General features: G+C 38.5%; 4 protein-coding genes, 1 non-coding gene and 1 pseudogene across 5 annotated transcripts; 3 read left to right on the forward strand and 3 right to left on the reverse strand.

Annotated features, from left to right (window-relative positions):
- Window positions 1–9781: 9781 nt before the first annotated feature.
- On the forward strand, window positions 9782–13676 carry LOC104244386 (probable 6-phosphogluconolactonase 4, chloroplastic). Its single transcript, XM_070169982.1, has 3 exons — window positions 9782–10167; window positions 10257–10392; window positions 13155–13676. The coding sequence occupies exons 1-3, from the start codon at window positions 9782–9784 to the stop codon at window positions 13617–13619; spliced, it is 987 nt and encodes a 328-aa protein (XP_070026083.1). The 3' UTR covers window positions 13620–13676.
- On the forward strand, window positions 13632–16564 carry LOC138888166 (probable 6-phosphogluconolactonase 4, chloroplastic). Its single transcript, XM_070169983.1, has 3 exons — window positions 13632–13741; window positions 13833–13936; window positions 16061–16564. Exons 1-3 carry the CDS (start codon window positions 13632–13634, stop codon window positions 16555–16557), a joined length of 711 nt encoding a protein of 236 aa, XP_070026084.1. The 3' UTR covers window positions 16558–16564.
- Window positions 16565–17712: 1148 nt separating this feature from the next.
- On the reverse strand, window positions 17713–17887 carry LOC138888870 (small nucleolar RNA U3; annotated as a pseudogene).
- A 17772-nt stretch (window positions 17888–35659) lies between these two features.
- LOC138888167 (uncharacterized) lies at window positions 35660–36037 on the reverse strand. The gene has a single exon (XM_070169984.1). It carries the CDS (start codon window positions 36035–36037, stop codon window positions 35660–35662), a length of 378 nt encoding a protein of 125 aa, XP_070026085.1.
- Window positions 36038–43317: 7280 nt separating this feature from the next.
- LOC138888168 (secreted RxLR effector protein 161-like) lies at window positions 43318–43839 on the forward strand. The gene has a single exon (XM_070169985.1). It carries the CDS (start codon window positions 43318–43320, stop codon window positions 43837–43839), a length of 522 nt encoding a protein of 173 aa, XP_070026086.1.
- A 5022-nt stretch (window positions 43840–48861) lies between these two features.
- On the reverse strand, window positions 48862–49084 carry LOC138888869 (small nucleolar RNA U3). The gene has a single exon (XR_011406440.1). It is a non-coding gene; the product is annotated as a small nucleolar RNA U3 (small nucleolar RNA).
- Between the last annotated feature and the right edge of the window lie 6663 nt (window positions 49085–55747).

A 55747-nucleotide genomic window follows, 5' to 3' on the forward strand; every position in this document is an offset into this window, starting at 1 on the left:
TCTTGAGGAAGAAGATGAACAGTGATCGCCGGGTTTAATGGAGGATCGCCGGACTGGTTGGATGGAGCTAGGAGGAGGAGGAGTGGTCGCGCGTGTTCCTGATTTTTCTGGGACAGTAGCTCTTGCTAGGTTTTTGTTCAAAGGAGGAAGGAGATCCACAGTGCCTTTGCCAAAAAAAAAATTTCCAGTCCTTCACCTCTGACCCTCTTGGCTTGTTTATCCGTGTATTTTGTAAACTTTTGCCAAGAAAAATGAGCCCCACGCGTGGTGGGGTTCGAGACTTGTGTCCCCCACGCGTGGTGGGGTTCCCCGTGTATCGTGTTTCGTCTGTGTTCCCCACGCGTGTCCCCTCATGTGTGGTGGACTCGGATTATTATGGGCTAGGTCCGAAATTAGGCCTAAAACCGGGTAGTTTGAACCCGAATATTATTCTTTTACCCGGACCCGAGAAATAGGAACACGACGTTGCTCAACTGATTATGTAAGCAAAAATAACTACAAAAATAAGACTGATAATTAACACAAAACTAGATCTTTTTTAATATTTTTTTTTCAAGATTAAAATAACTACAAAATACTAATAAAACTATTTTTTTGTAATTTTCGTTTTTAATATAAAGATAAAATATAAAGTAACATTTTTGTATTTTTCAAAATTAGAATGACTATAAAACATTAATAGAACTATATTTTTGGTAATTTTCGTTTTTAATATAAAGATAAAAATATAAAGTAACATTTTTGTATTTTTCAAAATTAAAATGACTATAAAACATTAATAGAACTATATTTTTGGTAATTTTCGAAATTATATAAAGTACAAAAATAAAGTACAATTTTTGTATTTTTTCAAGTTTATGAGAAATACATAAACTAAAATTTATATATATATTTTTGTAATTTTCCTCTTTTGCGACGAAATAAAGCAAAAATAGTCAAAATAGCTATATTAGGCCTAAATTACATATTTATGCTAAAAAATGTGAAAATTCTCGGGGAGGGTCAAAAATCAGGTGTCTACACACCTGTTAAAGACAGGAATAATATTACACACCAAATTTTTTAAAGGTGTGTCAATTACACACCACTTCGGTGTTTGACCACATCTGCTTAAAGATTTTTATTACACGCGCTAATCAGCGTCTGACACGTGTCATAAATCGGAAAAAAAAAACTGAAAAAAAACCCTACCCCCCACGCCCACTCCTCATCTTCCCAAATAAAAAAATACCGAAAAAGCCCCACCCCCTCCTAATCTCCCCAACCCCATCATCTTCTCCACCACCCCATACTACCACCAACCCTTCCACTACAAGCACATTCTTATCCAACTATAAATTCAACCCTTTGCCCGATTTTTAACAAGTTTTAACAACATCCATCACAAATCCTTATAGAAATTTCAAAATCAAGCTCAAACCCAAAGCTTCAAACTTGTTAATGGCGTTTTTTAAATTTTATCAAAATTAATCACCTAAGTAAATTTTTATTCAACAATAATCACGAATTCAAACTAATTTTCTAGGTCATGGAATACCAAAATCAACAAGACCCGATTAAATTTTCAAGCTTTTTCAAATGGTCAATAATGGTGATTTTTACAAGACCCAATAGCTCCTCTTTTCTTCTTCTTTTTCTTTTTCTTCTTAGTCATGGGGGTTGAAGATATGAAATAGGAGGGGGTAGACAAAACTAGGATGGAGGTTGGGGAAGAAGACGGAACAAGGGGGAATCAGCTGGGTTGTGGGTTGGGGAAGAAGACATGGGTTATATTTTTTTCTTTAATTTGTACAGAAAATAGTTAAAAGGGAAAAAATAAAAAAACTTAATTTCAGATGAATTTTGTAGTTTTCACGCACCTCTTTTATGTGTAATACACGCGTGTGACACATGGCAAAAGAGGTGTGTAATTGACACACTTTTAAAAGTTTTGGTGTGTAATATTATTCTCGTATTTAACAGGTGTGTAAAAGAGATTTGAGTACAAGATCGATGGGTAAAGTATGTATTTTGCGTAATTTTTTTCGCAATCCTCTATTATATGTGTACATTAAAAGTTAGTTTAACCAACATATAAGCACTTTTTGGCTTATTATATGCATATTATAATTAAAGTATTTATAAGCCAATCATACAAAAAATCATAAGTTAGTCATTTATAATTTTTAAACTTTTTACTTATAAGTATCTTTAGTTTGATCAATGCTTATACTACTTTTGTAATGTCTTCAGTAACTTTTTGTAATTTTAAGAATCATTCTCAAATAAGAACGCTGAGGTACTTTTTTTGAAGAGCTTCTACTGAAAATTTACCTATTCAATAGTTACATCAAATTATATTAATTTATAATAATTAAAATAAAAGTATATTCCATTAAATATAGAGTATCTTATGACTTATATTTCTTAATTTTTATATTCCATTAAATATAGAGTATCTTATGACTTATATTTATTAATTTTGTATTAAATAATGCTAGTCATAACTGTTGATAATCTTAGCAGGCTAATAATGCAAGATATACACTGTCGAGGGAGCCACAATAAGAAGATTACAAAGCAACTGAAATCCATAAATTTCTATCCCTGGAAATTGTCCTGGAGGAGGATAATATTGATATTTTAGTAGTAATGACTCTAAAGATTTTCTTAGTATTGAATAGATAATAATAAGCGATGAGGGGATAGTAGATAAATGTTTAGCAGGTTTCTGGAGGTAGATTGGTACCATCTAAGGGATTTTTGTTATAATTGTACATATTTTGCCTTGGTAATAAAGTTACTTATTTACAAACAAAAAAAATAATGCTAGTAACGACTACAACACACATGTCTGTCAGTGATCCCTGCTCTTTCATTGAATGACACGCCCCAGGTTCTCACCTACCATAAAAGCTCCAGCACGTTAAGCTCTTTCTTTCGCAGTCGCCGTTGGACCAGTCTTTTCTCACTCTCCGTCCCTATATAAGATGACAGAGTGCACACTACGGTTAGACTCTTCTTCTCGCGCTCTCTCTGCTAACTTGCACGTATCACCTACCTAATTCTCTCCTCTCCGCCGATCTCTGCCGTTGACATCTACATCTATAATTGGCAAGCCACTTTTTTGCTCGCGCTCACATAGGAGAATCTCAGTATTGAGTAGAAACTCCTCGAGATCTCAGTTTAGAACTAAATCATCAGTGGCTGAGATTGTGATAGGTAAAAGTAAAGGGAAAGTTGAAGTGTTTGATATTGAAGAGGAACGTGTCGTGTCTCTAGCGAAGTACACAGCTGATTTATCGGAGAAGTTTTGCAAAGAGAGAGGTTCTTTTTCTGTTGTTGTTTCCGGTGGTTCACTTATCAAGTCTCTTGGGTAATTGTTTATTCTTCTCGTTGTTAATCTCTTTGGGATGGTTTTGGTGTTTAAGTTAATTGAATGCTTGTGTTTGTTGCAATTGTGCAGGAAATTGATGGAGCCACCATATATTGATTCAATAGACTAGTCGAAGTGGCATGTTTTCTGGGTGGATGAGAGAGTGGGCCCAAAGGATCATCCTGATTGCAATTATTTGCTTGCTTATAATGCTTTTCTATCCAAGGTATTTGTGTATTTCTAATACATATTGATTCTAACGCTGCCACTGTGTGTGATATCTTCAATTTTTTGTTAAAACAATTTTTTGTAGTATATATATATATGCTTCTTTCATTTGTTTGTCCGATTAATGGACTGAAAATGATCGGTTTATTGTGCAAATGCTTCCTTACATTTGAACAACGAGATGCATTAATGTCTGAGTTTCTACACACATAATGTAAGGGTAATCTGAACAGAGGTGAAATGCACTTTATGAGGATATCTAAGTATTGATGGAGAATAAACTCTGTTGTTATTAAGTTTTCCATTCATCAATTCTATTACTCCGGATGAACCATATGGAAAAATCAGATGAGAAAGTAGTTATGTTAGGAGTTGAAGCCAGTGGTATCAGAGAATGCAAGTTGTGCCCATAGTGTAAACACATAATGTACCAAAATGTCTTGGGTTAAGACACTAAATAAGATAATCCTGCTAATGGATCAGCGAGGACTAAAATGATCTGGTGGTCCCTGTTAATATGAAGTGTGAGAATATAAAGTAAAAAGTAAATACTTCCTCCGTCCCAATTTATGTGGTACCGTTTGATCGGACATGGAGTTTAAAGAAATGTTAAAATGTTTTCTAAATATGTAAAGGTGCCATTTTTTGGGACAAACTAAAAATGAAAGTATGTCACATAGAATGTGACTGAGGGAGTAAATATTATTTATTTAGCAGGCACATGAATAACTTGAGTCGTGCCATGTACCGTCCTAAGAAACTGTTTTAGCAATGTGAAAGCTTTCCAGAATTAAAGTCTTCCTCTATTAGAGGGAACATAAACTACAACAAATATGCCTAAGTCTTAAACAAGTTGGGGTCGGCATTATGAATCCCCACTTCCTCATTTAAGCTCAACTTATATTATCATCCTACCAAATAAATTAAAAATGAATAGAGAGAACACAATCAACAAATTTTAAATAACGATCAACAAGTTATGAACGAAAAAGAAGAAAAGACAGCAACTTGTTGTTTGTAGGGAAATTAACTGTAGAGAAAAGAGAGAAGAAAGAGTTAAAAAGCAATAAAGGCAGAAGAAGAACTTATGTTATATTGATTATAAGGTTAGCTTTATATAGCCAAGTGTAGTACATAAAAGCTGTGAATAATGTAACAACTCAGATAGAATCTAGGATATAGAGAAACCTATGTGAATAACAATCCTAAACAAAAGGAATCTGATAAGCACCAAAAGAGATATTAAAAAACAAAATAACAAAGTCCTATACAGAAGGAGATAACTTGCTACTGTTGTTACTACGCCCCCGCAAGTTGGCATCGAGGTCTACGACGCCCAACTTGGAAAAATGTTTATTGAAAACTGCTTGTGGAAGAGGCTTTGTAAGAAGATTCGCAACTTGATCCGCAACATGTAAATGGGGTAACTTCAAGCTGTTTGTGCTAAACCTACTCACGGACAAAGTGGAAGTCGATAACCACATGCTTCATGCGGCTATGGAAAGCAGGATTGATACAAATATAAGTGGTGCTGACATTGTCACAGAGAACTCTCGAAGCAACAGTTAAAGGAAACTGAAGCTCTTGAAGAAGATGGGTGAGCCAATTAGTCTCGGAAACAGCAGCTGCAACTGCCCGATATTCAGCCTCTGTAGAAGAACGAGAAACTGAATGTTGCTTCTTCGAAGACCATGGAATAGGAAAACGACCAAGATAGATAACATAACCAGTGGTGGAGGTGCGATCATGAGGATTTCCCGCCCAGTCTGAATTAGAGTAAGCAAGCAGTATATGGTCACTCTCTTTGGCAATGTGTACAGTATATGAAGTAGTGGAACGGAGATAGCGGAGAAGCGATAACGGAGAAGCCGCTTAAGAGCAACCCAATGTGACATAAGCGGTTGATGCGTAGCCTGTGACAACTTGCTGACAGCATAAGCTATATCGGGACGAGTGAAAGAAAGGTAATGAAGCTTACCAATAATGCGTCGGTAAAAAGAACCATCAACTAGATGATCATCAGGTGAGGGGTCAAAAACAACAGTAGATGTCATGGGTGTAGAAACACCTTTGCAATTATCCATCGCAACCTCATGAAGTAGGTACATAGTGTACTTTTTTTAGAGAGAAAGAGACTAGTAGAGGAACGAATTACCTCAACACCAAGAAAGTAATGTAGAGGTCCTAAATCCTTCAGTGAAAAACATTTTGAGAGAGCCTCAATGATACAATGAACACCTCGTTGATGATTACCAGTCACTAAAATATCATCAACATAGACCAAAATGTACACAGTGAACCCATATTTATGCAAAATGAAGAGCGAGGAATCAGATCGGGATTTAAAAAAAAAACAAAGTAAACAGATAGTTTTTGAGTTCAGTATACCAAGCACGAGGAGCCTGCTTGAGGCCATAAATTGCCTTTTGAAGACGACATACATGGGTAGGATTCTTAGAACTTTCAAATCCCGGTGGCTGCCACATATAGACTTCTTGATTAAGACTACCTTACAAGAAGGATTGTTAACATCCAGCTGATGAACATGCTAATCAAGTTGAGTGGCTATAGTTAGGACACGACGCACAGTAGCAGGCTTGACTACTGGACTGAAGGTGGAATGGTAATCAAGTCCAGGACACTGAGTAAATCCCTTGGCAACCAAACGAGCCTTATACCTGTCAACAGAACCGTCAGTTTTATACTTAATTCGGAATAACCACTTACAATCCACTAAGTTTTTGGAAGAGTCACATGGAACCAAATCCCAAGTCTGGTTGCGAACATGAGCATCAAATTCGGTTTGCATTGCTGAATTCCAGTGGGGAATTAGCTTGGCTTGCTTATGGGTTGTGGGAATTTTTTGAGATGATGTAGTGGTTGTGAGAAATTGATGTAGTTTGTGATCGAGTGATCATCGGGTGCACTTTGGTGGCTGGCTGATTTGATTGGGTTTGGGTTGGTGGGTCTGACTGAATAGGCTGAGAGAATTCTGGTCGAGGTGGGGAAGAAGCCGTTTGCGGCTATTGTAGTGCCGAAGCAGATGTAGAGTGGGACGGACCTAGATTTTGGCTAGGAGTGGATGGTCTTTCTCGTCTTTGATACGTGATAATTGGTTGTGAGGGCAAAACTTGAGGTGCCAAGATTGAAGGAGGAGAAGTAGTTCTCTGTTGTTGTGGAGCTTGTGTGGAAGGTGGAGAAGTAGGAGTCGAGGTATGAGGAGAAGGAATATTACCTGATTGTTGAGAGACACCATCAGAAGCAGATGTGATAGCTTGTGGGCATTGAGTGACCATGGGCAATGTAGTCACCGGTGGTGGAAGCTGATAAGAGGAATTTAAAGTTGAATTATTATCCTCTTTGGCTGGTTGTTCAATAGAAATATTATCCCTAGCCACATTATCCTTACTTCTAAAATCTGAAAAAATATTTTGAAAAGGAAAATTGTCTTCTAGAAAAACTACATCCCCGAATACATATATTTTGGAATTAACTGGATCAAAACACTGATGTCTATAAAATTTATTAGAAAATCCTAAATAAGCACATGATGTAGATCGAGGTTCTAGTTTATTACTAGAATAAGGTTTAAGCCATGGATAGCATAAGCATCCAAAAACTTATGGAATTGTAATTAGGCACTGTTTGAAATAGAATTTCAAAAGGTAATTTATTTTGTAAATTTGGTGTAATTATCCTATTGGTCAAATAAATTGTTTGATGACATGCATAACTCCAAAAAGTTGAAGGTAAGGATGCTTGGTGTAACAAGGTACGGGCTGTCTCAGTGACATACCGATATCGGCGTTCAACTAAGGCTACCCGTTGGGGTGAGTATGGGGGCGACACTAAGTGTTCAATTCCATGTGTTTTTAAATAGGAATCTAATTTTTGAAATTCACCACCACCATCAGTGTACAAGGATAATATTTTTGTGTGAAAATGTCTTTCAAGCAGGGGATGTAAGGTTTGGAAGATTTTCAAAACTTCTGTTTTAGCTTTGAGCGTGAACAACCACATATATTTTGAAAATTGATCAACAAATAAAACGTAGTATCGTTTTTTGTCAATTGATAATACCAGAGACGGTCCCCACAAATCACTATAAATTAAATGTAATTTTTTATCACTGTGCTAAGAAGTTTTTAAGAAAGGCATCCTATGGCTTTTATTGGAATAACATCAATTACAGATAGTACCAGTTTTTGAATCAGAAACTGGAATGGAAAAATCAAGCAGAAATTTACTTAGGCACGATGATTAGGGTGGCCTAGTCGTTGATGCCACAGGTGATATGGGACAACAATATTGCATTTAAGAGGACCTTCAACATCGCCCTGTGGCCACTCATACAACCCATTTCTAGTCCATCCGCAAACCAATGACGCCCCCATAGTCAGATCCTTCACAAAATAAACACGAGAAAAGAATTCAATAGAGGTGTTATTGTCTTGACAAAACTTAGAGACAGAGAGTAGATTGTTTTTAATGGCTGGAGAGCAGAGAACATTTTGGAGATATAATTTGTGATTTGATGCATTAATGTTCACATTACCAGTATGGGAGATTGGAATGGTATTACCATTGCCCGTGACTATATCTTCCGAACCATGGTAGTCTTGCATAGTGGCTAGACTTTGACTGTCCGAGGCAACATGATGTGTTGCACCACTATCAATGATTCACGGAGCTTGCTGATTTTGGAAGCGTACAACATAATTAGCGCGAGCTTGAAAATGATTGTGAGACGGTGTCAGACATACATGAGCAGTATGTCCTCTACCATCACAAAGCTGGCAGTAAATGTTGTTGTTAGGAGGCTGTTGTTGCTGATTGTTGCGCTTGGGCTACTGATTATTGCGCCATGCTTGATTGCGACTTTGTTGATTGAGATTGTTGTTTTTGGGCGCATTTGATCGCCGATTGTTGTTGGATCCCTGGCGTGTAGGAGTTGACGCAGTCCCCTGAGCAATATTAGCAGTTATTGAAGGAGAAAGACTGAAGGAGTCCTTTTGGCTTCCTCATGATGACGAAAAAGCTCATGATCAAGGAGCTTTTCATATAGTTCTTCATATGAGATTGTTGAATCTCGAGCTCGGATGGCAGCGGAAAGGTCTCGGAATTCAGATCCAAGTCCAGTAAGAATCTTGACAACCAATTCTTCATTGAAAATGGGGGATCCAGCAGTGGTAAGTTCATCACATAGTAAGAGAACTTGATAAAGATAATCTGCAATAGGGCGAGAGTCCTTGGAAAGGCGGGCTAGACGGTCTCGAAGACTAAAGATTTGAGTTTGGGTCTTGTTTGCATAAGCAATATGCAGTGCATCCCAAGCCATTTTGGCATTGGCAGCAGAAGCAACTGTACTAGCAATTGTTGAGTCTACAGATGCCAAGACAACATTTTGTATGAGCTAATCTTGCTGAAACCAAGCAAGAAAATCAGGATTGGGTACTTCTTGGTTATTTTCAGAGATAGTCTGAGAGGAGGTTGGTTTCGATCCATCAAGGTGACCAAAGAGATTGTATCCACGCATAAGCATGGACACCTGAGCCTTCCATAGTGAAAGGTTATGGCTACCAGTAAGTTTGATGGGAAGTTGAGCAAGGGGATTGAACTGGACAACAGTCTTTGAACCGGAGGTGTTATCGGCATTGACAACAATTGGAGAACTTGGAGCCATTTGTGCGTGCAGTACATGGGTTAAAAAAAGAAATTAGGATCAAGCTCGTTGGAGCAACAGGGCTTTGATACCATAAAGAGCGATAAAGGCAGAGGAAGAACTTATGTTATATTGATTATAAGGTTAGCTTTATATAGCCAAGTGTAGTACATAAAAGCTGTGAATAATGTAATAACTTAGAGAGAATCTAGGATACAGAGAAACCTATGTGAATAACAATCCTAAACAAAAGGAATCTGATAAGCACCAAAAGAGATATTAAAAAACAGAATAACAAAAAGTCATATACAGAAGGAGATAACTTGCTACTACCATTATTAAAAGTAAGTATTATGATGGAGTAATAATTAGCGATTATGATGAACAGTAGTACACGTGCCAGTCACTGATCCCTACCCTTTCATCGAATGCCACGCCCCAGATACTCAACTACCCTAAAAGCTCCAGCACGTTAAGCTCTTTCTTTCACAGTCGCCGGTGAACCAATCTTTTCGCACTCTCAATTCCTATATAACATGACAGAGTACGCAGTGCGCTTAGCCTATTCTTCTCGCGCTCTCTCTGCTAACTTGCGCATCTCATCTACCCGATTCTCTCCTCTCCGCCGATCTCTGCCATTGACCTCTGCATCTATTATTGGCAAGTCACTTTTTTGCTCGCGCTCACATAGGAGAATCTCAGTATTGAGTACAAACTCATCGAAATCTCAGTTTACAACTAAATCATCAATGGCTGGGACTGTGACAGGGAAAAGTAAAGGGAAAGTAGAAGTGTTTGATTCTGAACAGCAACTTGCCGTGTCTCTAGCGAAGTACATAGCTGATTTATCGGAGAAGTTTTGCAAAGAGAGAGGTTCTTTTTCTGTTGTTGTTTCCGGTGGTTCACTTATCAAGTCTCTTAGGTAATTATTTATTCTTCTCGTTGTTAATCTCTTTGGATGGTTTTGGTGTTTAAGTTAATTGAATGCTTCTGTTTGTTGTAATTGTGCAGGAAATTGGTGGAGCCACCATATATTGATTCAATAGACTGGTCGAAGTGGTGCGTTTTCTGGGTGGATGAGAGAGTGGTCCCAAAGGATCATCCTGATAGCAATTATTTGCTTGCTTATGATGCTTTTCTATCTAAGGTATTTGTGTCTTTCTACTACATATTGATTCTAACGCTGCCACAATGTGTGATATCTTCTATTTTTTGTTAAAATAATATTTCGTAGTATATATATGTTTCTTTCATTTGTTTGTCCGATCAATGGACTGAAAATGATCGGTTTATTGTGCAAATGCTTCCTTACATTTGAACAACGAGCTGCATTAATGTCTGAGTTTCTACACAAAGAATGTAAGGGTAATCTGAACAGATGTGAAATGCAGTTTATGGGGCTATCTGAGTATTGATGGAGAATAAACTCTCTTGTTATTAAGCTTTCCATTCATCAACTCCGGTAGAGGCGGATAGAAGCGGATCCAGGATTTTTTTTTGCACCACCCACCCCCACCCTCGCAAAACCCCCCTCCCCTAAAATAAATTTTTTTACTTGTTTTTTGTATTTTCAACTTTCTGTTTTTTTTCTGCACCACCTACCCCCCACCCTCCGCGCAAACCCCCTCAACCCGCAAAACCCCCCTTCCCTTAAAAAAAATTTTTACTTTTTTTTGTATTTTCAATTTTCTGCTTTTTTCCTGCACCACCTCCCCCAAAAAAAAATTTATTTCAAAAAAAAAATTACGCTTTTTTTTATTTTTAGTTTTTTGTTTTATATTTTTTCGTTTTTCTGCATCATCCACCCACCCCCAACCCCCCTCCCCACATATTTTAAGGTAAAAGGTTTTTTATTAAAGTAAATTACATATTAATTAATTAATTATGATCTATAACAAATATTAGGTACATATCAAAACATCTTTACCAACACCAAGTTAAACGACTGTAGTACACATGCCAGTCACTGATCCCTACCCTTTCATCGAATGCCACGCCCCAGGTACTCACCTACCCTAAAAGCTCCAGCACGTTAAGCTCTTTCTTTCACAGTCGCCGGTGGACCAGCCTTTTCGCACTCTCAGTTCCTATATAACATGATAGAGTGTGCAGTGCGCTTAGCCTCTTCTTCTCGCTCTCTCTGCTATCTTGGGCATCTCATCTACCCGATTCTATCCTCTCCGCCGATCTCTGCCATTGACCTCTGCATCTATTATTGGCAAGTCACTTTTTTGCTCGCGCTCACATAGGAGAATCTCAGTATTGAGTACAAATTCATCGAAATCTCATTTTACAACTAAATCATCAATGGTTAAGACAATGACAGGGAAAAGTAAAGGGAAAGTAGAAGTGTTTGATTCTGAAGAGGAACTTGCCGTGTCTCTTGTGAAGTACACAACTGATTTATCGGAGAAGTTTTGCAAAGAGAGAGGTTCTTTTTCTGTTGTTATTTCCGGTGGTTCACATATCAAGTCTCTTAGGTAATTGTTTATTCTTTTCGTTGTTAATCTCTTTGGTTGGTTTTGGTGTTTAAGTTAATTGAATGCTTGTGTTTGTTGCAATTGTGCAGGAAATTGGTGGAGCCACCATATATTGATTCAATAAACTGGTCGAAGTGACACGTTTTCTGGGTGGATGAGAGAGTGGTCCCAAAGGATCATCCTGATAGCAATTATTTGCTTGCTTATGATGCTTTTCTATCCAAGGTATTTATGTTTTTCTACTACATATTGATTCTAACGCTGCCACAGTGTGTGATATCTTCTATTTTTTGTTAAAACAATTTTTTGTAATATATATATATACATATATATATATATATATGTTTCTTTCATTTGTTTGTCCGATCAATGGACTGAAAATGATCGGTTTATTGTGCAAATGCTTCCTTACATTTGAACAACGAGTTGCATTAATGTTTGAGTTTCTACATAGAGAATGTAAGGGTAATCTGAACAGAGGTGAAATGCACTTTATGGGGCTATCTGAGTATTGATAGAGAATAAACTCTCTTGTTATTAAGGTTTCTATTCATCAACTCCGGCTGAGGCGGATCCAGGATTTTTTTTTCTGCACCACCCACCCCCACCCCGGCAAAACCCCCCTCCCCTAAAATAAAAATTTTTACTTTTTTTTTGTATTTTCAATTTTCTATTTTTTTCTGCACCACCCACCCCTACTGCACCCCACCCACCCCCCAAAACCCCCTCCCAAAATTTTTTTTTTACTTTTTTTTCGTATTTTCTATTTTCTGTTTTTTTTCCGACACCACCTCCCCCCTCCCTCCTCTCCCTAAAAAAAAGAAATTTTACTTTTTTTTGTATTTCAAAAAAAAAATTATGTTTTTTTTTATTTTTAATTTTCTATTTTTTTTTATTTTTCTACATCACCCACCCGTCCCAACCCCACCCTACCCCCAAAAAACTTTTTGACTTACACATTTTAAGAAAAAGTTTTTTTTATGCAAGATGAGCATGGTTCTAAAACGTGGGTCAAGTTGGGCGGGTTGGGTTATGACTCATTGTTTAGCCCATCTTGACCCAACCCATCTTAGCCCAAGTATACTTTGGGTTGGGTTGGGCAATGACCCATTTATTGATCTAACCCATCTTGACCCGCCTAAATTCAGCCCAACCCGCCCATTTGTCACCCCTATTGATGAGAGCATCTATTAGATTACCAACTGTTCATGATACTTGCATCACATACAAAACTGCCTAAGCGATTTGATCTTTTTAAGAATGATGAATGAGCTGTTACTTCATCACTATTTTCCTTTTACATCTTTATTCTACCTACTTAACTTTTAAGCTCATTTCGTCACTTCTTTTTACTTCATCACTTCTCTCATTTCACATCTTAATTCTATTTACTAAGCTTTTAGGCTCACCTCTTCTTTCTCTTGGGCAGATACCTATTCCTAGTGGCAATGTGTATGCCATAAACAATGCATTATCAGCAGAGGGTGCAGCAAATGATTATGAGACTTGTCTAAGACATTTGGTTAAGAGCAAGATTGTAGACATTTCTGAAGCTACTGGATTTCCCAAATTTGATGTAATGCTATTGGGTATGGGTCCCGATGGGCATGTAGCTTCATTGTTTCCCGGGCTTCCTCTTGTCCATGAGAAAGAGAAGTGGGGCATCTTCATCAAGGAATCTCCAAAACCTCCACCGGAAAAGATTACATTTACATTTCCTGTAATAAACTCATCCGCCAATATCGCTCTTGTTGTAGCAGGTGCTGGGAAGGCAGATGTCGTGCATAAATCACTAGGTGATAGCGAAAGTTCTGATTTGCTTCCCGTGCAGATGGTTTCACCTGAAGGAGAATTGGTTTGGTATTTAGACAAGGCTGCCGCTTCAAAGCTGTAAGGATGATGATATATGAGTTACGAATTAGTGCGTCGAAGAAGTAAAGCAATTAGTGCTTCACTGTTGTTGCCGATATTTGTTAAAGATGGAAATGTAAAGAAAGACGATTTTCCCCTTTCTCCGTCTATTGTTTCGGGCAGGGGGTGGGGTGTAGGTTACTTCCTTTCTCATGTTTGCATTTGAGAATTACACTATTTCTATTGTTACTTTCAGTCTTAAAGGAAAAATATGCATTGTAATGGGATATTGCAAAAGTAGGAGAAAGGTAGAACCAATTGTCATACGGGGAAAAATGATTGCTCGCCAAAAGCATTCTGGTAAATTATGGGAAAGTTGAACTTCCCGCTGCTGTGTAGGGGAAAAGCCTTTGGCATTCTAAACAAACCTACGCCTTGTTACTGATACCCCTATTCACCCCCTTGGTATGTTACCATTTGACTTTTGTTGCTTGTAACTTGACGCTATTTTTGGGCCTCTTGATTAATCATGTGCAAAGTAATTGTGCAAAATTGACCATTAATCAACACTATTTAACAAGATCAAATCTTTAAACTTCTATCATCACCAAATATCTTTGGATTTTTTATATGTTAAGGGGGTGGGAGATGTCATTTAAATCGTCTCTTTATTTTTTATTTTTTTGGTTGGTAAGTTGAATAGGCTCTTTACAATGAACCAAAAAAGCAAATTTACCTACGTGGGTTTTCTCCTTATTTTTGGGGGGGAGGGGGGGTTATTTAAATCCTCTCTTCATAATGCATCCCAAAAGAAAAACAAATGGTAAACAAGTTCGTAGATTTCATGAACTTGATTGTTTGGATGAGCTGGATATGTCAAGTAACTTTTAAACACATTTCTGGAGTACATGGAGTAACATTATGCGATCCATGTAAAAGGGCAACATATAAAGAATTTGAAAAAGTACCTGTATGCTATACAAAAAGAAGAGAAGCAAGAATATATATCATTAAATTTTAACTTTTGCTTGCGGAGCATATCCATAAATTCCTGATATAAAGAACGTGTCAACCCTTGAAGCCCTTCTATCAATGACTTCTAAACAGTATCTGAGGTCCCTCTTCTTTTTCTCTCTTTTGTGTGGAACTTAATATGAATAATGTTGTATTAGCAAAATACTTCAAACATTACCATTGTAACCTTACCTACTTTAAACTAAATGGTAATGCTTTGAGATTTCTGTTGCTAGAGTAGTTTAGTGGGAGTTAAATCTACAGGATCAGCTGAAGAGTAATTGAACATCTTAAGCAAAATTGACATGTTTTGAAGTTCAATGAGTAAAATTGCCGGTGCTCAATACCATGTAGAGTTGCTGATAAGCTTAGATTGAACTTATGTTGGCTTTGCTTAACTCCAGCTTAGTATGATTTAAGCGAGTTTGAAATATATCCTCAATCTTGGCCCATACACTTTTAGTGAAGGTTCTTCGGTAACTCTAGCAAGTTAAATGAGTTTGCTCTGAGATGTATCATCTTATCTGGCAGTCCCAACAGCTCCAAAGCTATAGAGTATTTAAAATGAAGATGATTACAAACTAAATTACCAAATTCTTATTAAATTTTGAGATGCATGGGTGATGAGTAGGGGTGGCAATTTGAGCTCAAACCCATCTAACCCGCCCAACCAGCTTAGAGATTAATGGGTTGTGTTACAAATATTTTAGCTCATGGGTCAATTTGGGTTGAGCCCAAGTTAACCCATTATATTTTATTGCCCATTCTGACCCATTAAGCAGCCCAATACAACTCATGAAACTCACCCAAAACAAAAGGTATCTCAACCCAACTTATATAGAAATTTATTTAGTTGCCCAAATTTTACTTTTTTTGGTATTTTCAGTTTCTCTTTTTTTTTTTCTACACCACCAAACCCCCCACCCCACCCCCTCAAAAAAAAATTCACTTTTTTTTATATTTTCAATTTTCTGTTTTTTTTCCTGCACCAACCCACCCCCACCCCCGCAAAACCCCCTCCCCTAAAATAAAATTTTTTACTTTTTTTTGTATTTTCAATTTTTTATTTTTTTTTCTGCACCACCCATCCCCACCCCCCATCACCCATTGTTTAGCCTATCTTGACCCAGCCCATCTTAGCCCAAGTACACTTTGGGCTGGGGTTGGGCAATGACCCATTTATTGACCTAATCCATCTTGACCCGCCCAATTTAGCCCAACCAGCCCATTTGCCACCCCTACTGATGAGGGCATCTATTAGATTACCAATTGTTCATGATACTTGCATCACATACAAAACTGCCTAAGCGGTTTGATCTTTTTAAGAATGATGAATGAGTTGTTACTTCATCACCATTTTCCTTTTACATCTTTATTCTACCTACTTAACTTTTAAGCTCATTTCGTTACTTCTTTTTACTTCATCACTTCTCTCATTTCACATCTTAATTCTATCTACTAAGCTTTTAGGCTCACCTCTTCTTTCTCTTGGGCAAATACCTATTCCTAGTGGCAATGTGTATGCCATAAACGATGCAATATCAGCAGAGGGTGCAACAGATGATTATGAGACTTGTCTAAGACATTTGGTTAAGAGCAAGATTGTAGACATTTCTGAGGCTACTGGATTTCCCAAATTTGATGTAATGCTATTGGGTATGGGTCCCGATGGGCATGTAGCTTCATTGTTTCCCGAGCATCCTCTTGTCCATGAGAAAGAGAAGTGGGTCACCTTCATCAAGGAATCTCCAAAACCTCCACCGGAAAGGATTACATTTACATTTCCTGTAATAAACTCATCCGCCAATATTGCTCTTGTTGTAGCAGGTGCTGGGAAGGCAAATGTAGTGCATAAATCACTATGTGATAGTGAAAGTTCTGATTTGCTTCCCGTGCAGATGGTTTCACCTGAAGGAGAATTGGTCTGGTTTTTAGACAAGGCTGCCGCTTCAAAGCTGCAAGGATGATGATATATGAGTTATGAATTAGTGTGTCGAAGAAGTAAAACAATTAGTGCTTCACTATTGTGTGTGTATTTTGTAATTTCAATACATTCTCAAGAAGGGATGTTTTCCCCAGTATTGCCAGCAAAATGCTGAGGTTTCATATGCCATTATCTAGTTGTTGGCAGTTTCTCCTCACTTGTTTATGTGATGATGCTTGGCTCTCACTAACTCGCTAATAAGAGTGCAGTTTGTGCTGTTATTTTCGGTTCATCCGTAGGTTAGGTATGTGGACAAATTCTTTGTATCATCATTTAGGTGTAATATGCCAACATTATTCAATTTGGTGCAAAGCAACGGTTATTTGATTATAAAGTTTAGAAGCTTCCTCCTCCTTTGTCAAATGAAGCAGATTCAAAGCAATAACGTAATGTCTTACTGCAACGTGATAGCTAGACGTGGATTAAAGTACTTAATATTAGCATTGCTCAATTTACATATGTTTGACACTTTGAGTCGATGTTAAACGCTACTTTATTTGAGAGTTGAAAAGTAACAAGAAATAATGTACAGGGGAAGTTGTTTGGTCGACGTGACAAACTTCTAGTTTGGATTAATTTCAAGTTAGCCTTTCGGATAGAAACCACCATTACACGCTCGTGATATCAAAGATCAAGACTTCTCTATTTTGCCATATTACTAAATTTGCTCTTTGATCTCATAAGGAATAAGAATTTATTCGCTTACGGGTTACGACTTACAATGCTTTGTCCCAGGTGTTTTTCCATGACAATAAACCATCTTGTTGCTTAAGTACTCAAACTGTTTCAGATTAAGAGCCACTTTAGTGTACTAGCAAATAAAAAATAAGGTTGTTGTTTTAGAGTTGGGATGAATCAGTGTCTTCAAACACTATCAAAGTGATCAAATGAGGGTTTGTTGGAATAGGCACTGCCAATTTTGTTAAACTGGTCTAGTTTTAAGTGTAGCATCCATGAAGAAAAGTCACAATCTTTACACCTTGCAACTCAATGGTTAAAAGATCCCAGCTTTCACACCATGAATTTCACCCTCATATTTGCACATCATTTGGTGTACTTGGTGCAAATGAATTGAAACAACTGGAAGTTGAGAAAGAGGAACCAAAGATAGGAGAAGGAAAAAGTTGGTAAAATGTGGAGTCTGTCAGACAGCTATGAGACCATCCTAGGCCACAAGTGACCATGGAAAGCTGTTAATCACGCTCTAGCCTCATAGGCTCGCCTCATCAACCAGACTCGGTTTTCCGTCTCCTTAGAACTCAAGGATACAGTGGTACGAGCCTATAGAACAGATCCTGTTCAAGTAAGGTCGTGCCCTTCAGTTGTAGTGAATGGCTATATAAACAGCAAACGGATAAGTTAATGCGTCGATGTGGGACAGATCTTATGCCAATCTTCAACCTTGACAAACAACTGGGTTTTCCGCTCTCGGGAAAACGTGACCAAAATCGAATCCTAAAATAATAGTAGAAGTCTGCCTTGTGATTTGATTCATGTGGAGAAAACAAAAATACTGCTAATAAGGTTAAACTTTGAATCAAAAACCATTACAATTATTTTAAACCAAAAAAAAACACCCATCATGTTTACAAGACAAATTAAATTACCCCTTGAAATTTGAGCCTTTCTACACTTGTCCAGAATCAGAAAAATAAACATAATTAAGGTAACGTGGAATGAAGAAATTTTGATACAAATCTGTTTTTATTTGTTTAAAATAGATTGACACTTTTTTGTACTCCTTTGTAAACTCTGTAGTTCTAATATTTCTATCTTAGTTTTGAAGACACTTTCTTAAAAGAATATTATTGCATGTGTAAGGCCATAACGTTCAAAAAAATTTCTTATATATTGTACACATGTTTAATTAGTGTGTCATATGTATTATTTTCTTAGATCTTGCTTCAATTAAACACCATTATATAAAATGAAAATGTAATAGTCAAAAGCAAATTTTTTTGGTCTGAAATCTATGTTCCTTTTTTGAGGTAAGCTGAACCATATAAAGATCAAGGATGATTTAGTATAAATTTAATTCTAGTGTTAGTAAGGACAAGTAATATGAAGTAAAAAATCAAGAATGTTGTAAGAAAAATGACTTCCATCAATAGATGAGATAAGTTTGCTCTATTCTTTTTGATAAAAAATATTTTTCAAGGTAATCAAACACCTAAAAATAATTTTATCACGAAAAATCTTTTATTTTAAAATGACTTTCATTATAACCCGACACATAAAAAACTAAAAGTAAAAGAAAAGAATTTTTTACATTGTCAGTGTCACGCCCCAAACTAAGGGAGGCACGACTGGCGCTCGATATTGTATTCGATCGAGTTGTCCACTAAACATACTAGCTAACTAAACTGGGGCCCAACAGATCGAGCAACACAACATCTGAAATACAAAGCCTGGACCGTTAAAGTCATGACCTGAATAACAATAGGCCATATAAATAAAGGTAGACGAGCCAATAATAAAGTATCAGTTGGCCGACAAGGCCGCGATTGGAGACATACATGCTTACACACATATATATACATGCCAAGCCTATGGGCCGGATACTAAAAGTTGCAAAAAGAAACCCAGAATATTGTGTCCACAATAGCCTTTAAGAGTGTCATAAGCACTGTCGGAACAAGGCCCCGACTATACCCAAACTGTACACAAAAGTAACCATCCTATGAAAGCTCCAAGAAGACGTGGAGCTTACCAACTCACAGCTGAACCCCGAAATCCTAGCGGAGGGGTCGATCAGAGTCCCTACCTGGACCTGCACGCATGAAACAAAAATACAGTGTCCCCAAGCAACGGGATCAGTACGAATAAAAATGTACCGGTATGTAAGGCAGAAAGTAGAATCATACATAACTGATGTAAAAAATAATAGTGAAACCACCTGACACTGAAACTCTTATAGCCTCCATGACCGGCATCCGACCTCATAGTAATAAATTATGCATGGTATGCTCGTGTAAGCGTATATCGTGAATACATATATATTGATGCAAATGCATGACATACCCAACCAAATGCTAGCAATGGTGGTCTCTCCCGTTAGCTAACCGGTATCATATTGCCAACTTGTGGCCATCTGTACAATATATATAGTTTTTCGGGCAAATAGACCCCTTACCTCCGATTATAGATCGAAGTCCATGCATAATATGCCATGTATGATATGAACTTTGAATGCACATAATAGGTCATAACAAGAACTTAGTCTATCTTGGCTCATTGGTACTCTTATTCTTATAATCTCATAATCTCTTTCGTATCTCATACAATTGTCTCGTGGAACCTCATATGTTTTCTTTGAATAAATAAGCTTGAAAACTTAACTCGACTTTTAGAAAGATAACTTAACTCTGAAGATGTTCATAAAAAGCTTAAGGTGCTTCACTTAGTCCTTATACCTGATTTCTTGATAATTAGTAAAGGAAAGTATATCAAAAATTAAGTGTTTTAATAGTTTAAATGTAAAATTTATATTTGAAATTTTTGGAAATCGATGTGTCACTTTAGAGATTTTAAAATATACTTTAACAAGGAAGAAGGACTGATCGTAAATACTAAATGCCTTTACTTTGTTTAGTCACACATGTCACACCTCCCTTTTTTCACTTACACCCCGAGTAGAGATGTATAAATAAGGGAGTTTTTCCAATTAAAGGACAATCAAAATGGAATTTATATTAAGAAATTCAGAGTCGCCACTTGGGAGATTTATGGTGTCCCAAGTCACCGGTTCCAATCCCGAATCGAGGAAAAGATTGACTCTGTTTAACAGTCTGCGAACCAGAAATTCGGGTAAGGAATTTTGTTAACCCGGGAGAAGGTGTTAGGCATTCCCGAGTTTCGTGGTTCTAGCACGGTTGCTCAACTGTTATATTCGGCTTTATTATCTGATTTTAAAAACAATTATAAACCTATGTGCATTTTAACTTTTAACCGTTTTTATTCATTTTTTAAAAAAAAAATTGCAACGTTATTAAAACATGTCGCGAACCACGTCACATAAATGCACCCGTGGTTTTGACATATTTTAACATCATTGAGATTTGGATTTGGTCACATAAATGTGCACCCGAGTTTAGGAAGGTAAATTATTAAATGGCGCACCTAAAGCAACTACGCGTTTGCAACTTTGCGAAGGGCCATGGAAATTCGCTAAATGGCACGCCTCGATTTCTAATTTCAAAGGATTTTATTATTCGAAGTTGTATAATCGGGTTACATGAAATGCACCCCCGAATTAATATTCACATATCGTAACCATACCACGGGAATCGTACTCATGGCCACGATAACTTAGTTACCCATAGTTACGATGTTCGAGACTTAGTGAATTTCCCAAGATTTTGACAATATACCAACATTCAACGTTGTCCATTTAAACAAATGCATTTATATATTAAACGTACGTTAATACACTATAGAACTGATGCATATTCATCATACAAATGCTACATAACTAATTTTATAAGGAATGTCCACTATCCAAACACACTACAGTAAAATCATAAGAAGCCAACTAAACATTTTTAATGAATTTCCAACATTGATAGTACTCTCTGATTTCACACTTCATCTTAAACACATCACAATGCTTCAACAAACACATAAAAGAATGAAAATAGTTGTCAAACAATCATGGGAATGAAACAGACGAGGAATGAATAATTCCATACAATTCTAAAATTTATATCATTCAAACAAAATGTAATACCTGATTACAACAGCACAAAGACAAACAGAGAATAAGTCTCTTCAAAATGAATCCGAGTTCAGCTGACTTGCAGCTCCAGAATTGGATGGAGACGTGACCAGACCAACGGAACTTCGACTTCGGAACTTGCCGGAAGTCGATGAAACATAGGCAGACCTCGACTCCTCAGCCTCGAAACTTGCCGGAAAGTCGAACTAAACTAGAAAATGAAAACAGCAAATTCCATGACATGGAGTAGCGATTTGGGGGTCGAAGTTTGGTTGGTTCGTCATGTTGAAGCCAGAGATGAACAGGTTGGTTCGTTGGTGTTGAAACAGGCGACTCAACAGGGTGGGGGTCGTTGGTTTGGTCGATGTAGAGAGTTGGGTCATTTGGGGTGGTCGTTGGCTGTGTGTCTCTGTGTGTTGTTGGAGCAGAAAGGGTAGGCTCCGATGGGGGAGGGGGTTCGCGAGGAAGACGACGCAAGGGGGGGGGGGTTCGTTCCCTGCGCAGCTGCTCGTAGCTTTTCTACTTTTCCAGCCTTTTCTTTTTCAGCATTTTTCGTTCTTTTTGTTAGCCTCTTTCCATGCACAGCTTTTTTCGTATCTCCTTTCCTTCGTTCATCCGTGTTTTATATAGTATATAGTATAGGTTTTTTGGGTAGGGTTTTAGGTTAAGGGGTATGAGCCTAGGAATTATAGGCTTGGCCCAAAATTAGGCCTAAAGATGGGTTGCTCGAGCCCAAGCTCTATTCTTTCGCTGCGAACGAGATTAAAAATACGGGCTCATTTGTTAATTATTCCTACTTATTCAAATAATTATTAAAATAAAACGAACCATTAAAATAAATCTATTTTTGGTATTTTCAAATATCATATTAAAATAAAAATACGATACTATTTTTGTATTATTTTTTTTAGATTAAAAATGACTATAAAACATTAATGATCCTATATTTTTTTAATTTTCATTTTTCTTGTAGTAAAATAAAGTAAAAGAGTCAAAATTAATTAAAATAGTTATATTAGGCCTAAATTAAATATTTTACACTAAAATATGAAAAATCTTGGGGAGGGTCAAAAATCATATGTCTACAGCTGCCCCTCTTTGACTGGAAACGTACAGAGTTTTCAGACAAAGAATGACTAGACAGGTTTTTAACCCGACCCTTATTTGGAGAGGCTAAAACTAAGAGAAAAGAGGAATGTGACCGAGCCCTGGTATCTGGGCTGCCTACATATCCTTGGCTATAAAGGAATCAGGTCACGTGTAGTTCAGAAGTGAATGAGGTGATGGAGTATACCGAGGTGGAGAGCCGGTCAAGGTGCCGTTCCGTCGAGGTTTCGGTCCGCAGTTCTGCTATTACATCAAAATCAAAACATGAAAAAGACTAGCTAAGCCTATCAACTACGAGTTACAAGATTCCTATCTATAAGTCTTCTGAAGCTTGATCTTGAGTCTTGAATGGTTCTTCATGCAGACTTTAGATTTGAACCTTGGCGCTTGTTAGCTGCAGGTGCTAGCTCGTTCTTCTACAGCTTTTGGGTCAGGACCGACATGTAGTGCTTGTGACTTCCACCACGTCTTAAGCAGTTCACATCTTTCATCAACTTCTGCATTTGGATTCATTTCTTGCCTTTCTCTCTTTTCTTTATTGTGACTAACTTCTGTTGATCACCTCAGACTGTTGACTCGCATTCTTGCCACGAGATTCTTTGGTTGCTGACTTGAGTTGCAATCTGAGATGCTTTTCCTTTTCTTCAAGTGGACGCCTAACTGTTGAACTCGAGCCGCCTTCTCTTGTTACTTGACACTGTTTTCCTTTGCACCTTGACCATTTTCCCCTGAAACTTGAACTGTCTTCCTTCGAAACTGCTTTCCCTAGAAACTTGAGTTGTTTCCCCTTGTTCTCCAGGTGGGCGCCTGATTACAACAAAACAGACAAAACAAAGAAATTTTTCTGCCCTAGTTTGCACTAGGAAGATTTGTGAGTTGTTAGCAAAATTGTAAACCACTTGTACTTTTGATGCAATGATGAAAGTAAACTAAAGAATAGACTAGGAAAACTATAAACTAAGCTTGACTAAAGTAAAAACTGACCGCTGACTGCTAACTTGAAATGTATTCCCTGCTCTCCAGGCGGGCTCCTGACCGCTGAACTTGAAATGTATTCCCTGCTCTCCAGGCGGGCTCTTGACTTTAACATAGGCAAAACAAAGAAATTTTTCTGCCCCAGTTTGGTGGCTGGGCACAGATGTAAGTGTAAAATGGATCACATTACCAAATATCAATAAGAACTTGAAAGCTAAAACTTGAATTGTACTCACTTGTTCTCCAGGCGGGCTCCTGATTGCTGACTTGAAATGCATTCCCTGCTCTTCAGGCGGGCTCCTGATTGCTGAATTGAAATGTATTCCCTGCTCTCCAAGCGGGATCCTGACTGCTAAACTTGAATGTATTCCCTGCTCTCCAGGCGGTCTCCTGACTGCTGAACTGAAATGTATTCCCTGCTTTCCAGGCGGGCTCCTGACTGCTAAACTTGAATGTATTCCCTGCTCTCCAGGCGGGCTCCTGACTTTAAGATAGACAAAACAAAGAATTTGAAAGCTAAAATTTAAATTGTACTCCCTTGTTCTCCAGGCGGGCTCCTGACTGCTGCGCTTGAAAGTATTCCCTGCTCTCCAGGCGGGCTCCTGACCTCAACTTGAAATGTATTCCCTGCTCTCCAGGCGGGCTCCTGACTTCAACAAAATAGACAAAAACAAAGAAAATTTTTCTTCCCCAGTTTGGTGGCTGGGCACAGATGTGAGTAACTAAATCATATTACCAGGGGGGTCCTGACAACTCTTAATTAAACGACAGTTTTAAATCTAAGTTATATCTTCTAAAGGTGTGACTTCTGCTAGATCTTGTTATCTAAGAGGGTCTTTAAACTACTCCCCATTATCCAGGAGGGTCTTGAAAATCGAAGGTCAAATTTTATCTTAAGGGTGACAACTTTCATGTCTGAATTATACTACCCTACAACAGACTTTACGCTAAATGTTGTTATCTAATCAAAATCTTAAAGCTAAGTCCCATTATCTAGGAGGGTCCTGAAAACTCCTAATTGAATCCTATCTCGAACATGCAAACTTCTAAACCAACTTATATTCCTTTGGGATACATTTATGCTAGATTATGCTATTTCTGAACTTTAAACTAGGTCCCATTTTCCAGGAGGGTCCTGAAAATCAAAAATCAAACCTGTTTGGTGAGTGCCTTTCTCCACAGAGAGTTTCTCCGAAACAACCGAAATTTCCTGCCCCTGTTTTAAATCAAAGAAAAATCTTATCAGTTTAAAAATGTGGTGGTTGGTTTGTGGCCTTGACTTTGAGGGCAATTGCTCCTTCACTTCCCATGGTAACTGATTTCCACTCGAGGATCTTGCTTGCTTATGGACTAACCACTTTCTCTGTCATCCTTATCACAGAAAATGCCCCTTCTCCGTTCAGACCCAATTCCTTCTATCTGTTGCACTGCTCATGAACTGACATTTACCAACCATTGTGTTTTACCGAAAATACCTTTGATCCATCCACCTAACACCCTCCATTTGTTGCATCGTGCTCTTGTGTTGACGTGTATTGCATCTTTGTGTTTCTCATGAATTCCAAAGCACACTAATTTCCATCCACTCAGTGCGCATGCTGTTTTTCCTGACTTAAATCACTGGCCTTGGCTTTGAAGTCTACTGTTCCCTCACTTGTCATGTCAACTTTGATTTCTGCTTGGAAGACCTCGCTTGTCACTGGTTAACCACTTTCTTTGTCTCATCACAGGGAATACCTTTGACCCGTTCACCCAACATCCTCTATCTGTTGCACTGTTCATGAATTGAAATATACCAAATCTTTGTATTTTTTATGGACCCCAAAGGATGTTGATTGTTACCAACTCAGTGCGCTTGTTGTTATTTCTTGACTTATGATACTGATGTACTGGCCAGATCCCGTTTTGTGCAATTAGAAAGCTGGTGGCAAATTTTGAAGTCATTTCTCACTTATTTTGACCAAACAGACTCAGAAAGAGGAAGTAAACAAGACAAAAGGAACAGAGTAAAGGACAAAGGAAAGAGGTGATTCCTAACCAGAAAACTACAAAGTAGAAACCTATTAGATGTGGATACCAACTCTAATGACCATGACATGCACCTGTGGCCTATTCTATCAAACAAGTCTGATGTTCAACTCTTGTTATACCTCTGAACCGTGAAACTGGGCTTCAATGCTCCGATTATCCAATCTAATTCACAATCCTTATTCGACTTGTAGTGCCCGAAGGGTTTTCACCATCAAGCCTCTCTCATTTGATTCTTTCTCTCAACTTTTCGTCGCCTTATGGTGCCCGCGAGGGTTTTCACCAATAAGACTCTCTCATTTTTGGATTTCTCTCAGCTCTCATTGCCCTACGGTGCCCATGAGGGTTTTCACCAATAAGACTCTCTCATTTTCATTATTTTTCTGCTTGGACCAGAGTGTTGCCCCTGACATGAATTACCTTTACTTGCTCGACTTGGCATTTCTCAAAGACTGATCAGAAGGTCTTTCTTTGGACCGTAATGTGGGCTTTTGGACAGGGGTAGAAGGAAAGGGTATAAAAGGCTCAAAACAATTCAAATGGGTTAAAGTTACAACTTTCGGAATCAGGTTTCTCATAACAACCACAACTTCTGCCCCAGTTTCTTGCATGTGGGACTTTTGGATTTTTATTTTGATAAGACCGAACCGTGAGGCTGCCTATGTATCCTTAAAAGAAATCAGGTCGAACGTAGTTCATGTAATAGAAATTGCTCTGTTGTTGTGATTTTTCTTTTTTCTTTCTCTTTTCTTTTCTTTTTTTTGCTTTATTTTTCTCTTTTGTTGTTTTTCCTCTTTATTTTTTTCTTTTCATTCTTTTCTCTCTCTCTCTTCATTTTTTTTCTTCCTTTACTTATCGTTTGCGCTCGCGTTTCTGATCTTTGCTATTGATTCCAAAAGAGGGGTATGAAAAAAAATAAATGAGGCTCAAAGGGGTAGCGAAGGATAAAGTATTTAGATAGCAGAACAAAATGCCTTCATCATTCCAATCTCCAAAACATGCCAAGTGCAAACTACACAATTAAACAAACCAAGAAAAACATTTGTAATGCCTTTTGATTGTACTAGACTTGATAACCATATCCACACATTCGCCTTTTACATTTGTTAATTACCAAACCCCATTGGACAACACCCTCACTCTCATTACCACGAATGGCCCCTCTACAAATTTGGGGCAAACTTGCCGTTATCTTCACCCGATGCAACATGATGCATTTCAATAGTGTATTTTTATGTTCTATCTGCCCCAGTTTCACACAATTCGGGTTTGAAGTGATCTCAAAAATGCCTTCACTTATTTCCCTCAAATGTCCCTACATCTTCAACATTGTTTCATTGCTTCGTGACTAAACTGACTTTTAAAACCAAGTTGAGAATTACGAGTGCATGTCATGTCATTAGAGTCAATAGGAAAAAGACTATAAAAAGAAAAGAGAACTAACCAAAAATGACTAAAAAAATAACAGAAAACAGAAAATTGCATTAGACGGATGGTGAAAGGGATTGAACAACAAAACAAGCAAAATAAACTGGGGTACAACCCTAGAACAAACCTAGATAACACTTAGACGGGCTACTATGACCAAACAAACTAGGCAAAATAAAAGGATAGAAGGGTTTGAGTCACTAGACAATATCCGAATTACAACCCTGAAATAACCCGGACAACGGAAATGACAACAACATAAACCACAAAAAACTCCTCCCTGGCTAACCAAGACAAGAGCGTCTTTCGAATTGCCAAGCTCGGCATCTTAGCCACTGAATTCCGCATCAACATTACTAGGACCTTCACAAACTTCCATCACATTGTTCTTAACAAATTGCTTTTGGGTTCCCTTTGTTGGCTCGTTCTTAAGATCAACTTCTGATAGCACTGAAAACTTTGCAGCGTGTGGACCTTCGAGGATCTCAGAAGAATTTTCATATTCCTTTTCAAAACAAATCATACTCACCATATGCGTCTCATTACGAACAGGTGATGGGCTTTGGCTGGTGTCTGCTGCATCTAGATTTTGCACGACAATGTCACCTGCATCAATAAGCTTCTGAATTGCTTTCTTCAGATTCCAACACTTCTCTATGTCATGCCCGGGGCATCCGAGCAATATGCACACCTTTGAGAAAAATCAAACTTCTTTGACAGAGGGTTTGACATTTTTATATGAATCGGCTTCAACATGTCCAATTGCTTCAACTTTTGGAACAAACTGGCGTATGACACTCCCAATGGGGTGAAAGCCTTTTCTTTTTTCAGCAACCTCTCATTCTTAAATGCTTGATTGAGCCGGAAACCTGATCCAGGGGGTTTTCGGTAGGCTCGTGGGGATAGATAGACATTTTGTGGAGCTGGGTACTGAGAGAGTGATGTACGATTTTGGGAGTTCCGTGGAGAGAAATGGCATTAGGGAGGATTATCTGGTGCATCAGGATATCCATGGGGATGATGTCGAGGTTGGAAGTGTTGATCGGAAATATACGCAATATCTTGAAAGGCAAAGAAAAACATCTACCTTGGAATTTCACTCAATTACATTACCCTTAGAGAATACTTTTCCCGATTCAACTTTTTCCTTTTCTGGCGGAGATTTTGTGTAACCTCAATTACTCCAAGCCCATCAGATCATCTTTTCTATTTCTCTTTCTTCCACCCAAGCTTACTGGGCTGTTCTAAATGTCTTTCGAACAACTCATGATTTTGCCTGACTTGATTCCCTCTTCCACTAGCTCCCCTATTTTTAACACATCTTTGAAAGGCTTTCCCAAGGCCGGGATCAAATGACTGAAGTAGGTGGGGCCCTGGGCTTGTAGGAAAAGCTCAACCATTTCTTCTTCACCAATCGGGGTATTGACTCGAGCAACTTGCTCCCTTCATCTGAGCCCAAACTCCCTAAAGCTTTCCTCTGGCTTCTTTTCCATTTTAGATAGGGAGGAGAGGTCTGGGATAACAACCGATCTGTATTGAAAGTATCGAACAAAATCTTGAGCCATGTCACCCAATGTAGGCCAATTACCAACATCTTGACGATTATGCCATTCCAAAGCTGCCCCAGTTAGGCTCTCACTGAAGTACGCCATCAATAAACCATCTTTCTCGCCAACACTTCTCATTTCACTGCAATAATCCCTCAAATGGGCTACTGGATCTCCACACCCATCATACAAGTTAAACTTTGGCACTTTAAACCCCGCAGGTAGACGAACGTCGGGGGACATAGACAATTCTTTGTAAGACATGCTACCATGGTCTCCCATTCCTTGCTTGTTCTTTAAGGACTGTTCTATACCTTTCGGCCTCCTGGGTATCCCATCTCGCCCTTTTCTTCCTGTGAACTTTCCAATTTCAACATGAGGTTCATCCCGCGGGCCCTGCTTGTATGATTTAGGAACCTTGTGGGCAACCTTTGAGGGGTAATATTGGGCATCATGAGCTTTGAGTGGGTGTTCATGATTGGGGATGGTGGATAAGACCGGAGGGCAATTTTTGGGAAAGGTAACTGAAAGATGAGTGATGGAGCTACTAGGGTGGTTGGGAAAGCTGTGATAAGCGGGAAAATCTGGAGAGTATGGGGAATCATCTGGCACTATGACCGGAGTTTGGGTAAGGGTATCATCTAGGAAGGTAAGTGTTGGCGAGGGTGGTGCCTTCCCAGTTATCCAAGCCTGATACATGTCCGCCATGTGTTGTCTTAACATCTTTACCTCTTCAACCAACCCATTGTCCTACTCAGACAACTGCTTCCTGGCACCGGTATCAACCAACTCAGTTCTGTTGTTGTCTGCCATTGCCTTTTGACTTTATGTTGTAGAGAAGAGTTACCCCTTTAAAACCATAAACCAACCACCCTTCTGCTATGAATATAACAAAAAATGAAGTCATCACATTAGCGTTAGGACATTTAATATAAGATAATCTCACTTTATGTGCAATGCACCTAGCCACAACTATCGTTTCTAAAATGACTTCGAGGGTACAAAGGTCAGTTGGCATCATCCCAATTTGTTCATTTCAACCTCTCTTTTCTTTGCTTTTCTAGCACTTGCTACTTGCTGGCTTGCCCATTTTCCTTCATTTCTCTCTCTTTTTTTTTAATCATCACCCTTTCTTTCTCTCATATCTCACATCCCATAATTTCCCCTCTTTTTTTCTTTTCTCCTTTTTTTTTCCTTTTTCCCCCTCTTTTTTCCTCTTTTTCTTTTAATAATAATAAAAAATCATTCGATCGAACCCTATGTAGGTTGCCTACGTATCATGACGCCGCATGAATCAGATCTTTGCGTAGTTCTGGAATATCGGGAATAAAGAAAACAAACTAACATTCTTTTTCTTTTTACCTTAATGACTACTCTGACGAGAAAAGGGAAATAAAAGAAGCAAATCTTTTTTTTTTTTTGAATTTTCTAGACTTCATGTTCTATAACCTATTCTAAACTCAATCTTAACGTTCATATATATTTTTTCAAGACAAATACTCCGTGGGAAATTATTAAAGAAAACCCTAGAAGAGAAAAAAATATATTTTTGATTCATTTTTTTTAAGAAGAAAATCTAAACAATAAACCACATAAACATATTTGAATTTTTCCTTTGATATCCTGACGCGATATTTCGAAACGAGCAATGAAAAATATAAAACAAAATACTTTTGGATTTCAATTTTGATTACCTAAAAAAGAAATTCTAATGATAAACAAAAGATAAAGTATTTTTTCTATGTACAATATTCTAAAGTTCTAATGAAAATATATTTTTTTTCATTTTTCACTAATTTCCCAAAGAAACACCTCAAAAGAAAATCTTTTTTTTTTTGGATTTTGGAATTAACACCTTAAAGAAAGCTTTTAAAGAAGTACTAAAAGAAAACTCTCTTTTTAAAAAATAAAATAAATCTGGTCCTAATATACTAAAGGAAACATAAAAACAATTCATTTTAAGTCCTAGATATTAATTGCCTAAAGGAAAAACAACCTCAAATTTTTTTTTTCATTTCTAGAATTAGTAATCTAAAGAAAACTTATAACAGAAATATAAAATGTAACATCTCTTTTTTGGATTTTGAGTTACAGCACATTTTTTCAAATATAAAGCAGAAAATACAATAACAAAATACTTGACATTTCTGTACAAAACTAGAAAGTAAAAGACGACATAAAAAATCAAAATAAAATAAAAATAACAAATATAAAAATCTCCTTAAGCAACTCCTGAATGCGGTGGTCCTGGGGTATCTGTCATGCTCAAGCTCCGATAAATAAATCTACACCTGTATGAGAAAACTTAAACTAGCACTATGTGAGCCAATAACATTCCCTAAGACACATGCAAGACATGATTGAGGCTATTTTTGCAAAATGGCTTATTTGGCCAAAAGGTGGCTAGAAGTGCAAAATTTGGCTATGACCCCGCAAAGCCAAGAACCTAAAATTTACTAGGAAGACCGGACCCTATGTGGGTTGCCTACGTATCACGCCCCGAAAGACGAGAATCAGGTATGCGTAATTCGGGCAGATAGGATACGGGCGAGAAATAAAAATAACAACTAATTTAGAGAAAATATGTTTTTTCTTTCTTTTTTTTTTTCGAAAAATGATGAAACATGTAAACTCTTTTTTTTTTCTTTATCTTTTTCGATTTTTTGATTTTTGAAAAATGATAAAAAGTGCAAAATCTTTTTGAAGTTTCCATGCTCTTTTTTTCTTAATAAAATGTAACAAAAATATAATTGGGCCCTACTCGCTTCATCCTCACACTTCACCCACTCTTTTTCTTTTTTTTTTCTTTCTTCTTTCTTTTTCATTGTTTTTTTTTTCATTTCTTCATTTACCCTCAGCTATCATTGGTCCGCCAAATGACCCTTTTACCATTGAATAAATGCAACATGTAGCACATAAGATGCATCAGGATGGTCTTTTATTTTTGGGGTATACCTGTCCTAGACGGACCCAACCCCTATGTTGAGCCTCCAAAGTCAAATGCACATGATGCAACCAAACGTTCCTACTAGGGATCCGGCATGAAGTTGAGTTATTCTAGGTTCAAAACCTGAGTATTTGTTCTAGACTGTGTACCCAAGCGGACAACTCGAGCCGATGAGGGGGCTACGTACTGGGAACCAAAAGGTCATCCGGATTAGTAACTTGTCCGAGCCTCTTTCTTATTTCAAGGTATGACACTAACAGAATAGGGAGTCTCAACCAGCGAGCACATCCCCAAAGATGAGGAGAGAAGGGTTTCGTAGCAGTTTATATACAATTTCAGATAATATCGAAGCGGTAAAAGCAACATTTAGCACATTAGGGCCCAAACAAGTAATAAAATTAGATAATAGATAAAGCCAAATATAACAATTCATCTAAGCTCGAATTCTGAACCCTGAATCAGAGATTCTGGGTTCGATCCCCAGCAGAGTCGCCAGATCTGTCACACCTCCCTTTTTTCACTTACACCCCGAGGAGAGATGTATAAATAAGGGAGTTTTTCCAATTAAAGGACAATCGAAACAGAATTTATATTAAGAAATTCAGAGTCGCCACTTGGGAGATTTATGGTGTCCCAAGTCACCGGTTCCAATCCCGAATCGAGGAAAAGATTGACTTTGTTTAACAGTCTGCGAACTAGAAATCCGGGTAAGGAATTCTGTTAACCCGGGAGAAGGTGTTAGACATTCCCGAGTTCCGTGGTTCTAGCACAGTCTCTCAACTGTTATATTCGGCTTTATTATCTGATTTTAAAAACAATTATAAACCTATGTGCATTTTAATTTTTAACCTCTTTTATTTATTTTTTTTTAAAAAAAATTGCAACGTTATTAAAACATGTCGCGAACCACATCACATAAATGCACCCGAGGTTTTGACATATTTTAACATCGTTGAGATTTGGATTTGGGTCACATAAATGTGCACCCGAGTTTAGGAAGGTAAATTATTAAATGGCGCACCTAAAGCAACTACGCGTTTGCAACTTTGCGAAGGGCCATGGAAATTCACTAAATGGCACGCCTCGATTTCTAATTTCAAAGGATTTTATTATTCGAAAATGTATAATCGGGTTACATGAAATGCACCCCTGAATTAAGATTCACATATCGTAACCATGCCACGGGAATTGTACTCATGGCCACGATAACTTAATTACCCATAGTTACGATATTCGAGACTTAGTGAATTTCCCAAGATTTTGACAATATACCAACATTCAAACGTTGGCCATTTAAACAAATGCATTTATATATTAAACGCACGTTAATACACTATAGAACTGATGCCTATTCATCATACAAAGGCTACATAACTAATTTTATAAGGAATGTCCACTATCCAAACACACTACAATGAAATCATAAGAAGCCAACTAAACATTTTTAATGAATTTCCAACATTGATAGTACTCTCTGATTTCACACTTCATCTTAAACACATCACAATGCTTCAACAAACACATAAAAGAACGAAAATAGTTGTCAAACAATCATGGGAATGAAACAGACGAGGAATGAATAATTCCATACAATTCTGAAATTTATATCATTCAAACAAAATGTAATACCAGATTACAGCAGCACAAAGACAAACAGAGAATAAGCCTCTTCCAAATGAATCCGAGTTCAGCTAACTTGCAGCTCCAGAATTGGATGGAGACGTGACCAAGACCAACGGAACTTCAACTTCGGAACTTGCCGGAAGTCGATGAAACATAGGCAAACCTCGACTCCTCAGCATCGAAACTCACCGGAAAGTCGAACTAAACTAGAAAACGAAACCAGCAAACTCCATGACAGGGATTAGCGATTTGGGAGTTGAAGTTTGGTTGGTTCGTCATGTTGAAGCCAGAGATGAACAAGTTGGTTCGTTGGTGTTGAAACATGCGACTCAACAGGGTGGGGGTCGTTGGTTTGGTCGATGTAGAAAGCTGGGTCGTTTGGGGTGGTCGTTGGCTGTGTCTCTATGTGTTGTTGGAGCAGAAAGGGTAGGCTCCGATGGGGGAGGGGGTCGCGAGGAAGACGACGCAAGGAGGGGGGCGGGGTTCGTTCCCTGCGCAGCTGCTCGCAACTTTTCTGTTTTTCCAGCCTTTTCTTTTTCAGCATTTTTCGTTCTTTTTGTTAACCTCTTTCCATGCGCAGCTTTTTTCGTATCTCCTTTCCTTCGTTCATCCATGTTTTATATAGTATATAGTCTAGTTTTTTTTTGGGTAGGGTTTTAGGTTAAGGGGTATGGGCCTAGGAATTATGGGCTTGGCAATTGTGGGCTAGACCCAAAATTAGGCCTAAAGATGGGTTGCTCGAGCCCAAGCTCTATTCTTTCGCTGCGAACGAGATTAAAAATACGGGCCCATTTGTTAATTATTCCTACTTATTCAAATAATTATTAAAATAAAACTAACCATTAAAACAAATCTATTTTTGGTATTATCAAATATCATATTAAAATAAAAATACGATACTATTTTTGTATTATTTTTTTTAGATTAAAAATGACTACAAAACATTAATGATCCTATATTTTTTTTTAATTTTCATTTTTCTTGTAGTAAAACAAAGTAAAAGAGAATTAATTAAAATAGTTATATTAGGCCTAAATTAAATATTTTGCGCTAAAATATGAAAAATCTTGGGGGGGGGGGGGTCAAAAATCACATGTCTACAACACAACCCAAAGATGAATAAGAATTCATATATATAGACATATGGATAAGAAAGACGACAAAATGACATATATAGATGTCGAATACCCTAATTAACCGAACGAGTGGAATATCAACCTAATAGCATCATGAAAATATTTCAGCTATGATCCCAATGCCTTTCACAGAAGGTTTTTCTAGCAATAGAATAGTAAAATATCACATTTGACGTCTTAGGAATTTCCAAGAATTCGTGCAAAAAGGAAGGACAGAGCTTAGCCTTAACATACATTTCCAACGAACGTCCGAATGCCTGTAGTTCCTTCAAGAAAGTTGTTCCTTACGTCCTAAGCTTCGCAAACACTATATATATGCAGCTTATACACACCTATAAATAGTTCATAATTGAGTTTAAATCAGCAGATTTGTCATATGGCCCTAACTTGACGAAACGTCCGTAGAACTTTGTAAAAACGATCATAAAAGAGTCCCAAGATGATTATCTTGGAAAATCAAGTATAAAGCCTGAAGAACCAACAAGAACAACAAATTCCTATCTTCCAAAAATAGCTCCAAACACAGCTAATAGAAGGGGGAAACGATTGCAAAGCGTAGAGATTGAGTTTCTATGCATGGGGACAAACTTTAATGGTAGAAATCGTTAAAACGTACCTTAATAACTCAAGAATACCATGGAACCCTCTCTTCAGCTCCCTCACTGTTTTGGGATGAAAATGAAATGTTTTGGGGTCTTACAAGTCGGATTTTCCCACTTATACCACTTGTTTGACCCGACTCAGTTCGCGATCCGGTTTCAGCCTGGACAGTCCGGGGTAAAATAGTCATAACTTTTTACTCCAATGTCCGTTTGATGTGAGGTTTTTTGGTTGCAAACTAGACTTGTAGACCTTCGATTATATAGGTTGTGGGTCCCATACCTCATTATATATTGGGAGAAATGATCTGATACATTTGACCCAAAGTTTAGAAAAATTATTACAGAAATTTACGATAACCTTTGCCGACCTTTATTTCGCAACTTGCTTGACTCCAAAACTTAACATGTGACCCATGTGATATTATAATACCTCATAACACACTATTATTAGCATATTAGACACTCTTAGTCTTATCCCACAGGTGCAAGTTAACTTAAACCTTCCGAACGCGCGGGGTGCTACCCGAGCCATTTCTTTAACCACGAACCTTTGTTTAAGAGATTCCTTTGACCTAAAGCTTTAGTTAGTTCCTTGATATTACCACACATTTTCAGTCTTATTCTCCCAATGTGCTATACCCAATCGTATATACCTAATATAACCACGCCACGTTACGTATATTACGTAAGAGAAGAGAAAAAAACACATTGGGTCTCACAGTCTCCCCCCCCTTAAGAACATTCGTCCGCGAATGGGCCAAGTCAATTCCTTGGTTTCATTTTTTTTCCCGCTAATACGTTATTTGCGAGGCTATATTTGTTACATCTGCAAAGCATAAATCAAATTCTGAAGATTCCAACTACTAGGCTTCGTATAGCTATCTCGCAATAAGAAATTTAAATTGCACTTTCAAGTCATTTAAAATCCAATTAAGTGTTGTAAAGAAATAATTGCCAATTATTTAAATGTGACTCACCTTAAGTCGTAAATAGGTGGGGGTACTTCTTCCTCATTTCCTCCTCAGCTTCCCAGGTCATTTCCTCGATGTTGTTATTTCGCCATAACACTTTCACGGAAGCCACTTCTTTAGTTCGAAACTTTCTTACCTGCCGATCTAAAATAGCTACTAGTACCTCTGCGTAAGAGAAGTCTTCAGCAATGTGAATATCCTCAATGGGCGTAATACGAGAAGGATCTCCAATGCACTTCCGCAACATAGATACATGAAACACAGGATGGACTGCTCCCAATTCTGAAGGCAAATCAAGCTCGTACGCCACCCTACCAATCCGCCGAATAATCTTATACAGTCCAACATACCTGGGGCTGAGCTTCCCCTTCTTTCCAAATCGCATGACGCCCTTCATAGGCGATACTTTCAGGAAAGCCCAATCTTCTACATCAAACTCTAAGTCTCATCGTCGAACATCTGCATAAGACTTCTACCGACTTTGTGCTATACGCAGCCGGTCTCTAATAAGTTTTACCTTTTCCATTGCTTGTTGGACTAAATTAGGACCTAGCAACTCTGCTTCCCCGACCTCGAACCAACCGATCGGTGACCTACACTTCCGCCCGTATAGTGCTTCGTAAGGGGCCATCTGAATACTAGCTTGAAAGCTGCTACTATAAGCGAACTCAATAAGAGGTAGATGATCATCCCAAATTCCTTTAAAATCTAGCACGCAGGCACGTAACATATCCTCAACTGTCTGAATAGTACGCTCTGCCTGTCCATCAGTTTGCGAATGAAAAGCTGTGCTAAGATTTACCTGCGTGCCTAGACCCTTCGGAAAAAATTTCCAAAAATGTATTGTAAATTGAGCCCCTCGATCAGAGATAATAGATAATGGTACCCCGTGAAGGCGCACAATCTCCCGAATGTAAAGCTTGGCATAATCCTCGGCTGAATATGTCGTCCTGACTGGCAGGAAATGAGCAGATTTTGTAAGCCTATCAATAATTACCCAAATAGAATCATACCTCCATGGAGTGCGAGGCAAACCGGTGATGAAGTCCATATTTATCATGTCCCATTTATATAATGGAAGTTCAATACACTGAGTTAGGCCTCCAGGCCTCTGATGTTTGGCTTTAACTTGCTGGCAGTTAGGACATTGGGCTACCATCTCCGCGATATCTTTTTTCTTTCCATTCCACCAATAGATCTGTCGAAGGTCCCGATACATCTTTGTCGCTCCGGGGTGAGCTACATATCTAGAATAATGGGCCTCCGAAAGAATCTTGGTGCGGAGCTCTCCGACTGTCGGTACACATAAGCAGCACTAGTATCTAAGGACTCCATCTCCAGTTAGCTCAAATAAAGGTTGTCACTGCTGTGGAATACTTTCCCTCAGTTTTATAAGCTCAGATCCTCGTGTTGTCGCTCTTTCACTTCAGTAACAAAAGAAGATTTTGCCGTATTCTGAACAAGAATGCATCCAACCTTTGCATCTACCAAACGCACCTGCAAACTAGCTAGCTGGCATAGATATTTGGTCATCTTGACCTTATCAACTTTAACATGGCTTAGACTGCCCATGGACTTCCGGCTAAGAGCATCAACAACAATATTAGCTTTGTCAGGATGATATAAAATATCAACATCATAGTCCTTTAGTAATTCTAGCCATCTTCTTTGTCGTAGGTTCAACTCCCTCTGTTTAAATAAATACTGAAGGCTTTGGTGGTTGGTGAAAACATCAATATGAACCCCATATAGATAATGCCGCCAAATCTTTAGGGCGAAGACAACTGTGGCTAACTCAAGATGGTGCATAGGATAGTTCTGTTCATGTTTCCGCAACTGTCTGGAGGCGTACGCGATAACCTTACCATGTTGCATAAGAACACAACCTAGGCCAATTCTCGAGGCATCACAATAGACAACATAACCCTCAGTGCCATCCAGAAGAGTCAAGACAAGTGCCGTCGTCAGCCTTTTCTTTAGCTCCTGAAAACTTTGTTCACATGCCTCAGTCCACTGAAACTTAGCTCCCTTATGTGTCAGCTTCGTCAATGGTGCAGAAATAGAGGAAAATCCTTCCACAAACCTTCGGTAATACCCTGCCAAGCCTAAAAAGCTACGAACCTCTGTCGGATTCAAGGGCCTTGGTCAAGTCATCACAGCTTCAATCTTTTGGCCATCAACCTTGATACCATCGCTGGTAATAACATGACCAAGAAAAACTACAGAAGTTAGCCAAAATTCACATTTAGAGAATTTAGCATATAACCTGTAGTCCTGGAGAGTCCGCAATACAGTTCGCAAGTCGTCCGCATGCTCGGCTTTCGATCGTGAATATATCAAGATATCATCAATAAACACAATCACAAATTCATCCAAGAATGGTTTGAATACCCGGTTCATAAGATCCATAAAGGCTGCTGGGGCATTTGTAAGCCCAAAAGACATGACAAGGAATTCAAAATGGCCATACTCGTCCTAAATGTTGTTTTTGGTATATCAATATCCCTGACTCGTAGCTGATGATAACCGGATCGCAAGTCGATCTTCGAAAAGCATTTGGCACCTTGTAACTGGTCGAACAAGTCATCAATCCATGGAAGAGGATACTTATTCTTGATAGTGACTTTATTTAGTTGCCTGTAGTCAATACATATCTGCAAGGAGCCATCTTTCTTTCTAACAAAGAGCACCAGAGCACCCCATAGGGATGTACTTGGCCTAATAAAGCCTTTATCGAGCAAGTCCTTCAGTTGTTCCTTCAATTCCCTTAGCTCTACAGGAGCTATTCTGTAGGGAGGAATGGATATAGGCTGCGTATCAGGAAGCAAATCTATAGCAAAATCGATTTCTCTTTCGGGGGAAATTCCTGGAAACTCGTCAGGGAATACCGTCGAGAATTCATTCACAATAGGAACCGATTGAAGAGTCGTTGGCTCCTTATCTATATCCCCGACATGAACCAGATGGTATATACAACCTTTAGCAATAAACTTCCGATCCCTAAGGTATGAAATAAACTTACCCTTGGGCGTGACTGCATTACCTTTCTATTCAAGGACAGGTTCACCCGGAAATGAAATCGGACCAACTTTGCACGACAATCAATATTAGCATAACAAGCTGCCAACCAATCCATACCCATAATGACATCGAAGTCTAGCATAACCAATTCCACTAAATCAACAGAAGTTGGACGGTCATTAATTAACATTGTACAACCTCGATAGACATGATTAGCTACAATATAGTTGCCAACTGGCTGTGGCAACAACTCAGATCCCATGTCAAGCTTACCAGCAATAAATGGAGTAATATATAAAAATGTAGAGCCGGGATCTATCAATGCATAAATGGCATGAGAATGTATTGTCAATATACCTAGGACAACATCTGGGGATGACTCTGAATCCTGTCGGCCTGTGAGTGCATAAAAGCGGTTCTGGCCACCACTATAACCTGAGGTGTCTCCTCCACCTCTCCCCCTACCATATCCATGAGTAGATTGTGGACCTGGTCGGGGAGCACAGACTGAGGGCGAAGAGGCTGCTATGGATCCTGAAGGCTGAGCTGGTGCACCTCTGCCTAACCCCGAGCACCGGCTAATAAAATGTCCTGTCTGCCCACATGATAACAAGCACTAGAACCCTGTCTACACTGCCCGATGTGCAGCTTACCGCACTGAGTACATGGAGGAATAGGCTATCTCATTTGTGCGGAACGCTCTTATCGACGGCCCTCAGGCTGACTTGAGCTCTGCCCCGGTCCTGACTAAATACAACGATCAAACCGCTGGCCTTGCATCTGTGGTAGGAAACTACCTACTGATCGAGGTGGATATTGATGGAGTGGGGGCTTGAAATCAACCGGTGGCTCCCTATAAGACCCTATAGTACAAGCCCTCTTACTCTACTCCCTATGCTTGCGAGTATCACGAATCCGACGGGAAAGGTCCTCTGTAGTCTGAGCGAAAGCCTGTGTGCGGGAAATATCTACATCATCTGATAGGGATGCTACCCTACAGTCTCTAATCAGATTATCCCCCAAACCATCCACATAATGATGAACTCAATATCTGGTGCATACCTCGCCAAAGAATTAAACTTATGGCTATAATCCCTCACACTCATACCCCCTGCTTCAGGCTAAGAAACTGGTCAAGACGGGCCTCCCGAACCTCCCGTGGCAAATAATGGGCTAAAAAAAGCCTCAAAGAAGTCCTCCCACTCTGCTGGCGGAGCATCAGGTCATCTAGATCTCTCTCATGCCTCATACCATAGGACGACTACATCACGTAGTCGAAAAGAAGCCAAATCCACAACCTCGGTGACGGAGGCATGCATCACCCTCAATAGAGGTAGCCCGATTAATCAGTGAAAGGCAACTTTGAGAATTCCTCAACGACCAAGCTAAAAAACAATTTCAGGAAAGAGAGGCGAACAGAAAAAATGAACCAGAAGAATCACAGCACGTCATCCACATAATCATTGGAGGGGTCAATGCCCCAAAGGAACCCATTTTCAAACGGACAAAAATATGCATCATCAAGGAAATGAGAACTCAGAGTTACATACTAGAGGATGCTCTCACATTCAGCAAAGAGGACAACGAGACCTTGTCTCAACCTCATAATGACGCACTAGTAATTTCTTTCCTTTTGAATAAAATTCAAATTAAACGTGTGCTCGTGGATCTAGGTAGCTCAGCTAGCATAATCAGGTCGAGAGTGGTGGAGCAGCTCGGATTACTCGACCAAATCATACTCGCCTCTCGAGTCCTCCATGGATTCAACATGGCGAGCGGGATAACAAAAGGGGAAATCATCCTCCTGGTCAATGTAGCCGAAACAATCCGAGATACCAACTTGACTGATGGGACGTCTACCGTTGTATTCAAGAGGCAGAATACGCTAGGGTTTTCTAATAGCTAGGGAAAGTGGAGTGTTGATGAGCTTATTACTGTTTGGGTGGTAGAGGAAACGAGGATCCAAAAGGAGAAAGTTGAGGGTGTAGTGAACTTTGTTAGTTCATCTAGATCAGTTGATTATCCCTCTTATAAAAGAAAAGGTGGACCCTAATTTCACAAAAGGAAACATGGTCAGTATCGTCATCCAGGTGATAATAGTGGTCATACTAATAAGCCTGGTATTAACCAAGGTCAATATCATAATACTCTTGGTCCTCAAGCTGTAATTAAGAAAGAAATCAAGTGTTGGGATTGCAAACAAATAGGTCATAAGAAATCTGGCTGTCCTCTGAAAAAGAAATTAGGTAATCTTTTGACTTTTGTCTGCTTTGAAACTAGTCTTGCATGTTCTTTTAAATTCTTGGTGGTTGGATAGTGGTGCAACTGTTCATGTAACCAATGACTTGCAGGATCTAGTAAGCAGACGGAAGCCAAAAGAGGATGAAGCTAGTATTGTTGTGGGCAATGGACTCAAAGCAAAAGTAGAGTTTATAGGGACATCTATTTTACCCTTTAAAAATAATTCTAGTATTTGTTTAGAATATATTATTTTTGTACCATTTATGAGACGAAAATTAGTTTCGGTTTCCCTTTTGGACAAAGCTGGTTATTCATTTCAATAAAATAATGGTATTATTAAAATTTCTTATGATTCACATGCTGCTACTGATGCCTTTTTAAGTGATGGTCTATATCGCTTGAATGTATTGAATGAAACTTTTTCTGCAATGCATGTTGAAAATATTGCCCACAAAAGGTCTGCTATGAATTTTGATATAGAAGGATCTCTTTATTTCTTCACCGCGGATTCTCGCATCATTTTCTTGAAAAGATATTATATCACCGTGGGAGAGTTTAAAATGAGTAATGTTAACCATTACGTCTTACCTATTATGGCATACGCGTTTTGGTCATATTTCTAAAGAAAGAATTGAACGATTGATAAAGAAAAATATTTTACCTGTTCTTAATCCAAAAGATTTTGAAACTTGTGTGGATTGTGTTAATGGAAAAATGACCAAGGTTAAGAGAAAGGGTTCCACTAGGAGCTCTAAACTCTTAGAAATAATTCATACTGATATTAGTGGACCTTATGTACCTACTTTGACCAATCATAAGTATTTTATTACTTTTATTGATGACTTTTCAAGGTACTGTTATATATATCTTTTAAAAGAAAAATCTGAAGCACTTGATAAGTTTAAAATTTACAAGACTGAAGTTGAAAACAGCTTGGGAAGTTCATTAAGATAGTGAGATCTGACCGTGGTGGTGAGTACTATAGAAAATATGATGAGTCTGGTCAATGTATGGGGCCTTTTGCTTTATTTTTGCAAGAATGTGGGATAATAGCACAATATACCATGCCAGATACTCTTGAGCAGAATGGTGTGGTTGAAAGATGAAATCGTACTCTCATGGAAATGGTGAGAATTATGATGTCAAGGACTAGCCTACCTGAGTCTCTTTGGGGTGAAGCCTTAAAAACAACTAGCTATATCCTGAATACAGTTCCTACAAAATCTGTCTTGAAAACTCCCTTTGAACTATGGACAACTCGAAAACCTAGCTTGAATCATTTTCACATTTGGGGATGTCCAACTGAAGTTCATATTTATTCACCTGCAGAAAAGAAAACTGATCATAACACTACCAGTTGTTTCTTTATAGGCTATCCTGATCACTCTAAAGGTTTTTCTGTCCTGGGCGTGGCACTAGAATCGTTGAGTCTATTAATGCAAAATTTCTTGAGCATGATGTTTGTGATTGTGATTGTTCATGTGGTAAGGAAATTGTATTGAAAGAGAAGGAAGTCATTGTCCCTGTACCTATTGTACATGAAAATGTAGTAAACCAACCTATTCATGAGGGGGAGAATCAAGGGAACAACGACGCAGATCCCATAGTTCCTGAGCAAAATGTTCAAAATGAACCACTCCGTAGGTCACAAAGAGAAAGAATATCTGCCATCTCTGATGATTTTATCGTGTATGTGACTGAAAATCTCAGTGATACAGCTGGAGAGCTGACTGATCCTTTATCATATGCTCAAGCTATTTCCTCTAAATTTGTTGATAAATGGCGTGAAGCAATGAAAGATTACATGCGCTCTATGGAGCACAATGGAGTGTGGGAGTTAGTTGAATTGCCTGTAGGTTTTAGGCCTATTGGTTGTAAATGGGTGTTTAAAACTAAAAGAGACTCCAAGGGAAATATAGACCGTTATAAAGCAAGGTTGGTTGCTAAGGGTTATACTCAAAAAGATGGTATTGATTATAAAGAAACATTTTCTCCTGTTTCATCCAAGGATGCATTTAGAGTTGTGATGGCTCTTGTGGCTCATTTTGATTTAGAGTTGCATCGGATGGATGTTAAAACTACTTTATTGAATGGTAGTCTGCTTGAAGAAGTTTACATGGTTCATCCCGAAGGGTTTAAAGAAGCTGGTAAAGAACATCTAGTATGCAAGCTTAACAAATTCATATATGAGCTTAAACAAGCCTCCAGGAAGTGGTACTTGAAATTTGATGAAATTATTACAAAATTTGAATTTGTGGAGAATAAGCTTGACGAATGTGTTTATCTTAAAATAGCTAATGGTAATTTCATTATCATGGTTCTCTATGTTGATGACATTCTTCTTGCAACAAATGATTTGGGCTTGTTGAATGAGACCAAACACTTTTGTCTAGGTCTTTTGATATGAAAGATCTTGGTGAAGCCTCTTTTGTTCTTGGGATAGAAATTAAAAGAGATAGGTCACGTGGTATATTGGGTTTATCACAACGTTTCTATATTGAGAGTGTTCTTAAAACTTTCAATATGCAAGACTGTAGACCTGGTGTTGCACCTGTTGTAAAAGGGGATAAACTCAGTAAAGATCAATGTCTAAAAAATGATGTTGAAATGAGAATAATGAAAGATGTGCCATATGCAAGTGTTGTTGGTTGTTTGATGTACATACAGGTTTGTACAAGGCCTGATATTGCATTTGCTATTAACATGTTGGGAAGATTTTCTTCTAATCCTGGGTGGGCACATTGGGTGGCTGCAAAGAAAGTGATGAGATATCTACAACGCACCAAAGACTTCATGCTTGTGTACAAAAAAGTTGATGACCTGGATCTTCTAGTATATTCAGATTCTGATTTTGCAGGTTGTCAAGACACTATGAAATCAACTTCTGGGTATATTTTTATGTTGGGTGGAGGTTCTATTTCTTAGAAAAGTGAGAAACAAAACATCACTGCTACATCTACAATGGAAGCTGAGTTTATTGCTTGTTTTGAGACTGCTTCACATGCTGTCTGGATGAAGAATTTTCTTACTAAATTACAAATTGTGGATTTTATATCTAAGCCGGTGACTATTTTCTGTGACAACAGTGCATCTGTGTTCTTCTCTAAGAATAACAAGAGAACAAGATGCTCTAAGCATGTTAGCCTTAAGTTTCTTAAGGTTAGAGACATGGTAAAAGAAGGTGACATATGTATTGAGCATATTAGCACAGGATCTATGTTGGCAGATCCTTTGACTAAAGGTCTTAGGCCTGTAGTGTTTAATGAATATGCTAAAAATATGGGTATTTTAGAGTCTTTTGATGTGCTTTAGTCAGTGGGAGTTACTTTGTAATTGCTGACTGAGATATTGCTTTTAATAAATTCTATTTTTACGCAAGCTTGTGTTATTTGATGTATGTTATGCTTATGACTAACATAATTTATTTATTTTTATTTCCAATTGGATATTGCATAAACTCATGATATCTTTGAGTCTTGCTGCTTGTTGCCTTGATTATCCCGGATAAGGCACATGGGAATCCTCCTGAGGTGATATGATTTTGTGTCACTTGGAGGCTCCTGAGGTGATATGGTTATTATATTACTTGGAGGATTATTTCTTTCTAAGAGGTGTGGCTCTAATCACCTTGATTAGAAAGATAATATGCTTAGCACACATGTTTGATCCATGTTGATGGAAATTCTAGCATATGTGGTCGTAGATAGAATTCATACCTTAAAAAGGTATAATGCCTGCTACGATTCATTGTTAGTCTTCTCTATTGAAACTGGATGGATTGTTATATGGTCATTCTATCCTTGGCTATGTGAGTAGTGTGGCCACTATAGAGTCTAAAATCTTTTTTTTTTCAAAATGATTTTCTTAAAACTCAAAAGTTTTAGAATTGTTTTCCTGTCCTCACTTAACGTTGGCATCCAAGTGGGAGAATGTTGGAATTTGGACTTACGTTAATTGGTTATAGCCTAAAAGGATAGTGACGTGGCCCAAATGGTGGATAAATAAAAAGCCTAATATTAAATATTGTGTGTGTGGATAAGTGAGGCCCAATAACTATTGGCCTGTGATGGGTAGACACTCTTTATAAATAGAGGCCAACCCCCTTTCCCTAGCTATTAGAAAACCCTAGCGTATTCTGCCTTTTGAATGCATGGTAACGGTAGACGTCCCATCAATCAAGTTCTTCGGACTGTGAGAGCGCATAGCTAGTGGATCATGGAAGTTGGTCTCAGGCTTAATCGTCGTTTGCTGTCGTTGCTGAATCTATGGAGTTTAACGGTACGCTTCCTTAGACTCTAACTCAATATTATAATTTTATATCGGTATGATTATTTTTTAATCTCTACTATGACTGCGAATTAATAATCTAACAATTAGCACCATCTACTCATAATTGTTATATTTGTAAGCCACTGATCCACCATAAATCTTTAATATCATCACCAAAATGATTCCTGTGGCTATGAGTGAAGACCATTGCACACAACTACACACTTTCATATCTGGATGCTACAACAAAATGGGAACATTTATAAATCTTTAATACTACTACAGACTATCATTTTAGAAAGAGGCCAAAACGAACAATTTTAAATTGGTATGCCACATAGGAAACCTTATTACCCTCAATGTTTAAGGTTTGACTTAATTATACTTAGTATACCAAATTACCAATTCTATACCATAATTAATTAAGGGTATAATTAATTGTATGTTTTTTACTTCTTAATTAAAGGAATCTGAAAATTCTTCTTTGTTCAGAATTTGAAGTGCTTAATCCAGGCATTTTTGGATGCAGATTCCTCCAATATTCATTCTTCGATGCAATAAGTTTCTCGTTGAAGCCTAATCCAAAATATTGCTTTTGGTTCTTCCATATATTCCAGATGATGCTATTAGTTGTGATGGAAAATCAGTAGCAACTTTTGGTGAATAAATACTGCATTTCTTGGGAATGTTCGGTAATATTAACTGGAAATCTTACCTTAATATTTCCCAATTCAAATATCCATCAGAACCATTCCAGTTAGAGATAAGATGAAAACAGAATCAATTAGCAACAGAGAATATGTTAGATATATACTGAAAGAACATATCTTTTAGTATATTTTCTAAAACAATTCTACAAATATACAACAAATCAGTTTAAGTATGTATAAAGCAGTATTATTTGTAAGGTTATCTACATAATTACTACATTTATACTAAATTGTAGACTGTTTTTTGTAGAAGATTTGTAGAAGTTTTAGTCGTTTTTGATTTGTGAAAACAGAAAACAAAGTATCTACAATCAGAATACAAATAATCTACAATTTATTTACAAAATATCTACAAACTGGGTACATTGAATTTTAATATCCCAATTCACATTCAATTGTAGCTTAATTGATATTTTCGACATAATTGCATTTTTTGCTGAAGATTTTGTAGAAGTTTTAGTCGTTTTGGATTTGTGAAAATAGAAAACAAAGCATCTACAATTAGAATACAAATAATCTACAATTTATCTACAAAATATCTACAAACTGGGTACATTAAATTTTTATATCCCAATTCTTATTCAATTGTAGCATAATTGGGATTTTTGACATAATTACGTTTTTTCAGAAGATTTGTAGAAGTTTTTATTTGTGAAAACAGAAAATAAAGCATCTACAATCAGAATAAAAATAATCTACAATTTATCTACAATTTTTGCAATATGTCTTCTTCTTCTTCTTCTTCTTCTTCTTCTTCTTCTTCTTCTTCTTCTTCTTCTTCTTCGAGTTTCAATATGAAATTCAGTCAAAACCAAGTCTAATCTTCACCAAAACCCCTCAAAATTGAGATATAAACTCCAAACCATATTCCCGATTATTTTCAACAACACTCAATCCAAACAAATAATGATTTTTGAAAATCCAAATTTGAATTCAAAGCTTTCAAGTTTTTTAATGGTTGTCAATGGTGGAATTGCTGCTCTCTTTTCATTTGCTTTGTATTACTAAAATTTGCGATTGAGAAATAGAGAGAGATGTAGAGAGAATTTCTGGAAACAGAGTATATCGCAAAAACAGAGTATGAAAAATCTTGTTCTGCATTGTGGAAGATCAGAGTGAAGCCGGCGATAACTATGGAATGTGTGTGATTTGCGTTGGGAAAGATCTGGAAAATATTTAATTTCCTTTTTTTAGCGCGCAAAATAAGGAATCATAAAACTACAATGATTCCTTATTTAATGCATTGTATATATTAGGTAGAAATACTATTAACATATAGGGTAATAAGCAAACTATGAACATATTTAATAATATAGTTTTATATATGATATATATAGGAAAACGCCTCTAGTTACAATCATTGGTATTGCTTTGACGAAACTGAAATTTAAGAAAGAAAATTAATTAAGCTACGTCATCAAGAGCATATTTTGGGAACCAATTAACTGATTAGTTAAAAAAAAAAAAGACTATATATAAGAGGGTTAGTTGGAATTAAATAGAACATATTATAATGCTGAAGATAGTAGATACGTGTCAGTCGACACTGTACTCGTCCAGCTTAATAATTATCGTGATGACGATTAACGAGAAATAAGTTCTCCTAAAGTTTTGTCTACAACAACTAAGAAATTCAATATAATTTGACAAGCGGAATCTAGGGAAAGTAGTGTTTACGTAGAAGGTAAAGATGTTATTTTCAATAGAGAATCAGCTTAAAAAGAATTAAAAAGAAATAATAGCAGTAAGTAATAATACCAACGAAATAATAAAAATCGAAGCGAAAGAAACAATAGCCAGGTAATAAGAAAATTGAAGCTAAAGAACACAGATAATTTATATTGGTATTTTAGAGATTAGGTTATGGTACCTTCTATTAAATGTATCTTTGGATTTAAAAGATTTATTTTTTTGGTTTAGCATATTTTTAGTAGTCTGTCGTTTTACCTTTTTCGTACTAAAGATTTTATTTTCGGTTAAAACCTTATTAAACAAAAGTGAACAAAATGTTGTATAGTTTAATGACATAATTGAATAATACTATAGCAATTAAATCCCATTTCTTTTCTATGGAACAGTGGGCGTTGTTTTCGAGAATTCGTTCTCTCAATATAGTTAGGAGTGGTACAAAAAGCAAAGGGGAAGACCATCATATCATATGATATCAAAATACCAACAGCAAAGAAAAGGGTAGGAAAAATAATAAAAAATAGAAAAAATAAAAAAGCAATTTTTAGACTCATCTAGGTTTGGATAATGAAAGGATGCAGATGTAAGTCAAGATAATCCGGCGCACTATTCGTACAAATACCAAAGTGGTCTATCCAAAGAACACTAAGGGAGCATAAAATGGGATAGGATAATTGCAACGTTAAATTATATTAATTAATTATGATTAAGTGCTACATTAAAAGAACATATTTTTAATTAAGTATAGTTAAATGATAGGAGTGTTTGTAAAAGTAACATGCTGCGTATTTTTTGTGGGTAAGTTTTTCTTTAACGTTAATAACAAGCTAATGATGAAAGCAAAAACTAATTCAAAAGAAACGCTTTTCTTCTTTTTTTAGATACGTACACTCCTTACTCTCCATGTGCGTGTTCCTATTTCTTCTCTAGTTCATTCAAAATAATGTTTCTGTTCCTTTAAAGTAGTTAAATTACTCAAGGAAATTACTTAAATTATTCAAAATAATCTTGTTCCAAGGAAAAAAGAGACGCATTTAGGCGTCGAAGGAAAGAAAAATCAAAAAGATTGGGAGTCTGTCAGACAGCTACGTGACCATCCCATCCCAAGCCTGCAAAGCAGAGCTGAGAACGATCATCTATTGCTTCGTAGATCACAAGTAACCATGGTCAACGGTTAAATTACTCAAGGAAATTACTTAAATTATTCAAAATAATCTTCTTCCAAGGAAAAAAGAGACGCATTTAGGCGTAAAAGGAAATAAGAACCAAAAAGATTGGGAGTCTGTCAGACAGCTATGTGACCATCCCATCCTAAGCCTGCAAAGCAGAGCTGAGAATGATCATCTACTGCTTCCTAGATCACAAGTAACCATGGTCAATTGTTAATCACGTTCTAGTCACATAGCCACGCCTCATCAACCAGACTTGGTTTTCTGTCTCCTTATAACTCAAGGATACAATGGTACGAGCCTATAGAATAGATCCTGTTCAAGTAAGGTCGTGTCCTTCAGCTGCGGTGAGCAACAATATAACTAGCGGATAGCTAAGTTAATGCGCCGATGTGGGAATAGCTCTTACTGCATGCTTCAACCCTGAGAAACTAGCGGGCAACATATACGTTAATGCGCCGATGTGGGACAACACTTATGCCTAGCTTCAACCCCTGACTAACAAGTGAGGTAAAAAGTGGGGTTTCTATATAGGTCCAAATTTGGACGACCACGACTATTGACAAATATGACAAAAGATGAAATCTTCACAACACGACATCCTGTGAAAGACGTGGACGACCGACAGCGGATAGAGAACGCATGACTTTTGCAGTAGTGTAGGTCTAACAGGAGGCATTAGGAATATACTTTTGAATATTCCCTATGATATGTTTTCTAAGGTTCAGAAGGGGGTTGTCCCTTGTATATAGTGAGGAAAAAACCTTGTAAAGGGGAAAAACTTTTGACTAAGAGCACCCATTGTAATATTTTTTCTACATCTTTGGTGATCATTTCACACTTACTCATCCGGCTCCACGAGATCAATAAATATTATTTTCCTCATTCATCCCTTATGTCTCTCATTATAGAGTTTATTATATTTGGCTGAGATTTACCCATTCATCTTCTTTAATTGATTTAATCAAAAAGGTTTCAATATCTTTTGGGTCAAACAATTTGGCGCCGTTTGTGGGGATTTATTTAGCTAAGATTATAGTTTCATCTAGACTCCTGAAAGGGATAATCACTTCTTCCGAGCTTGGTACAAACCGACAATGGCAGGGAAAAGGAGATGCAAGGCAAAAAGTCATAGTAGACGTCACAGCCAACCTCGTAGACACCATTAACGAAGATAGCAGAGAGGATCACGAAAATGAAACACCAAACATCACATCCGGGGGAGACAGTTCACCTCCCCCACACGGAAGCGTGACTGCTTCACGCGAAAGGGAAGCCTCCACATCTGCAACAGGAGAGGCACCACCGATAGTAAGAAGACTACTGGAAGAATGGCTAACAAGTGCTCTGAACACCATCCTTGATAAACCCGCCCAAAGGGATGATAGGAATGTGGCACATGCAGATGTCACGATAAACGAGGGTGAGCAAGATGCCCACCGTACAGGTAACACTTATGTTGCTAATAACGCAGGCAATGATACGTTTGCAGCCGTTTTCAAGAAAATGGAGGAGATGGAAAATGAGAATAAGGCACTCCACGACCAAATGAAGGAACACCAAGAGAGAGTTGACAAAATACCACGCGCTTCAAAGTTGCTGCCAAAATGCGATGTTGGTCGATTCATCGAGCAACTATACAATGAAGAAGCGACCCCTTACACCATTCCAAAGACCTTCAAAATGCCGCCCTACTTGAAGATATATGATGGTACTACCGATCCAGAAGACCACATCATCCACTACGTTACAGCCGTAAAAGGCAACGATCTCTCAAAAGAGCAGGTACCATAGGTACTGTTGAAAAAGTTCGACGAAACCTTAACAAGGGGAGCCTTGACATGGTACTCTCAACTACCAGCACACTCAATAGCAACATTCGAGGAAATGGCAGACAAATTCGTCACCGCCCATGTAGGAGCCATAAAGGCAGAGGCTAGGGTAAATGATATATTTGCCATAAGACAGATGCACAACGAGGGACTCAAGGACTTCCTAGCTGGGTTCAACAGGGTAAGAATGAGCTTGCCGAATGTGTCAGAAGGAATGGCAGTAGTGGCCTTCTAGAACTGATTAAACAGAAACGGGTCAAGAGCGACCAAAAAATTGCTAAGCAGACTCATGAAATACCCTCCAACTACTTGGGAAAAAATCTATAATGCCTACTACGCTGAGGTACGAGCCGACGAGGACGATCTAAATGGACCGACCCAACGGTTGACGTCACTCCAAACCGAAGCAAGAAAAGATCGTCGCAACGACGATCGAAGAGATTAGTTGGAGTCCCGCTCCGGTCGGGAAAGGCATCAACCCTACGTCAAGACGTCTGCCCCGCCTCCACCACGGCGCACGGATGCTCCTCCTCGGCATACGACACCATGTCAACACGAGAAAGGTATGCCTCCACTCCTATACGCTCACAATTTTTGTGTTTCTCCTTCAGAAATAGTGTACGCCCTATAGAAACTCGGTCCAAAGGTGCAATGGCCGCAAGGGATGAGGTCAAACCCTAGCACTTGGAAGCCAAGCGCTTTCTGCGAATTTCACCAAGAAAGGGTTCACAAAACCGAAGATTGCATAGGACTACGACAGGAAGTAACGAAGGCTAAACCAGGGTCACCTGAAGGAGCTGCTGAGTGATCAAGGACAGACTAACTTCGCCCGCGAAAGCGAACAACCCCAAGGACCTCCAAAATCGCCTTCTCCCGCCCGCACCTTACAGATGATCATCGGCGGGGGCGACGGCACAACGATCAATCATGTCAAGTTCACCACCACACATAAACTCAAATGATCAATCACTCACGAACAGTATGATGACCTCGAAGACAGTATTATCTTCGATGATTCGGATGCCGACGGTTTGTCTTTCCCTCACTTCTTGTTATCACTTTACGTATTGCAGATACTGATGTAAAAATAATAATGGTAGATGACGGGCGCAGATGCGTGTATTATCCATCCTCGAGTCCTCGTGTAGATGAGACTCGAAGATAAAATAATACCGTTGTATAATGCTAATAAGTTTTAATAATGCAGTTGAACGAACTTCTAGAGAGATAGTGCTAACTGTCCTAGACGGAGGAGTCACCCTGGAAATGACATTTCACATCATGAACTAGGAAACACCTTACAACGCCATCATAGGGCGCTCGTAGATACACGCCATGCGAGCGGTCAATTCTAGTCTCTATCAAGTGATCAAGTTTCCTACCCCATGGGGAATATTCAGCATTTGAGGGGAGCAACGCACCGCACAAGAATGTTATCGCATCACCCAATAACAATCAGCGATGTCGGGAGCCAAACTTAACGTGTGGACAGACGTTATCAAGTACCCCGACATCGTGGAAGCATCTGAATCAACGTTAGAATATCTTGATCCCGTCCTGCTAGACGGCAACGACATCACAAAAAAGGCTTATATCGGGCACAACCTCTCGGAACCAGGTAAATTTTATAAGTTCTTGACTGACCATGCCGATCGGTTTGCCTTCTCCCATGTAGATATGCCAGGCATCCCAAAAGATATCGCCACCCACAAGTTAAACATTGACCCCCTATATCTACCGGTGCGGCAAATAAGAAGGAAGTTCAACCCCGCAATCAACGACGCCGTAAGCGAAGAGGTCGATAAGCTACTCGCAAATGGCTCCGAATTTTTTTCTCCATTGCTACACATCGACCAGCTCATCGATGCAACAGCAGGACACGAGTTGCTAAGCTTATTGGATTCCTATTCGGGTTACAATCATATCCTCATGGAAGAAGAAGACTAGAAGAAAATCACTTTCATCACTCACCAGGGAACATACTGCTATAAAGTGTTGTTGTTCGGACTAAAGAATACGGGGGCGACACATCAGAGATTGGTCACCAAAATGTTCAAAAACCAACTTGGTGAAACAATGGAAGTCTATATCGATGATATGCTGGTTAAGTCGAAGAGGAAAGAAGATTATATCGGTCATCTGAAGTAAGCCTTTAACATATTGAGACAGCACAATATGAAACTAAACCCCGAAAAATGCGCCTTCGGTGTAAGCTCGAGAAAGTTCCTCGATTTCCTAGTGTCACAAAGAGGCATCGAGGTCAACCCAAAATAGAAATCGAAGAAATACCCGAAACACTGACCAGCAAAAAGTAGGTACAAAAATTGACGGGATGGATAACAGCCCTATCGAGGTTCATCTCACGGTCATCGGATAGGTGCCATAAATTATTTAATGTATTAAGAAAGGACAACGGGCTCTAGTGGAATGCAGAATGCGTCGACGCCATGAGGAAACTATAAGTGTACTTGTCTTCGCCACCCTTACTCGCCAAAGCAGACCCAAGCGAGTGCCTCCTAGTCTATCTAGTCATATCCGAAGTCGCGGTAAGTGCAGATCTAGTCCGGGAACGCCAAGGTACGTAATCTCCAATTTACTATATCAGTAAAACCATAATTGATGCTAAAACAAGGTACCCCCACCTTGAAAAACTGGCTCTGGCACTATTCGTAGCTTCGCGAAAGCTTAGACCATATTTTCAGTGCCACCCCATAAAGGTGGTGACAACCTTTCCTCTCAGGAGTATCCTCCACAAACCCGAATTATCTGGTAGGCTGGCTAAATGGGCCATAGAATTGAGCGAGCACGATATAACATACCAACCACGAACCGTAATAAAGTCGCAAGCGCTTGCCGACTTCGTCGTCGATTTCAGTGCAGAGATACTGCCCGAAGTCGAGTAAGAAGCACTTCGCACTTCATCTGAGCGATCTGGCCTCTACATCGATAGCGTGTCCAATGCATCGGGATCGGGACTGGGACTCGTACTCGAAGTCCCAACCGGAGAAGTAATTCGTCAATTTGTACGATGTCCTAAAATGACTAACAATGAGGCCAAGTATAAGGTCGTAATTGCAGGATTAAAATTGGCCCTCAAGTATGGTGCTCGGCGGGTCATCCTCCGCTGCAACTCTCAACTCGTTGTGAACCAAGTTACTGGACTTTCCAAATTAAGGAAGAAAGGTTGCAAAAATACCAAACTGAAATCCATAAACTACTGCTATAATTCGACGAATGTCGATTCGACCAAATACCCCGAGCACAAAACATCGAAGCAGATGGTCTTGCCAAGGTGGCAGTAGCAATTAAAAACATCACCAAGGAGAATGTGGTCACCCTTCTCCACTCATCAATAGACCAAGTCAAGGTACATTCTATAAATTTAGCTTGGGACTGGCGTAATCGCATCATATCATATGTACAGGAAGGAACACTCCCACAAGATAAAAAAGAAGCCAAAAAGCCCTGAATACAAGCGGCCAGATACAGTCTCATAAACCACGACCTTTACAAAATGACGTTCAGCGGACCGTTAGCCAAATGCCTTTGACCCAATCAAACAAGGCGTGTGCTCGAATAGGTACACAAAGGCCACTGCAACGCTCATACCGGCAACCGATCCCTCGTTAGGTGTCTTATTCGTGAAGGATACTACTGGCCCACTATGAAAAAAGAGGCAGCGGAGTACGTCAAGAAATGCGAGCAATGCCATAAATACGCCCCTATGATACACCAGGCATAGGAACTCCTGCACTCTGTCACCTCTCCATGGCCATATATAAAATGGGGCATGGATATAGTCGGGCCCCTCCTAGCAAGGCGAGGTAAGATACGCTTCCTTTTGGTTTTAACTGACTATTTTTTCAAATGGGTGGAAGCAGGTGCATTCGCTCAAATACGTGAAAAAGAAGTTATCACGTTCATCTGGAAAAACATCATATGCTGCTTCGGCATCCCCAAAGAAATTAGTTGCGACAACAGACCCCAGTTTGTCGGGAAAAAGACGACTAAGTTCTTCGAAAAATGGCATATCAAGCGGATACTCTCCACGCCATATCATCCTGCCGCCAACGTTCAAGCGGAATCCTCCAATAAAATAATATTAAACATATTAAAGAAAAACCTTGAAGATGCTAAAGGGTTATGGCCGGAACAACTACCGCCGCGCAACACCGAAGACCAGCATAGGTGAGACACCGTATTCACTGGTCTACGGCACCGATGCAGTCATACCCGTTGAGGTCGGGGAACCTAGCCTGAGATACTCCAATGAGAGTGGATCAAGCAAAGACGAAAGCATGTTACAAGACCTGGATGAGGTCGAAGAACGAAGGGATATGGCGCACATAAGAATGGTGGCCCAAAAACAACAAGCGGAAAGGTACTTTAACAAGAAGGCCAAAGTACAACCACTCAGAGTCGGGGACTATGTACTAAGGGCCAAAACGCAAGCAGCGAAGGACCCAAATGAAGGGAAACTGGGAACAAATTTGGACGGGCCGTACAAAATCACAGCAGCAGCAAGTAAAGGAGCATTCCAACAAGAAACAATGGAAGGAAAGCTATTACAAAATTACTGGAATGTCGCCCACCTCAAGTACTTCCACTTCTGGAAAAAAATGCCTCCCAAGTCGTACTCTTTTTCCCTCTCCCGGGTTTTGTCCCAATCAGGTTTTCTCGAGGAGGTTTTCAATGAGGTGACGAGGGGGACGTCTCGAGGTTCGAAGTATTATTCATTGCCTCACCTATCGATTACATCTCCAGGACGAGTAATGAAGGGACTAGGTATAATCTCCAGTCGACATGTATATCCGACATATGAATAAAATCACTCCATTATGTATACAAAATCAATACGCATCTCCAATGTATGAATGAAACTGGCATCCGCGATACTCCAACAAATAAAATAGAACGCCACCCTCACGACGGGATATTACTTCGGTGCTGAATCAAAAGTAACATCCCAATGGCTAAGGCCATCGACAAAAAATGAGTGCGACATCACTCGAACCATGACGGGATATTACTTCGGCGCGAGCTCAAAAGTAACATCCCAATGGCTAAGGCCATCGACAAAAAATGAGTGCAACATCACTCAAACCACAACGAGATATTACTTTGGTGCCAGCTTGAAAGTAACATCCCAATGGCTAAGGCCATC

Source organism: Nicotiana sylvestris, chromosome 3, assembly GCF_000393655.2.
Source record: "Nicotiana sylvestris chromosome 3, ASM39365v2, whole genome shotgun sequence".
Lineage (NCBI taxonomy): Eukaryota > Viridiplantae > Streptophyta > Magnoliopsida > Solanales > Solanaceae > Nicotiana > Nicotiana sylvestris.

What these genes read in the sequence shown, in the direction of transcription:
- LOC104244386 (XM_070169982.1), top strand. Translation starts at nt 9,782, where the DNA reads ATGACAGAGTACGCAGTGCGCTTAGCCTATTCTTCTCGCGCTCTCTCT. An exon ending in TCACTTATCAAGTCTCTTAG is followed by an intron (nt 10,168 to 10,256) that starts GTAATTATTTAT and finishes GTAATTGTGCAG; the next exon opens with GAAATTGGTGGAGCCACCAT. An exon ending in ATGATGCTTTTCTATCTAAG is followed by an intron (nt 10,393 to 13,154) that starts GTATTTGTGTCT and finishes TCTCTTGGGCAG; the next exon opens with ATACCTATTCCTAGTGGCAA.
- LOC138888166 (XM_070169983.1), top strand. Translation starts at nt 13,632, where the DNA reads ATGAGTTACGAATTAGTGCGTCGAAGAAGTAAAGCAATTAGTGCTTCA. An exon ending in GACGATTTTCCCCTTTCTCC is followed by an intron (nt 13,742 to 13,832) that starts GTCTATTGTTTC and finishes TGTTACTTTCAG; the next exon opens with TCTTAAAGGAAAAATATGCA. An exon ending in TGCTCGCCAAAAGCATTCTG is followed by an intron (nt 13,937 to 16,060) that starts GTAAATTATGGG and finishes CTAAGCTTTTAG; the next exon opens with GCTCACCTCTTCTTTCTCTT.
- LOC138888167 (XM_070169984.1), bottom strand. Translation starts at nt 36,037, where the DNA reads ATGCGATTTGGAAAGAAGGGGAAGCTCAGCCCCAGGTATGTTGGACTG.
- LOC138888168 (XM_070169985.1), top strand. Translation starts at nt 43,318, where the DNA reads ATGAAAGATCTTGGTGAAGCCTCTTTTGTTCTTGGGATAGAAATTAAA.